Consider the following 60,948-nt stretch of genomic DNA (forward strand, 5'->3'; position numbering starts at 1 on the left):
TAAGATATTTATTATACACATACATATATTTAATATACATCCATAACCCTGGAAAAGACATTTATATTTATCATACAAATACCTTCCCTTGGCGGGATTCGAACCCGCGACCCCCTTGTGTAGTGACCATGTCACTTACCACTACACCAGACGGCCGTTAAATTTTAATAATTCAATAAGAGGGTTATCACTGCGAGGATGCTAAATATTACTGGAGAATATCAATATCAAAATTCGGACAAAACCTGCGTCTATTCTGCGACACTCCACGTAATTATATCCGAATGAAAACAAAAAATATTCACACAGATTTGAAAGAAATCACTCAGGCGCACAATTCCGCCGTTCTTAAACAATTAAATTAATTACGAAAAACATTCAGACGTTATGAAGTATAATTCATAAAAGCTCACTAATTAACAAGTCAGTTACGTAATCAGGTTTTCATTAGGAAAAATAAATATTCTAATTAATTCTGTCAGTTGCGATCCTTCGCTCTGTTAGGGTTTCTTCCTTCTGTATTTACTTCATAAAGTATTCAACTTCACTTTTAACAATTAACAGTTTTGTGGAGTTACTTAACACATTTGGGAGATTTGTATTAAATATTTGAAGATATCTCTCTTTTAATAAGATAGATTAAGTCAAATTTAAAAACTCAGGTTAGCTCTGTTCTCTTCTTACTAAATTTTTTTTTTTAGTATAATAAACTTAACCGTTCGTTTAATTCGGTGGTTATTGAAATAGCAGCGTCAAATTATACCTATCTGTTAAAGTTTTTGTTTTGTTATTACTTAGATGGATAGACGAACTCTCGGCCTGCTAGGTGTTAAGTGGTTACTGGAGCGTATAGACACCTACAACGTAAATGCCGCCACCCACCCTGAGACATGAATAATTAGTATGGTATCAGTTTTTACAGTACAACAGCTGTGTACAAGTGTACGTGTAGTAAACAAGACGTGACCATCAACCATTTATTTATTTTCTTTGATTGAAAAACCATTTCAAGCAACCTGCTAGCTGATTATAAAAAAAAAAAATTGTAGGGAAAAAGAATCTTTAATCTATCAATATAATATATAAAAATGAATTGCTGTTCGTTAGTCTCGCTAAAACTCGAGAACGGCTGGACCGATTTGGCTAATTTTGGTCTTGAATTATTTGTGGGAATCCAGAGAAGGTTTAAATGGTAGATAAATATGAAAATGCTCGGAAATAAATAAAAATAACAATTTTGTTTTTCCTTTGATGTCGGACGGATTCCTTTTGTTTGTTTTAAGTTTATTTTATACAAACGTTTAGGTCTTTTATTTATCGATTGAGGCACTACGAAGTTTGCCGGGTCAGCTGGTAGTTAATATATTAAAATATTTTCTTTTAAATAAAACCAATCGTAATCGTCGAACGCGATATATTTATTGTCAGTAGTCGAGGGCGCAGAACAAGGCGACCCCGCGCTTGACCCAGTGCGCCGGCGGCTTCTTGGTGGGCAGCTCCACGGTCAGCACGTAGTTGGTGGAGTGGCCCGTGGTGGACAGCGTGCCGGCGCGCAGCAGCGTCTTGTACACGGGGCAGTCCGCGGAGCCCTGCGCCGCCCGCCGGTGCTGCTCCGGCCGCAGGTACAGCGGCGCCATGTCTGCGGAGCGCGGGGCTACAGCGGCGGCCCGCCCGGCGCTGTAGCCCCCCCCCTCCCCCCCACCTACCTGTGTACAGCTCCTTGGGCCGGCTCTCGTCCAGGCTCATGTCCCCCATGTTCCAGCGAGCGCCCTCCAGGAACAGTCCCCGGATGCAGCAGCCGTCGTCCGGCCTCTTCGGCGGCGCGGCGGCCAGGGGCTGCCCACAGTACCAGTAAACAAAACTCAAATTATATGTATCAACTTGACCTCCCCTGAGCCCACGGGCAATGCTCATTAGTAAATACGTGAACACTCTTGACAATTTATAACTGACTCCCTTCGATGTTATTATAGAAATTTACTGGTGGTTGGACCTCTTGTGAGTCCGCAGGGGTAGGTACCACTGCCCTGCCTATTTCTGCCGTGAAGTACTGATGCGTTTCGGTTTGAAGGGTGGGGCAGCCGTTGTAACTATACTGAGACCTTAGAACTTATATCTCAAGGTGGGTGGCGCATTTGTGTCGTAGATGTCTATGGGCTCCAGTAACCACTTAACACCGGGTGGGCTGTGAGCTTGCCCACCCATCTAAGCAATAAAAAAAAGGGATGTTTTCTCTGGCACTAGCAACGTCTGCGGCGTGCGGTGATCACGCTAATGTCTCGCAACGGTGCAGTAAGTCACCTCGAAGCCGTAGGAGAGCGTGTCGATGGCGACGACGTGCTTCCTGGCGTAGTTCTGCAGCGCGCCCGTGAGGAAGGCCTGCGGGAAGAACAGCCCCGAGATCCAGAACACGGTGGGGATGCCCAGCTCCGCCCACGAGCGCAGGAACTCCACGCGCTGCGCCAGGTCCCGCACCCACGCGCCTGCGGACACGCGCACCCACCACACACTACCACATTTGTATCTGAGAAAAACTTCAATCACGCTAATGATAGTTATGTACACACTACACACTACACACGTTGAATTTATATAACACCCAACCACAACGCTCGGGCCGTCGCGGCGTCGTTTGTCATTGATATGTATTATATATTAGTATTATTACTTTTATATATACTTTTATATATTATATTACTATATTAGTTCTGTTTGCACCCTCTTAGCGGTGGAGTATCGCGGGCTGTGACGTCATGGGGGTGACCCCGGCCGACGGCCCACCTGCTCCCTTACTGAGATCACTCATAGGAATTTAAGCGGAAACAATATTATTTTGACAGAAATTTAAATGTGAAGATTATTTATCTTAAATTATTAATAAAAAAGCGCGTTTTGAATACTCCTGGTGGGACTGGAACCCACAGTCCCCAGCTTAGGAGGCCGATGCCTTATCCATTAGGCCACACGGGAGACCGACGGCGCAACTAAAATACAAATATCTAACTACAAACTCAAGGTGATTATGGTCTAGTCAGGAGGACGTCCGGTCCCCCACTCCGGGGGCGCGGCGGTCTACTAACCGAGCGGCTTGAGCGAGGGGTAGGCGGCGCGCGTCCACCGCGGCGGCACCAGCGCGCGCGCCAGGGCGTCGGCCGCCTCCTCGGCGCCGCGGGACATGGCCGCCAGCCCCTGCAGCGCGCGGCACACCTCCCTGCGCGAGGGGGGGCGGGACTCGCATATTCGTTATTGGATAAACAGAGACCTCCAGCCATCGTCTTCGTCGAACCCGTCACTTGCGACGAAGGGCTCGACAAGTAAATTAATCTTCAGACACAGCCCACTGAGTTTCTCGCCGGATCTTCTCAGTGGATCGCGCTTCCGATCCGGTGGTAGATTCGGCGAAGCACTGTTGTGCTCAGCAACGTCGTCAGGTTTGAACCCCGTGAGCTCATCTACTTGTTAGAGTTACTCTGAAATGGCCTCTCAAGGCCATCAGCTCAGGTAGGAAAAAAGGGGGAGATTGTAGATAATACTTCAAATTGGTTTCAATGTAATGTTAATATCTTAATATATTACATTTTATGTGCATGTGTTATTGGATAAGGTTTTTATACATTTTTACATAAACTTATTGTTAGTGTTTCACGAAAAGCCAAAGTAGGCAGTGCACTCACGTGAGAGAGTCGTCGATGACTTTGAGGAGCCTGTTGTACCTGGTGGCCTCCTGGATCAGCACCGTGTTCAGGGACTCCTTGTACATTACCGGGTACCTGTTGTCGACAAGATACTTCGCAAACCTCTCGGGGACGTGGGGTCCCACGTGAGGGGCACAGATCGTGTCTCCATATCGCACATGGCAACGTATGAGACAATCACGGCGGACCACAAATTAGACCGTGGACAGAGGCGTATCGCCCGTGAGCGTCGCGACTCGGCCCTCAGTTGTCCCGCGAGATGGTGTTATAATGCGTAGAGTTAAAATTATTAGTGATGTCAAAGTTTTAAAGGGTAATTTAATGACATTGTGTCAGCGGCCGTCAACAACACAGTACATGGCGTAGTTTAGGGGAGGTTTCTGTGGCCAAGTGTAGCGTCGCGAGGGGTGTGTGTACTGACGCGGCGTGTATGCGCGGCAGGTCCAGCGGCGGCGGCAGCGCGGCCAGCACGTCCCGCGCCGCGCGCTCCGGGCCCCGCTCCGAGCCCGCGCCCGCCTCGCTCACCCCGCGCGCCTGCAGGCTGCGGAGGTTACCTGAAGCGACCACATTTACTAACCATCACTTTACTGCCCGAATACCGAGTAATACTATTTACGTTAAATTAAATGCTAATTACGACACCTGATGTTATACGTGTGTAATATTTTGTTGATCAAAAAACTTAAAGTGCGTCGGTCTGACTGCAAGAGCTCTCGAACAGACGCACGGTTTAACCCACAAACACAGCCCCCTGAGTTTCTCGCCGGATCTTCTCAGTGGGTTGCGTTTCCAATCCGGTGTTAGATTCAGCGAAGCACTCCTCTTGCTAGGGTTAGCAGTAGCAACGACGTCAGGTTTGAGCTCCGTGAGCTCACCTACTTGTTAAGGTTACGCTGAAATGATCTCTCAAGGCTATCAGCTTAGGTAGGAAAAAAAAGATGCGCGGTTCGAGTGTGTGCTCCGTGACGTCGAGCAGCCGGCTGCTGGTCCGGGCCGTTCGAGGCAGAAAGCAATCTAAGATTATTTACAGAACCACATGTCTTTTTGTCTTCTTTCAGCGGCTAGGACGTCATAGTTTCATAGAGGTCACAAACCTGACATTGCAAAAAATGACAAAGTTTCGTGTCAGCTTGATGCCGGTTTGCCGATAAGCTACATCATTGTAAAGTAAGCCGCGTGCCAAACTTACCGCATTGTCCAAGTGGTTGCCGACAGACTATTCATTAAATAATACATTAGATTTCATATTAAAAGTTCCACAGCGGGGCTCACCGAGACAAGCGTTGGTCTCGGACATGGCGTAGCTAATGTTGGCGTTGGGGTGCAGACCGAACAGCGACGGGTCGTCGTTCAGGGGGAGGGTCTTTATGTAGTTCATGTAGTCTTCTATTGTAGCTGACGACGGCAACTGGACAGGTCAGAGCAGACACTGTCAGCAGCGAAGGTCACGCTCGGCTCAACGATCTACCTCCAGCCACCGAGCGGCTACGGGTGCCCTTGAGCGTGAAGCCTCTATAGCATTAGAATCAAACCTATCCTACCAGTTCAAACATCGCAATGTCTACAGAAGATTTACAACAACAGATCATCCGACTTTTCGTTAGGATCGGCTTTTGGGGCCTACTGAATTATTATTTTCAAGGATTATATCTTGTGCGTCGGTATGTTCGCTACAGCAAACGCGTCTGTATAAACAGTACAGGAAAATCATAATGAATCTTAAAAAAAAGTCACGCACTGAGAACTAGAACAACAGATTCCTTAAAATTGTCCTCAAAAAGCCAATGGCTGGTCATTTACGGACCGCGTGCTAAGCTCACAGGGCCATTGCTTTGTATAGAGTTCCTGAAAATGTATAACATTAAAAACATGTGTGACATTAAAGACCTCAGGTCGGATATCAAATAACAATTAAGTTGAACGTGTTTACAGAAGTGATACGCGGGCCTTCGCCTACCGGTGGAGACCCACAAAGACTACAGTGCGGCGTGTGACCTGCTTGTAGGCCCCGGATTCGTCGAAGATGTATCTGTCGGAGAGCACGGCGGGCGAGTAGTAGTCGGCCAGCAGCGTGAGCAGGCAGCGCCGGTCCCAGTCGTCCGTGACGCGGCCTCCGTAGTTGATGTGGCCCGCCGTGTACGTCAGCATCTGTGGGCCCCGTCGTGTACGTCAGCATCTGTGAGTCTCCGCCGTATACGACAGCACCTGTGTCACCGTCGTGTACGTCAGCATCTATGAGCCCCCACCGTGAACGATAGCATCTGTGTCCCCCTCGTGCACATCAGCATCTGTGAGCCCCCGCCGTGTACGACAGCATCTCTGTCCCCGTCGTGTACTTCAGCATCTGTGCCCCCCGTGCGACGACTACAGTGGCGTATGTAGTTGTTACGTGACCTCCTCAAGGTACGTCGGCGAGCTCATGGTGCAGAGGTAGTAGTGACTGCAGAGACAAGATTGTCCCCTAACTCAACACCGGGTAAAACCTGGTACTATCAGATTCAGCTCTATATTACAATGCACAGGTATGTGTTACGGACGGCACGTACGTTGAGCGGTATCTCAGAGTATTCCCGCAGGAAGATGCTGAGCTGCGAGAGGCAGATGCGGAGGTCCCCGTCTGTGAACTCGTAGGGCACGTTGAAGCCCAGCGGCCCGAACTTGCGCCTCTCCAGCACCACGCCGTGGAACACGCTCAGCGAGAACACCAGCCACTGCGCACCGGCCCCGGGTCAGCGCCGCCGGACCACCACTGTGGTGCCAGGGCTGGGAACGACTTATAACCAGGTGGTCTGAAACTTATCTGCATTTCAACGGTATTTTGAAGTACATCATTTTTCATCCTACTCTCATACATTTATATAAATAAATAAATAGACAAAGACAATTAAGAAGTACCAGGTTTTCGTTGATTCGTTAAGAGATTTCCTTTGTTTTTTTTACTTATGTTTAGTGGCTCGTTAAGAGAAACTTTAGTTTTTGTTTCTGAAGTCGTTATGGCCTAAAGGATCAGACGCCGGGTGCACTCGCATCAAGCGATGCAACAGTGTTGGATAGCAAGCGGGTAGCGATTTTTCTAATGAACAAACAAACACAAAATATTATAATTTGCGTAATTACTGGTGGTAAGACCTCTTGTGAGTCCGCGCGGATAGGTACCACCAAGCAGTAATGCGTTTCGGTTTGAAGGGTGGGGCAGCCGTTGTAACTATACTGAAACCTCAGAACTCATATCTCAAGATGGGTGACGGCATTTATGTTGTAGATGTCTATGGGCTCCGGTAACCACTTAACACCAGGTGGGCTGTGAGCTCGTCACCCATTGAAGCAATAAAAGAATATATAAAAAGTAGCAAAATAAATATCTAAGCTGAATAAAAACTCAATAAGTTTAACAATCAACTCAAAGTCTAAAATTGAATGCTTCTCCTCTAATGATGAAGGATCTTAAACAAACTTGTCCTGCCAGGACCTCAGTAGCTGCCGGCCCCCCACCCTACACTAGCTAGCTCCGGTCAGACCACACAAGCTCCGGAAACTTAGTAAACCTTAAATTGGGGAACTTTAGGTTCATCCGACTCAAAGAAGTCTGCGAAGTCCGGGATCTGGTTCGTGTAAGCCTTCAGCAGGTTCGCTTTCACCCCCCGCGGAGGTTCTATCGTCATCTTGTATCCTGGTCAGTGCAATCAGGAACATTAATGGGTAAGGATCGCTGAGGTGGGCTGGAGCGCGGGGTGGACATAGTGGTCCAGACTCCGGCATTAATTGTAAAGCGGCGGTGTCGTTACTTGGACACGATGGAGACTTCGGTCTCGGATCTCGCGCGTGACGGCGGTGTACTGGGGGCCGTGACGTCGGGACACTCCGTCACGTGCCCCTCCTTAAGTCACGTCGAGTTCGCAGCGCCGGTTCGACTCGGGTAATATTGTCGCAGCTCGCGTAGTTCTTATCCGAACTACAAATTTGGTTGGACCACAGAATTCGACTCCAAATTTTTTTTTATTGCCTATGTAAACAGACGAGCATACGACCTCCTGATGGTGAGAGGTTACCGTCGCCTATGGACTTCAGCAATGCCAGGGGCAGAGCCGAGCCGCTACCTACAAATTCCAATCGAAACATAACACTAATAAATTATAACAAATCCAAATGTCACTATCAATCTTGCTTATCTTACGTCAATACATCTTCGACTTACCATTCTGCAATAACGATACCGGGAAATGCGGCGAGGGTGTGGAGGTGAGCCACAGGCGGAAGTCTTTGTGCACATTCTCAGCCTGGAGTTGTTCCACCAGGAGCTCCAGCGCTGGCATCCACGAGGGCGACAGGTGACAGTTCTGAGGACCAAAGTGCGGTGCGATGGCTCCAGTTTTAGCCACAAAACTATCGAGAGCATGAGGACCGACTAAATGTGGTACATTGAGAGCCGACCTGCAGGAAGACCCAGTTGCCAAAGTCGCAGCCCAGTCTGATCATGTTTTCCGCGATGGGGCCCTGACCCTGGCCCAGGGAGATGCTCTCGAACCGTTTGCCCATCTTCATCTTGTCAGCGAACTGCATCAAATCTAAATATTTTTTATTATTATTTAGTTGGACGAATGAGTTCACGGTCTATCTGGTGTTGAGTGGTTACGGGAGCCCATAGTCATTTACAACGTAAATGCGGCCACTCAACTTAAGACATGAGTTCTAAGGTCGCAACGCATTACTGCTTCACGGCAGAAATACGCAGGCTGGTGGTACCCACCCGCGCGGACTCACAAGAGGTCTTGCCACAAGTAAGAAAACAAACTATAAAACACATACAAAAATGACGTCTAGTCAATCTTTAGAAGTTTTGAGTCGAGTGGGAACTATTAGAGCTACCGCAACGTCCCGTGAAAGATTATTATTTTTTCAAAGCACACTTACAGCTTTTGTTATTACTCGTACGGGTGTTTCAATCGTTTAAACATCTTAGTCTTGTCTCTACTACGACTTATCCAGAGACTAAGACAATTAGCCACAAGTTGAGAAGACGAACTGTTTCTCCACGCTTGCACTCACTTTACTCACCTCTATGTACATCCATGTAACGGAACCTGTCAACGCGACATGTCAACCCAACTTCACGTCTGGTTAACTTGAAGCATTGCCTACGAGTCAAGGACAAAGCAACAATAATTTCTACCGTCACTACATCCCGACCAGGATACCCACGGTAATAAACTGTTATCTTAATATTTTCCGGTTAGCTATTAAAGGATTTTTTATTTATTTAATAACTACATCATTTTATTTGGAATTATTTTTTAATTTAGTAATTAGTGTTTAAAGTCGGCGGCGGCTTGCTGCAGTTCACGCAGGAGCCAAAGCGTACCGGCGGCCGGGTCAGTGCCCGAGGACAGCACCAGCACGAGGGGGGCGCGCGGGGAGGAGTCGGCCAGCAGCGCGGCCAGCCCGGCGCGCCCTCCCCCGCCCCGCGCCTCCACGTACCGCGCCCCCCGGGCCGCCGACACGTATTCCTGCACCATCCGACACGCTGCCGCTCAACTTGCACCAGCACCGCCCCCCAACCCCCCGGCCACCCCACTACGCACTGGTGTTACTTAGGATGGACTCCAGTACTGTGACTAGTGCTGAGTACTGACAGGTGTCCACGCGGCCCCCTCATGAACACCTAGTACTTGCGTGTGACATGTCACTGACCATTGCATTGACCATAAACTACATGATGTTCTCATCACCTGAAGACATTGATCGGCTTGTAAATTCTAGTTACTTTCAAACAATAATCGGATGTGATTAAGCCAACATCAACCTACATAAGTCCACTGCTGGACATACACTTTCTCAAGGCACCCCGCATACTCCTGCGACGTTCATGGGGGCGTCGGATCAGGTTTGAGCTCACCTACTACTTAAGGTTACACTGAAATAGCCTCTCAAGGCTCTCAGCTAGGTAGGAAAAATAAAAACAAAAAAAAAGAGGGCGTTGGTCCTTTTTGTAGGAAGTCCCTCTCCACGCTGCGGCTTCGAAGTCAACAACTTCGTGATGTTTTGAGCTATGTCAGAGAGCATGGTTCTCCAACGAATCTCCTCATTCTTCATTCGACCGAGGCCCCTCTTCATTGCACATCGGATGCCCTGCCCGCAGCCGCTGCGACGTGATATCCCACGCTACCACGTTACTACTTGTGCATCCGCAACGAGCTACCTGCAGACCCGGGATCATTTTGTCGGGCCGGATACACTTCAACACAAGGATCTTCTGGAAGGCGTCCAGCTGTGAGTCCAGTGCCTTCGGGTACGGAAGCCTAAAAACAAACTTAAAGTTCAGGTTTGGCGAGACAAGAGCCGAAACATAATTCTGCAAAATTCTGAGCTCATTAGTACAATAATCTGGGCAGTGGCTCAACCCGTTGCTGGGGTGACAGAATGACTACAAATCTTCACTAAGCTGATATCACCTATCACAATAGGGGGTCCTTCGCTTGGGTACGCCGCGAGGCAGGTATGCGTCTCGATGTCAAGTGTCGGAGTGTCGTTATGGAATACAGCTGATACCCAGCCCTTACGTCTCGAGGCGGGTCAAATGTGATTTCAATGATTTGGATTTGTGTATACTTCCGCTTTTGCAACGGTTGGTACAATTCGTTGATGGAAATGGTTGGGCCTGCCCTGTCTGCTTGAGCGTCGGCATCAGACCTGCCGCAGAACAGACGGGCGGCCAGGTATCCCTGAGGGTGTGGACGCGGCAGCGAACCCTTAGAACAGACCTCGAGCAGCGAACTTCATTAAGCCCTTGCTAGAGCACTCACTTGTGAGGGTTGTATGATTCGTAAAAGGTTCTGAAGAACTTTAAATTTTCGGGGAAAAGTTCCGTGACGAAGGGCTTCATGGTGCTTATCGTCGCCAGCTGCTGGAACTCCGACCACATGCGAGGCGATATCCACTTCGGATCAGGGTTTTCTATATCCTAACGCAGAGGATATGTTCATTTACATTAGGATACTTTGGCGTGACGGAAATTAATGTTGAATATTATAGTATGTTCATTATAAATCTTAATAGAAGTGCATTACGACTGCTTATTGAACCAGATTCGTACACTAACCAAAGAGCAAGATTTCGCCGTGAAGGCGTCTACTAGGTATTGAAGTAATTAGACCAGGGAAACAACGGTTGGCTTACGTCAAGTCCTGTAAGAATTCGGGAATGGCAGTGCGATCCTCTATTAGAATTCTATCTGTGTCATTATTATAGGATACAGTCACAAGAAACAAAGATCTAGACCTGAGGATATACTTCCACCACTGCGCAAGTCCGATGACACTCTGGCCCACAGCGCGAAAGAGAAGGCTGACCTTCTGGTCAAACTCTTCGCCTCGAACTCGACTGTGGACGACGGGGGTGCCACACCACCGAACATCCCCCGGTGTGATAGCTCCCTGCCGGATATCTGCTTCACACAGTGTGCAGTTAGGCGGGAGCTCCGACTCCTGGACGTCCATAAGTCGAGTGGGCCAGACGGCATCCCCGCAGTGGTTCTGAAAACGTGCGCCCCTGAGCTGACACCTGCGCTAACGCGTTTGTATCGCCTCTCTTATTGCGCTAACAGGGTTCCGTCTTCATGGAAGACCGCCCACGTCCACCCTATCCCCAAGAAGGGTGACCGGTCGGACCCGTCGAGCTATAGGCCTATCGCGATAACTTCCTTGCTTTCCAAGGTGATGGAGCGAATAATAAATACACAACTCCTGAAGTATCTTGAGGATCGCCAGCTGATCAGTGACCGACAGTACGGTTTCCGTCACGGTCGCTCAGCTGGCGATCTTCTTGTATACCTTACTCACAGGTGGGCTGAAGCCTTGGAGAGCAAGGGCGAGGCTCTTGCTGTGAGCCTTGATATCGCGAAGGCCTTCGACAGGGTCTGGCATAGGGCACTTCTATCGAAGCTACCATCTTACGGAATCCCCGAGGGACTCTGCAAGTGGATCGCTAGCTTTTTGGATGGGCGGAGCATCACGGTCGTTGTAGACGGTGACTGCTCTGATACCATGACCATTAACGCTGGCGTTCCACAAGGTTCGGTGCTCTCCCCCACGCTTTTCATCCTGTATATCAATGACATGCTGTCTATTGATGGCATGCATTGCTATGCGGATGACAGCACGGGGGATGCGCGATATATCGGCCATCAGAGTCTCTCTCGGAGCGCGGTGCAAGAGAGACGATCAAAACTTGTGTCTGAAGTGGAGAACTCTCTGGGGCGAGTCTCCGAATGGGGTGAATTGAACTTGGTTCAATTCAACCCGATAAAGACACAAGTTTGCGCGTTCACTGCGAAGAAGGACCCCTTTGTCATGGCGCCGCAATTCCAAGGAGTATCCCTGCAACCTTCCGAGAGTATTGGGATACTTGGGGTCGACATTTCGAGCGATGTCCAGTTTCGGAGTCATTTGGAAGGCAAAGCCAAGTTGGCGTCCAAAATGCTGGGAGTCCTCAACAGAGCGAAGCGGTACTTCACGCCTGGACAAAGGCTTTTGCTTTATAAAGCACAAGTCCGGCCTCGCGTGGAGTACTGCTCCCATCTCTGGGCCGGGGCTCCCAAATACCAGCTTCTTCCATTTGACTCCATACAGAGGAGGGCCGTTCGGATTGTCGATAATCCCATTCTCACGGATCGTTTGGAGCCTCTGGGTCTGCGGAGGGACTTCGGTTCCCTCTGTATTTTGTACCGTATGTTCCATGGGGAGTGCTCTGAGGAATTGTTCGAGATGATACCGGCATCTCGTTTTTACCATCGCACCGCCCGCCACCGGAGTAGAGTTCATCCATACTACCTGGAGCCACTGCGGTCATCCACAGTGCGTTTCCAGAGATCTTTTTTGCCACGTACCATCCGGCTATGGAATGAGCTCCCCTCCACGGTGTTTCCTGAGCGCTATGACATGTCCTTCTTCAAACGAGGCTTGTGGAGAGTATTAAGCGGTAGGCAGCGGCTTGGCTCTGCCCCTGGCATTGCTGAAGTCCATGGGCGACGGTAACCACTCACCATCAGGTGGGCCGTATGCTCGTCTGCCTACAAGGGCAATAAAAAAAAAAAAAAAAAAAAAAAAAAAAACCTCTCCCCAAACAAACAGCTCGCACACAACTTACTTCTTGGGATGAAGCACCATTAATCAAGAAGTTGTATTCGTGGGTCCTGATGACGCCTGCGTCGAGCAGGATCCTGGCGGTGAGCAGGAAGGCGAACAGCAGCTTGTGTCGCTCGAACAGGCTGCGGCACACGTTCAGGTACAGCGAGAACGTGAAGTGCTCGATGATCGTCTCCACGCGCTCCAGGATGTCTTCTGCCGAGGGGCGGGTGAGGAACTGGTTATCGGCGGTGTCGGGGCTAACTATGATAACGACCAACTATCGGTCTATACAGATCTATACCCTCAGATATAGCCCACTGAGTTTTTCGCCGGATCTTCTCAGTAGGTCGCGTTTCCGAACCGGTCGTAGATTCTGCGAAGCACGACTCTTGCTAGGGTTCATGTTAGCAACGTCGTCAGATTTGAGCCCCGTGAGCTCACCTACTAGTTAAGGTTACGCTGATATAGCCTCTCAAGGCTCTCAGCTTAGGTTAAAAAAAAACACAGATCTAGTTGGGAATTTATAATTAGGTATTTAAATTGTAATTGGTCCATTGGTAGAGTCCAATCTTGAATAACTGTCAAACTTCTTTTCAAGGATAAAATGTAGGCTGCATCGACTCACCGCTCGGCTCGGTCTCCGCCATGGACTTGAGGAAGAGTCCGGTGAACCAGTCGAGCGAGTACTGGTACATGGGGTCCACGGCGGCCAGCGCGGCCACGCAGAAGAACAGGATCTGTCCGCGCGCCGCCACGCCGGTGTACTCGCCGCGCGTGGCGTCCACCTCCGCTGTGGTGCGCTCCATGTCCGACACCTTCGTCTGCGCCGGGGCCAGCCATGTACACGGGACAGTTGTAGGCACGACTACTCACCAGGACAGTTCGGACTCACCAGGATCTCCGCCGTCTTGATCTTGATGGCCTCGAGCGTGAGGATGAGCTGCAGGTCGTCGACGGGCGCCTGGCAGGAGGCCAGCCCGTGCAGCACGCGCGCGCCCATAGTGGCCAGCTGCGCGAACAGCTGCGCGCGCGACACCACCAGCGCGCCGCGGGTCTCCTCCAGCGCCGGCCGCTCCTGCGCCACCACCACCGACAGCAGCTGCTCCGACAGCCCACTGCGAGGGCACGCCGTGCATGGACTGCTGCTGTCTGTTGGCGGCAACACATGCGGCACACGTGTCCACGTGTCCAGCTCAGGGAGCCGTGTCTATGCCGTTACAAATACACCAACAGCAGACTTTTTTTTATTGTCCTTGTAGGCGGGCGAGCATATGGCCCACCTGATGATGAGTGGTTACCGTCGCCGATGGATTTCATCAATGTCAAGAGCAGAGCCAAGTCGCTGCCTACCGAAACTTACTCAATGTTAGATCTACCCAGAGTGCTTAGACAGACCCCCTCACCTGGGCACCAGGGCGAAGTTCACGACCTGCACCTTGACCGACGTGTCCGGGGAGTACACAGGGTTAGGCAGCTTCGTAGTCATGTACAGGCGGAAGCCAGCCGCGTACGGTATCAGCGACTCGCCCAGCTTCAGCACCAGTTGCCCAGCTTGCCGGAAGTACTGACGCTGTGTGGGGAGGTCGCATTAGTTAGATGAGGGTCCACAGCCCGGCAAGCAGGATGCGCGCCCTCGACCATCAAGGCTTTAGTCTCCGCTGCACACTCTGTACTGTGCTAGTATTGGTTATGAAATGTCACATTTTATTTATAAATTTTTTATTGCTTAGATGGATGGGCGAGCTCACAGCCCACCTGGTGTTAAATGGTTACTGGAACCCAAAGACATCTACAGCGTAAACCGCCACCCATCTTGAGATATAAGTTCCAAGGTCTCAGTATAGTTACAACGGCTACTCCACCCTTCAAACCGAAACGAATTACTGCTTCACGCCAGAAATAGGCGGGGTGGTGGACTCGTGCGGACTCAAAAGAGGTCCTACAACCAGTAATAACCACCAGTAACAGTAATATTCCGGTAGCCTTCAGACAGCCGGTAAGGACCTTGAGGACGGGATCGAGCGCGGGGTCCAGCTCCTGGCCCACGTTCTCCAGCAGCAGCGGCTTCCCGAAGCGCAGCGCGGACTCGAAGCTGCGCAGCAGGTCCGCGTCGTTCGGCTTGCACACTATCAGACCTTCGATTTTTCCCTAAATTCAAAATGAATCTATACCAAGATTGTTAAATTTAATGTAACTCAAAATGATCAAAAATTGAATACCAAAAGATAATACAATATCTAGTTGTTTGTTGTATATGTAGTCGGGAGCGTGTGTGTACCATGGCTCGGATCCAGTTGTTGGCCTGCGTCTGGGGGTCGATGACGAGGGGCCAGCGCCGCGACGCCGCCATCAGCACGGCGGACTCCACCGACAGCGGGTCCCGCGGCAGCCCGTACATCTGCCACGTCCTGCCGACACACGCGCGCTTGTGTCCATCACTACCTCACCCACCCGACGTCAGCGCGGAAGCGGTTCGTGAACTTGAATAAAGTGTTTAGTTCCTCACAAATTCGTAGCTGCGGGAATCCCGGGAAGTGCAAAAGTAGGTCCTCCAGCACAGACATGGCTCCACAGACGCTGGGCCCCGAGGGAACCGTTCACTAAGCTAACTGCTTCAGGTCCTCATACATTACTGTAAGTCATCACTCTACTTCTCTATGTGCTACCAGCACGGCGACCGCCGGCGCTAACCTGATCTGCACCGGGTCCCCCAGGATGGAGAGGGGCGTGGCTCCGGGGGTGTGGGGCAGGGACACTTCCTAAACATCAATTGAAGATTTATGTAAGTCAGACTGACTCGATGGATACCACACATCGGACAAACATTCGTGTGATAAACGATTTTATTTGCTTGTCTATGTGTTTAATATCTATTTATATTTACGTTTAAAGCTACATATGTAAATAGGCCTCTATTTCCCAAAGTACAGAAAACCTTAGTTCGAGGACGGATGACCACGGGTTTGGTAAAAGAAAATAAGTTATATAGTAGCGGTTAATTATAAGTGAGCTCACCGCCATGTGCTGGGTCCACTTCAGCAGCAGGTCCTTCCGAAACTCCTCAGTGAAGGGTGTGATGTACGCCACGGCACCTGGTGCACTTATCCTATGTATTAATGTTCACGGTATTTATTGGACAGATGCCAATTTTTGTCAGCTGTAGGAGTTGCACGAGGTATATCATATAGGAACACGTGACATCCGCCCCGCCCGCGTGCCCCTCCCCCGGACGCGTGCGTCGTGGGACGTCACCACTAGTAACCACAAACACCACCCGGAGGCGCAGTTCATAACATTCGACAAGAATATTCAGTGCTGATATTCTCGGTAACTTGACTAATATCAGTAGGGGAGTTCCTCACAGGCGCTGAGCAGGATGTCCCCGATGAGGTTCACGATGGCCACGTCCAGCTCCTTGATGGTGCGGGTCCAGCGCACTCGCTCGCTGGACAGGCCGTTTAACAATCTGCAAAACACATGTTCAGTGAACAGACGCCTTTACAATAACTAGTGGTCCCGCAGTACTCGAAATTCGACTATAATTAAGTCGCTGGACGTAACTCCTCGGGATCCTCCAAAAAGTCCACTGAAGAAGTCTCAGTAAATAGGATAATAGGAGTAACGGTAGGACTTCTTGTGAGTCCGCACGGGTAGGTACCATTACCCTGCCTATATCTGCCGTGAAGCAGTAATGCGTTTCAGTTTGAAGGATGAGGCAGCCGTTGTAACTATACTGAGACCTTAGAACTCATATCTCAAGGTGGATGGCGGCATTTACGTTGTCGATGTCTATGGGCTCCAGTAACCACTTAACACCAGGTGGGCTGTGAGCTCGTCCACCCATCTAAGCAATAAAGAAAAAAGAAAAAAAAAACAACTGAATGAGATTATATCTCATCCCATATCATCTCACCTCATTACACTTAATTTTATGCCAATTGATTAATGTTTCAAATTAATCAACTTCATTTCATTTCACTTCATATTAGGTACCATTTTTTATTTTAATTTTTTTATAAAATATTAGACTGCATGGTATGATACCTTTGCCTTTCCAGTTGAAAATATGGAACTACTACTACTCATAATGTTTGACAACAAAATAGTATGCATGCGTGTTGTGTCAAATACATGGTAGTGTGTGTAATGTTTTCTTTCTCTATATTCTCTATAAGTGTGAGAAATTTCATACTCCTCCGGTCCGCGCAATCTTCGTAAAAATGGGTACAAAGTTTTTGCTTCACGTATATAGATATTGTCATGTTTCTATCTATAAACAGAGATATCCTTATTGCAGCCACTACCTGTTGGCGCCGCAGTACGCGGTCTCGCTTCCATCAGGTGTCGTGTACTGCCTCGCGTTTATGATCATTAGCATTGGTTGCTGTTTTGACACAAAAACTAAATTAATCTGTTGTACTGTTGTACCAAAAAGGCGTTCGTACATCGTCATCACCGAATCGGTCATCAAAAAATCAAAAATCGATTATCGAATCATCACAACGATCAAAAGGGGAACAAATCAGTGGGGCTGCATTAAAACTCAATTGCGACGCATTAGTAGTTACACCCTTCGAAATATAGACAATTATAATTTTTACAATTTTGCGCTACATAGTTAGTTGTAGATGTCTATGGGCTCCGGTAACTACTTAACACCAGGTGGGCTGTGAGCTCGCCCAAACATATAGGCAATTAAAAAAATATATAGGTATACGAAACCCCACCTACTCATTTCATATTCATACAATTTAGATAAAAAGCATGTTTTTTTTTGCCTAGCGCATGACAGGGTCAAGTGGAGACTACTTGTTTTTTTTTTTTTATCCTGCCTAAGCTGATAGCCTTAGGGGCTATTTCAGCGTAACCGTGGCTAGTAGGTGAGCTCACGGGGCTCAAACCTGATGACGTTGCTAACACGAACCCTAGCAAGAGCCGTGTTTCGCAGAATCTACCACCGGATCGGAAACGCGACCCACTGAGAAGATCCGGCTAGAAACTCAGTGGGCTGTGTCTGAGAGTTAATTTACTCGTCGAGCCCTTCGTCGCAAGCGACGGGTTCGACGAGAACGGTGACCGGTGCTTGAAGTACCTAAAAGCACCGTTAGTGGATCGGGAGGATCCGAGATGACGTGTTTTGGGCGACGTCGACTGCTTTCCATTCTGTCCGCAGGATCGGGAATGGACTACTTGTGACAGCCCTATGTATGTATGACCAGGGACGTCTTAAATCAGGCTGGGGCCCTTGGGCACACAAGAATTTGAGGCCCTTTTGGAAAGTAAAAAAAGCGAATTATAATATAATTTTTTTACTGAGTATAGTATGAGATGTTTTTTCTGATTGTCTCACTACTTACAGGAAAAATCTGTCGCGGATCATCTCCCAATTAAATTAATCATAAGCAATGAATGAAATGTATTCAAATCTTAGCTGTATATTTTTTTTATTTTTGATGTTAATGCACTGTTGATTGCACCTATAATTGAGGTGACATCTGCCATGAACTTTTGTCAACTTGTCAATGTTTTGTATTGATGATCACTTTGTTGGTGCAACTTAATAAATAAATAAATAAATAAATAAATGACCATTTATTATAGGTAATAAAATACAGTATGATATAATGTGTCATTAATGATATTAGAATGCTGCTGGTTTTTTGGTTACGATTACGGTAACGGAAACCGTTATCGTGATCGCTAGATATAATATCGCTAGATTCAATTAGGTTGGATGCGTTCAGAAATATTATTAATATAGTTGATTTAGGCGCAGTCATCGATATAATGGTGTATTATATGCCTTGTAAAATTAAATACTTTCTGATAAGATTACTCATTTGTGAAAAAAGTGTAATGTGCCCGACAAAAATGTTTTGAGAATAAATGTGTGAGAGAAATTGTCGGTCCTTCGGCGCCCCCTGAGAATGGGGGCCCTAGGCACGGGCCCCGTGTGCCCTTATGGTAAAGACGGTATTGTGTATGACTACAACTATAACTACAACAACCTATGCTGGTAACCTAAACGGGATATGGTAGCTTGAGTAGTGACTAGACTCTCAGCTAGTAATGTTGGAATATCGCGTCCCGACCCCTCGGGTCCCCCGCCAAGTCTCATTCATAATAATGCTGTGCACTCTGGTTGTTCTCTTTGTTCAGTAAACAATCAGTCGTGTGATTTTTAGCTCCTTGAGCAGTTGATTTAAAATCAATTAAAAAATCCCATCCACACATCAGCACCACAGAGGCACAAAGCGATATGACGACGTAATGACGATAAAATATTATTAAATCTCATTTGATTCAATATGGTCGTAACCGAAACTAATACTAAATTTCAAAGTAACTTCTTGTAGCAGAGTGGCGCAGTGGAAGCGTGCTGGGCCCATAACCCAGAGGTCCGTGGATCGAAACCACGCTCTGCTAAGTTCTTTTTGCTATTTTTTTATGTAAGCTTCGGAACAAATCTAGTAAAACTATTAATTTAAATCTTATAAGAAAACTAATCGACCGAGATTTCTTTAATACAAATAAAAAATACCAAAACTAACATACATAATTTATTTTATACTTAAATAATTATTTTAATAAGCATAACCATCTACGCATTGTTGATACTTTCTGTGAAATTACAGTAAAATTTATGAGAATGCTCTAATCAGAATGAACTAAATTTTTGGTGCGTTGCTTAATATTCATTTAAGCGCCATCTATTGAGTACTACTACAACTATATCAATCTTTTACAGAATCGTTTAAAACAAAGTTACATTAGAATAAGTTTTGTGAAAAGTACTATTTTTACGCCATCTATGAAAAAATATTGAAACTAATTCAGGACAATCCTTTTACAGAAATTATGTTCATAAATGTGTCGTACCTACGTAACGATTTAAATAATTTTGAATCACGTTTTAAGTATGCAATATAGAACAGTGTGCTTAGTGCGAGTTTTTTAATGTTCTCGATAGCGTAAAAGGTTAGTCAAATTCAGTCAAGCAAACGAGCACACGGCCCACCTGATGGTGAGTGGTTACCGTCGCCCGTGGGCTTCAGCAACGCCAGGGGCAGAGCCAAGCCGCTGCTTACCCTACCTGTTGATGTTTAATTGTAACACCGCATTTTATAATTGTTAAAAAATTTGAAAATTACGCTTTTATAGAAAATTAGAAAACGCAAATAAATACACAAAAAAGCAAGGGGTGCTTTTCAACAGGTTGAACGCTTTCGTCCCACCGGTGGGCCAAGCGTACTGTTCCATTCAAGCCGAGCCAAAATCAGGAAATCAGTCATTTTTATCAACTTGAAATTTTCATTTAAAAAATTATAAATGCGATTATTTGCACGGAAGATTAAAATTAGCGACTTTTGCCATCTAAAATAGTTTTTAAGATATTTTAAAAGGCTGTTAATCTTGATGAAAACTACAATTTTCAATTGGATTTGAAAACCACGCCCTTCGGTTTGGCTCAAGGGCCCCGCGGCTCACTTCCACACGCGTTCTGTTTGATACACAGCTGCAATCTGTGGCTTGAACGAAGCGCTTACGTTGGAACCCTCACGCGGCTTACGGATGACCCTCGTGGCCTGAAAGGTTCAGTAACATAAGGATCACCGGTAAGCACCGTGGCCTGAATGAAAATACTCTATTTTTCATGTGGCGTTCAACGTGATACATATTATTATTATTAAAATAATAATCCTTCTACTCGTATCTGTCAATTAAATATTTACAGCTATTCACACGACGCATCCCACGCAATATAAATTAATTATCAATTTTTTAGGATTTTTCTATAAAAGCGTGGTTTTTAGTTCTTTTAACTATTATTTATCTTTAATCATTAAATATTATAGTCTACATCTAAACTACGAACAATCAATTTGTAATGTTTCGTGAGGCTAGCCGAAATGTCTCTAATGTTGCGGTATAATGATGAGCACGCGCCGGTCCCACCTGTGGGCGCGGTCCATCCTGGCGAGGCACTGGTTGATGTCCTCCTCCATCCGTCTCTTTTCCTCTTCCTTCTCCTGGAGGTATGCGTCGAGCTTCGCAATGCCTTCCAGCAAAGCTCTCATCTTAGCTTTTGTGCTTTCTAACATTCCTATAGAAATGAATATTAAATGCTATTAGGAAATTTCATACAATTTAAAAAAAAAATACAATTAAATATGCTGGAATACAGACTACCTGTTAGTTAATTAGCTATATACCCACTTGTTGTGTTTGCATCGACTGCGAGCTGACTGCTCCCGACGTGGGTACAATGTACATCGGCATAATAATGTTTTGTATCCGGCAGAAATAGGCAGGATACAGGTACCTGTACAAGGAAGGAGGTGGCAAGTGTGGTGGCAGTGGGGTGGCGAGTGGGGAAACGAGTGGCAGGTGTAGTGGCTAGTGGGACGGCGAGCTAGACGGCGAGTGTGGCGGCGAGTAGAGTGGCAAGTGTGGTGGCCAGTGGTGCGGCGAGTGCGAGGCGCTAGTTACGTGTGACGGCGTGCAGGCGGGCGGCGGCCTCGGCGAGGGCGGCCCGCTTGGGCGCGACGCCGGTGTTGACGTGGTAGTACTTGTACATGGCGTGCACCCACATGCACAGCGACATGCACGCCTTCGACACCTGCGCGACACACAACACGCGCTGCCTCACTACTGCTTCAACATTAAGGATGTACAGGACATTCTATTTATGTATTGGCAAAATAAAAACCAGCCCGATTCCCGCAAGGCAAGAGGCTTCATAGGGATGTCACCCAAACTCTGGTTCCTACAGTGTTTCAAGTTCCTTTCGTATAGGAGGAGATACGTGGTGACGTAATTTGAGTCAAAAGTTAAATAATCGATACGGCTATTCTCAATTATCAGAATCGGATCTACTGCTGTTTCGTGAAAAACAAAAATGAATGCTCTATGAGACTTCGTGTGACCGAGTGATCTGGACATGGTCGCTATTTTGGGCGTTTAAGTTACATATTGAACAATTGTCCTTCGAACCCGATCATTTGACAATAATCCTGCCTGTATATTTTGTTATGTGTAAACTGTATTGTATTTTTATTATTGGATTACTGGTTTATAACGAACCCGACGTAGTACCTATAAAGCAGTATTTTAAGTACTTAAATGAATCTTTGGCTTGAAATCCATATATATCAGCACGTAATGGCCGATAACCTCAGAGCTGGACAACAAAATTTGGCATAATTTGTAGATAAATAAAAATCATACAGACATTCCTTCAAATGATCTCAGGATGAAACCAGCAAGTACACAGCCGACAAGCTCAGACCTTGGCAATCTTGTTGGGTTCATAGTCTGGGTTCTGTATGAACTTCTTCAGTTTCTTGATGGTGTCCTCAGTGATGGAGTCCTTATCATAGTTGATGAGCGAGTCGAGGAAGGCGGTGGGGTCGGCAAGCATGGCGCTGCCCGGCCGCCAGTAGTTCAGCACCTTCACTCCGAACGTGGCGCCGGGCTCCTGCGACATGAGATCACATCGATCCACACTTCTACTAAGGGATGAAAACGGGCCCTTAACGTGTCACCCGTGGACATCGGCGAGGTTCATGAGAGCTGCTGAAAGCACTGTGCAAGCTTCTCTGAAGAAAGGCATGTAAACGGGAGATCTGGAATTTCTTTAGAAAGGCGTTATCCTGCGGGTGGCGTCAGGAACGTCTGCTGAACTTTACTTTACTAAACTAATATACCGTTGACTCAAACACTTGAGAACACTAATTACTTCTTGAATCAATTACAATTTACAATACCTTGATAGGTTTGATATCAAAGACCACACAGAGCGACTCTATGACGAGAATGACTCCTGCTGGCGGCTTCTTCAGAGCCTTCACCTCCACTATGTCGTTCCTGTTCAGTTCCTGCAGGGCTTGCTCCGCCGCGCGCAGGGCCGGCAGGGCCTCGTCTGCGTACAGAGGGTCCGTGAGCGGCGGGTCCGGGGCGCCCTACGTGCGTCTCAAGGTAACGCTATGACTCCTAGGCACATAAAGACACACCGAGATCTCTCTGAGCGTCCTCCGCCATGGCCGTAGTCTCGGCGGCCATCTGCTCCGCTATGGCCTGCTCCTTCTCCACTTTCAACCGAGCGTCTTCCGCTATGGCCTGGGACACACAACAGAACCACATAGACTTACTGCTTACACTTATTGCCACGACAACGTTGAAGGTTGAGCTTGAAAGCTATATTATCATCAGTTTGGCAAGGCCAGTTGGTAAGAAAAGAAATAAATATATATTTGTCATCAAGCGGCCCCATGGCCTGATTTCCCCCCGTGTTGTCGATGCCGGGCACAGCACCAAGACCACACCTAAACCCGAGACAGCCAGGCTTCTCTTACAAAGATATTCCCCTGCTCCTGATCGGGAATCAAACCCGCAATTATAATTCATACCGGCTGTTTCGGACAGACCGTGTGGTACAAAATTGACTCTTTTTTAACTTAATAATAATTTTTAATTAATTAATGGTTAATTTGGTGCTAAGCTATCGAAGCCCATAAGACATCAACAACGTGAATGCCGCCACCCACATTGAGACACGAGTTCTAAGTTCAGTTCTATGGTACAATAGCTGCCCAGCTGTCGAGGCGGAAGGGCTGCTCTGCGACAGAAGCAGGCAGGGGCGGCGCAGACCAGCAGACAGACCAGCGGTGACTCTCCACACATGTAGGACGAGTTTTACGAACCACATCTAACCTATTGAAACAAGACTTTTTTTCCAATAAAACTGAAGCTATCACAAAAAGTCAAATCTTGTTTTTTTCTTTTTTTTATTGCCCTTGTAAGCAGACGAGCATACGGCCCACCGGACGGTGAGTGGTTACCGTTGCCCATGGACTTCAGCAATGCCAGGGGCAAAGCCAAGCCGCTGCCTACCGCCGTTTAAGATCATTAACGAGAAAACGAAGCACTAAGCGCGGTAAACGAGTTAGCTCATTTCATCACGATTATCACAAAGGACTTAAACTCACAGTGTCTATCGCGATCTGCTCAATGACTACCCTGGTTTCTTGGGCCGCCTTCTCCATCAGGGGTTTCAGCTCAGCCAGTTCAATCTGAAGTTGTTTCACTTCTATCTCGGTTTGATTCAGTTTGTTCAAGCCTTGATAGGATAAGAATGTGTTATTATCCACCACACATCGCCGGCAGTAGGGCACTTAGTGAGCCCGTACGGGTATATACCACCGCCCTGCCTGTTTCTTCCGTGAAGCAGCAATTTGTTTCGTGTTGAAGAGAGGGCAACCGTTACACTGTGAAATAGACACTCAGAAGGACACTCAAAGAGGGTGGCGAAATTTACATTGTTGATCTATATGGGCTCCGTAACCACTTAATACTTAGCGGCAACCGCGAGAGGGCGGACGGCCATACTCAATATCAGCTGAGAGCAGAAACTAACGCGGCGCTGCGGCAGGACCGGGGCTGGGTGTCCAGGGACATCCGGTCGGGGGTGGCGGCTTGATCAGATCCAGTGTGCGAATATAAACAAATTAATCGACGAAGTCAAAAAGTACTACATAGCAAGCTTTCGCAAAGCTTTCGTTCATACAAGCTACTAAACATCTTCCAGCTACCGTACCGTTCCTGAGGGCGTTGGACTCCTCGAGTATCGAGTTCCTCTTGTTCCTGAACATGTCTCTGTAGGCGGACAGCATCTCCATGTAGGACATCGGCGTGACGTAGTTCCGGCGGCCCAGGCGCGCCAGGAACGCGGCGCTGGTCTCCGCCACGCTCACGTGCGCCTCGCAGCACGCAGACTGGGGGCGCGAGTGTTACATGGGGGGCGGGGGGTCACGTGCGCCTCGCAGCACGCAGACTGGGGGCGCGAGTGTCACATGGAGGGCGGGGGGTCACGTGCGCCTCGCAGCACGCAGACTGGGGGCGCGAGTGTCACATGGGGGGCGGGGGGTCACGTGCGCCTCGCAGCACGCAGACTGGGGGCGCGAGTGTCACATGGAGGGCGGGGGGTCACGTGCGCCTCGCAGCACGCAGACTGGGGGCGCGAGTGTCACATGGGGGGCGGGGGGTCACGTGCGCCTCGCAGCACGCAGACTGGGGGCGCGAGTGTCACATGGAGGGCGGGGGGTCACGTGCGCCTCGCAGCACGCAGACTGGGAGCGCGAGTGTCACATGGGGGGCGGGGGGTCACGTGCGCCTCGCAGCACGCAGACTGGGGGCGCGAGTGTCACATGGGGGGCAGGGGGTCACGTGCGCCTCGCAGCACGCAGCCTGGGGGCGCGAGTGTCACATGGGGGGCGGGGGGTCACGTGCGCCTCGCAGCACGCAGACTGGGGGCGCGAGTGTCACATGGGGGGCGGGGGGTCACGTGCGCCTCGCAGCACGCAGACTGGGGGCGCGAGTGTCACATGGGGGGCAGGGGGTCACGTGCGCCTCGCAGCACGCAGACTGGGGGCGCGAGTGTCACATGGGGGGCGGGGGTCACGTGCACCTCGCAGCACGCAGACTGGGGGCGCGAGTGTCACATGGGGAGCGGGGTATCACGTGCGCCTCGCAGCACGCAGACTGGGGGCGCGAGTGTCACATGGGGGGTGGGGTGTCACGTACGCCTCGCAGCACGCAGACTGGGGGCGCGAGTGTCACATGAGGGGTGGGGTGTCACGTGCGCCTAGCAGCACGCGGACTGGGGGCGCGAGTGTCACATGGGGGCGGGGGGTCACGTGCGCCTTGCAGCACGCAGACTGGGGGCGCGAGTGTCACATGGGGGGTGGGGTGTCACGTGCGCCTAGCAGCACGCGAACTGTGGCGCGAGTGTCACATGGGGGGCGGGGTGTCACGTGCGCCTAGCAGCACGCGGACTGGGGGCGCGAGTGTCACATGGGGGGCGGGGGGTCACGTGCGCCTTGCAGCACGCAGACTGGGGGCGCGAGTGTCACATGGGTGGTGGGGTGTCACGTGCGCCTAGCAGCACGCGGACTGGGGGCGCGAGTGTCACATGGGGGTTGGGGTGTCACGTGCGCCTAGCAGCACGCGGACAGGGGGCGCGAGTGTCACATGGGGGGTGGGGTGTCACGTGCGCCTAGCAGCACGCGGACTGGGGGCGCGAGTGTCACATGGGGGGCGGGGGGTCACGTGCGCCTCGCAGCACGCGGACTGGGGGCGCGAGTGTCACATGAGGGGTGGGGTGTCACGTTCGCCTCGCAGCACGCAGACTGGGGGCGCGAGTGTCACATGGGGGGTGGGGTGTCACGTACGCCTCGCAGCACGCAGACTGGGGGCGCGAGTGTCACATGGGGGGTGGGGTGTCACGTGCGCCTAGCAGCACGCGGACTGGGGGCGCGAGTGTCACATGGGGGGCGGGGGGTCACGTGCGCCTTGCAGCACGCAGACTGGGGGCGCGAGTGTCACATGGGGGGTGGGGTGCCACGTGCGCCTCGCAGCACGCGGACTGGGGGCGCGAGTGTCACATGAGGGGTGGGGTGTCACGTGCGCCTCGCAGCACGCGGACTGGGGGCGCGAGTGTCACATGGGGGGCGGCGGTTGGGTCGTCGCGGTAATATAAGTTAACAACCAGTCTTGAGACAGATGCGTTTAGTTTAACTGAAGGATGTGATCACCCCCTATAGTTGGACTATTGTTAAAATGTTAGAACTGTCGATGTCAATGTCAAATGTATTGTCAACAAAGGAAAACGAGTTTAATGGTAACCACCGTGAGCACTGCCGAGGTCTGTGGATAAGCTTTGTTCTACACGAGCATGTTGTTAGATAGGCTTGTTGCTGAGGGGGTCATTTTAAGATCGAGCGGGACGGAATAGTCCCGGACCGAACCATGGCGGGTCCTGTCGCTCACCACCATGGCGTCCAGCACATCGGCCGTGGTGTCGAGCTCCGGCATGTTGGTGAAGAAGTGGTTGGCGACGGAGCGCAGGGCGGCGCGCGGCCACTCGCTGTACCAGTCCAGCGTGCAGCACGACACCAGCGCCGGGAACTGCCGCAGTCTGCCGCGGAACACCTGCCCGCACAGTACATAGTACAAACGCGGCACACACTCGCTCCTTCCCCAACAGAAGACGTTACAGCTTTGCGGCAGAAACAGGTAGGCACAAGGCGGCAGTACCGACCCGTGCACGATAGTACCTGTGTGACTATTAGAAGTCACATTTGGGTGTATAAATACATGATTCAGCAGTTTGATTTTTATGTATAAGGAATCCTTGTGTTACACGACCACTAAGAACTAATAATTATTTGTTTATTGTTGACATATGAGCACGACCTGTGCACTATGGAGAGGGTCATACTTGTGGTTGACGCCACGTTAATTATCATCAACAAATAAGTAAAGGTCCCCTCACATCTCCGATGGGGCTCATGACGATAACGATGTGCAAGTTGTTCCGGACCCTCTTCTGGTAGCAGGAGAACAGGTTGGTCTTGGTGGCGGGCAGGTTCATCTCCATGACGGCGTGGCGGACCGACATGTAGATCCGGTCCAGGTCCTCGGGCTCGTAGATGTTGGCCACGTCGCCCGAGCTCAGGATGCTGTTCACGTCTTCAAGGAACGATTCCATTTTTATCTGAAACATGCAACGTGACCACCTTCGAGAGCGCAGACCGCCCCATCGCAGCGCAAGCCATCAGAGTAATTCACGGAGACCCACAATTTAAGACAAAATAACAAGTATTATTCAATTGACGTCGAATACAGAAACAGTGAGGGTCACATTGTCTGCTCCCTACAAGGAACTGATGAACAATTGTTATAATATGTTGAACCCCCCGGTGCGATAGTTGTGTGATGGCGAGGGGACCATAGATCCCGGGGGCCGCCCGGCTCTAAGCAACAATCCGATTCACCGACTAGTCAATTGCGACTTATCTCGTTAATTTAGTATCTCTTTGTTCTCACCATTTCCGCGAGTGTCGTGATGTTACACTACTTTAATCCCTCAGCAACCTATAAGTTTGATAAGATGAAGAAGGACTGTAGGAACCTGGGCATCCGAAAATAAAAAGACGGTTCCTCTGTTCTCGGCGCCGGCCTTCAGCATGGTCTGCCGCAGGTCGTCCCGCCACTCCTGCTGCCCGTACGACTTGGTGATCTCGATCTGCACGCACGCCAGCTCCGACATGGAGGCCGACAGCCTGGACAGCGACTGGCGACCTGGGGGCAGAGGGGGCCGTACAGCCGGGGCCACGCCACACCACGGCACAGCGGCGCGGGGGACGCACCCGACCCTCCCATCCCGAGGAGCAGGGCGTTGGCCATCGGCTGCCTCATGATCCTGGAAAGTCTGCAGAGGTGAGCCACGGCGTCCTCGAACAGCACCAGCTCGAGCGGGGCGGTGGTGGAGGCGTTGTACTCGCGCAGGTAGTGGGCCAAGATCTCATTTAACTGAAATGTGGACAAAAACAAATCAAATAAGATTAAAAAATTTGAGAAACATTTCCTAACTGTCGCGAACCTACTCCGCCAACAGACACACGCATCATCGACACCGATTGCATTAAAGCAGAACAATTTTGCCAAATCTTGCAAACGCACAAGATCCCAGCGAAGACTTTCCGTGGTAGATCATCCCGTTGTCCCCCTCACCTCGGCGGCGTCGGTGATCTCCACGTACTTCTTGTCGTCGGCGCCGAGGTCCATGAAGTCTCCGAACAGCAGGAGGCGGCCGCCGGTCACCTCGCCCGGCTTCTTGCCGAACTCCGAACGGATCTTCTTGTTTAGTAAACTGGAAGAATCCTAATGCGATCATCTGTTCTAAATAAAATAACAATAAATAACTCGTAATGTCGAAGGCGGCGAGAGCTCACTTGACAAACCACTGGCGGTCCTCATCGTTGATCAGACGGTCCTGGTACACGCGCTGGTGCTCGTGGTACCACAGCCTGATGACGTCGTCTTCGTCCTGGGTTGGGTCAGACAGTGAGCACTGCAGTTACTCGACGTGACCACAACTGGTGTTTGTGTTTGTTTTGTCTTTGTTCTCATTCACACATTATTGTTATTATTTGTTTGCCTTTCGCGTCAAATCTACTCAATCATCTTCAAAGTTTTAAGAAGAAAAAACGCCTACTTCTCAGAGGAATATATTTTGTCAACATTACGGAGGGTGAAGTCGTGAATGTCTAATAAGTATTCCGTTTTTTGTCCCAATAAAATCTTCCTACGTAGGTCCAAAGATAATTCTTTTAAGGACATCTACAAGTAATATTTAGAACCAGATGTTCAAACAGCTAACCTTGACAAGCCGAGGATCCATCATCAGTATACCCTGGAAGACTTTACTAAGATCCCTCATGTTGAAAGTGTAGTGAGACTTGGTAGGAGTCGGCAGAAGTTCCTCCACGAGAGAGCTGAAGATATCTATGGACGCCTTCAAGAATGGGGCCTCTCTTATCGACACCTTGTCGAAATTTCTCGTCCAAGACTTCAAGATAACGCTGAAGATTGTGTACTGCGAAGAAATGAAATTATTACTATTTTAGTAAGAAATTAAAAGAGGATAGTTACGTGTGCTTGAATGCAATTTTTTTTTAACAACGAGGCTCCTACCGGATCCTCGTGTCAGGGGGATGGAGCTTCACTTGAGAGACCACGATAGGCATAAAAATGATAAGCTCTGTAATCTTCGACCTGATGTCCGAGCTTGATCCTGGATCTAAGCCGGGACACATAGGAGAGCCCGTGATCAGGCCCTCTCGTCGCAACCACAGTGATACTCCAGCGCCGGCAGCTGCGCCTGGCACCCTGGATGTTGGGTGCCTGCCACAGTGCGCCGTCGCACGCACAGACCCGTCGCAGTAAGTGTATCCCTACCTTGCTAGTATACTCCATCTCCGTAAATGAAATGTAGTGCATGTGGCGCAGCAGCCTGGCCGTGACGGGGTTCCGTCCTCCCCCGGCCGGTCCCATGGCGCCCACCATGGTCACGTCCACCAGGGTCTTGAACTCGCCTATGTTCAGACGGTCGTACCAGCCTGCACCACGCCGTATGATTGTCAATTTATATTACAGTAACGTAATAGATGTTGTGACCTAACAACTACTTCGATTTCTATAAAGTTTTATAGAAAAACGTTACCAGAAAAGTCCATAAACTGTCTGAGCAGCTCGATGGGAGGTTGCGCTCCGTAGACCTCAAGCGCGGGCATGTTGAGGTCGTCGATGAAGAACACCTGGTACTTGGTCGGCGGCGGCCCGAATACTCCGCGGCGCCGACGTTCCAGCTTACTGTCGATGACGTCCTGAGCACACGACCGGCGCCATTAGCAAGGGGATACAGTGGGGCGGCCGGCTGCGGGCCCCGCCGCGTACCTGGGTCTGGTTGGCCGAGGTCCTCGCCGAGAACACGATGAATTCGCAAATGAACTTCTTGTGCAGTCCGCGGCTGAGCTTGGAGGTGATGGTGAGCGTCTTGCCGGCGCCCGTGGGCCCCACGCACAGCGCCGCCCGCTGGCACCACACCTTGTAGCCCAGCAGGGCCGCGCTGCGCACGTTGTCTATGGTCGGGACTTCGATATCTGCGACAGAAGCATTATCGCAACTCTCACCAAAACCAAAATAATTATCAATAGGTTTGACATTACCGACCGTAAAATAGAAACTTAACCTTAACCAGAAATTATAATGAGGTGGTAAACTTTGTCCAATTATCTTGGCATACAGCATACCAAGCATTAAACAGTTACCAGAGTCAGCAACGTGGCGTCACGAGGTGAGTCTCAGTTGGCTCCTCCAGTAGTAAGCAACCCATATAATGATCATCCCTCGCTCTCATCCACTGCGAGGAGTGGTCCGTCTCTCTACTCTCGTAGTAACCAAATGATCAGACCCGAGTACTGGCAGTCCGGGTCCACTTCGTAGGCGTCCAGGTTCTGCATCCAGTTGTACCAGTAGGGCGCGGCGGGCTCGCCGTCCTCGGTCGGCTCCGTGAACCCGCCGTCGTGCAAACTGAATTATTTTATATCCATTTTTAGATTCTCGTTTCTCTGATCTTGGAGAATTATGTAATTTTCAAAATTTACATTTTCTTTTTACATTCAATCAGCGGCATTATTGTGAAAAGTGAGTATATGCTATATACAAGTAAATTAGACAAATGTTCAAGGTTGAATAAATCATTAATCCACTATGGAAGCACACGCAAATATTTGTCTATAATGTTTAGTATCGCTCAGAGACGACCGCAGTAGAAAGAGAGACAGGGTCTATCTAACTATCTCTAAAGACTACAAGAAATATGGGATATTTCACTCACGTGTAGTCATAAACCCTGCCCTCCTTGGGAAAAGGCGGCTTGAGTCCGTTCTGCGTGGTGAGGTCGCGCATGAAGGTGGAGAACACGGCGCGGCCAGCCAGGTCGCACGTGGCGCCCACGGTCCACACCGTTGCCCACACCACCCAGCACGGCGCCAGGCGGGCTAGAGGAACCGCCCACTTGTAGAGTAAGTACTGGCCCCTGGTACACTGTGAGCCCCCGGATCGATCTCATGTCGCCTCAGTGGGTGCAAGGAACTTTTATATTATTTTGCTTATATGGGTAAACGAGCTCACAGTCTACTTGGTGTTAAGTGGTTACCGGAGCCTATACACATCTACAACGTAAATTTTCAAAGTAAATTTCTAAATTTATTTATGACAACTTTGTGTCATCCAGCACATGAACTTAAAAACTTAAAAAAACCATAACGATTTGTAATTCTTGTTTAGAGCAGCAGGCGCCCTGACCTCCACCGGCCAAGTTCATGAGAGAGCTGAGAAGGAGCGCGGACTAACGCATGAGGGCTATGAAGGCAGGTCCCGGTGGAGGCTTGTCGTCCTTCCCGGTGAGCGGCCGGAGCCTGAAGTCCAACAGTTCTAGGAACTTTAAGACCAGTGCCGAGTCCAGGGACGGCACCATCTCCGTGAGCTTGGTGCGCAGCAGCACCAGCGACGGGTACAGGTACGTCGTGATCAGGTTCGGCAGGATCTTGCGTATGTTATCCGCCATCTATGGGAGGAGGGGGAGGTGTATAACGTGTTCCTCCAGGTAATTTTATGCTTTTTCTTTATTGCTCGCGTAGGTAGACGAGACTACAACGAGAGTACAACGTGTCGTCTTGTAATGGCAGTCACTATAATGAGCCAGCCAGTGAACTGGTCACAGATGCTAGTTGCCGTAGGTGGCAGTAGATGGTATAGTGCACTGACCGGCGGGATGGAGGAGCGGAGCCAGGCGTTGACGAGCGGCAGCAGGCCCACCACCTCCGCGTCGATGTAGACCATGCCGCAGCGCGACACCGTGGCGGGGGACGCCACCGCCAGGTCCGCCACCTCGAACAGCATGCGCTGCCGCTCCGTCAGCTTCATGATCTCACCGCTCGACAGGCACAGCTTCTTGTTGTCGTCCAGCACCTGCAGCAGCGCACTGTACCGGCACCGCACCCGCGCCCCTACTGCGGGCCGGGGCTAGCACTACGTCGGTACCATTACACGAGCCCGAGACACATTAACGCTGTATTTAGCCAATTATATCCTATAAGCATACTTTTCATATATTTATAATTTTGTAACGCAAGTATCGAACTAACAGTATTCATATTCTCGATCCAGACAGCGTCAACTGGCCCGTCGAAGACATACCATCGCTTGTCCATGTCTTCCACCGCGATGCCCATGCGGACCAGACTCGATAAGATGCCATCCGTCCTTTACAACCAACCACAAATGAATTTTGCAAACCAAAAGAACTGCTAGGGATTTTATTTCTTGTATTTGTAGGCAGACGAGCATACGGCCCACCTGATGTAAGTGGTTACCGTCGCTCATGGATGTCAGTAATACCAAGGAACAGCTAAGTCGCTGATTACCATTGAGTAATCTCCACAAACCTCATTTGAAGAAGGACATGTCACAGCGCTCGGGAAACACCGTGGAAGGGAGCTCATTCCAAAACACAGAGGGAATCGAAATCCCTCCGTACGCCCAATGGAAGTAGCTGGTATTTAGGAGCCCCGGCCCAGAGGTGAGAGCAGTACACTACGCGCCGTTGGAACAGCCCTTTGTAAAGCGCAAGTCTTTGCCCAGGCGTGAAATACCGCCATATTCGTCAATTTGAGAGAGCACGCTGCCACGCCCTCAGCGTGTTCTCCGAGTCCTCAGCTATGAGCGGCTTAGTAGTGGTCTTGTCATACCTGATGTCAATAAGCAATGGTGACCACTCATCGTCAGAATGAGTCTCGTCCTTTGCAAAAAAAAAACACGAAATTAATGAGCTCTCCATAATCGCTTATCACTAGGGATATATAAGAGCGAGTGTATTGAAACCAACCATTCGTGAGTCTGGAGGTCGAACTCCCCGTACAGCTGCCCCATCGTTATGGACTTGGGGTTGACCACGAAGGTGTGCACCGGGGCGAAGGGCGTGCCGTCCGGGGCGGGCTTCCCTTTGATGGCGGTCAGGGCGTCGCGCAGGATCTCGTAACACTTCCAACGATATTTCAACTTAACGTCGGCTCGGCACTGCACACTGTCGCAACATCACGCACGCACGCACGCACGCACGCACTCACACGCACACGCACACGCACACGTACGCACACGTACACGCACGCACACGCATACTGACACGCACACGAATTTAAAAAAAAAATAAAAAACGTGATTTTTACGGAGCAACATATTCATTAAAGCCTTATTTAAAATTATATCAACAAGTACAATTAGAAGTTCATAGATCTTATATATATAATAATATGTTCTCTGAGTACGGTCGAGTTAATAATATAAATAGCATTTTTAAAACCAAGACCAAAAAAAAGAAGATGCTACCTTGGTCTTCCCGGCGCCCGCGGGCCCCACCAGCATCAGGCCGTGCCGGACCACCGTGGTCTCGTACAGCTGAATTATCTTGAATATAAAGGCTGAAAACGATATACGTGATGTCCACGGGCATCTGTGCATTGCGTACAGCTCTACGTATGAGCGCCCGTTGGATATAGTCTACCAAACACTCGTGTAGATTTTTCTTGTATTCTGTAATGTTGGTGACAGTAAGGGTCTGTCGCAGAAGTACAACTTACCGTAGACGTCGTCGTACCCTCGCTTGACGAGCACGCTGCGGATGGACTGCTCCATGATCCCGTAGTCCACCACCGGGATCTCCACTCGCGGGAACAGATCCGATATTATACCTGTTGACCAAACTCCATATTATGAGGACAACAACTTCAACAGGCTTTTGTAAAAATGGCCCTGATCTCCTGGACGAGTGGTTTAAATAAGACAAGTCGCGGTAAAATGTGCTTGGGATGATCTTATTTGTCCATTATTTGCAGAGTCCTCTCGTACTTTATCAAAATAAGCAACTAATCGGTGGTAGAACTTCTTGTGAGTCCGCGCGGGTAGGTACCACCACCCTGCCTAGTTCTGCCGTGAAGCAGTAATGCGTTTCGGTTTGAAGGGTGGGGCAGCCGTTGTAACTATACTGAGACCTTAGAACTTATCTCAAGGTGGGTGGCGCATTTACGTTGTGGATGTCTATGGGCTCCAGTAACCACTTAACACCAGGTGGGCTGTGAGCTCGTCCACCCACCTAAGCAATAAAAAAAAACGGTTGCTGTCAGAGCGCAAAGCTGATCTCGCCGAGTCAAGAAAGCGACAACACAGAAGAGCTAGATAGAGAATGAGGCGGGTCAGGGCGCACCGTTGAAGAGCAGCAGGTCTTCGGCGAGAAACTTGGGCACGTTGACGTCCCGCAGCGCGCGCAGCACCAGCTGGCGCTCGTCGCCGCCGGGCTGCTGCCGCATGAGGTTGCCGGCCACCACGATCACGGTCTTCACGGCGCGCATGCCGAAGTCGTAGTGGTCCTGGGGCACACGGCACGCTCACCAGTCGATAACTACGCTTTTTAACTTAAACGTTGATCGTAACTTTAGAAACAAGTGTAACAGTAACCGGTGGCAGACCGCGTTGTGAGCGCATGGGTACTATTATCGTGTCTACTTGTATAACAGATAATGTTCTGATCTCATTATGCAGACTAAAGTTTTACTATTTCACTTTCACACACTTTTACTTCCACATTTAGACCCATTTCATTCCATTTAATGAGTAATGAAGTTTATTCGAACCTGAGAAGACAGTTGTTCCGAACTAAGTCTGAAGGTAGTGGTGATCTTCCCTGCGAGGATCTTTGCTTCGTAGAAGCCGTAAGAGAAAAGAGAAATTTCCGCGATGAGAGCATAATCTGGAACCATCATGGCGATGGGGCGGAAGAGAGCCTTCAAATTTTCAGGTAGCTCCGTGCGACCTGGTGGACGGTAACAAATTGAAGGAGTTAAGGAGACTGCCTTGGTATTCTGGTCCGACACTACCACCGACTGATCTGCTATATAATTTTTATTGTGACTTACCCAAGTCAATACGACACTGTGATCTGTTGTTTTTGACTTTGGTCAATCATGATTAATTTAAAAAATCTAAATTCTACGTAATAAACGTTGAACTCTCATTCTCAGTGGCACACACAAGGTCGCCCTACACCGGACAAGTATCGCAGCATCAATAAGGTGCATTTGACCAACCTGCATATCCAGGGTTCATGGTGATGAAAACTGAACAGGAAGCCTTGATGGGCAGCTCGATACCCTCGAACATGAACTTGTCCAGCTTGGCCACTTGCGCTTTCTGGATCGTCGCCACCTTGTCCACGATAACGTCGCATTAATCAGAATCTTTACACTTTACTGGACCAACTGTCCTTTTACAGGAATTTCCAGAATTCCTATTCGAAATGCGGTACTGGATCGGACTTACCTGCTGGGCAACTACGGAGAGCACTTCAATGTCTATTCTGTTAAACTCATCGAAGCACGCCCAGGCCCCTGAACTGGAATAATATCACGAAGTTAAAATGATAAATGAAGTATTGTAAGTACAATAAGTACAGTATATACTTCAGCAATCTTTTTTTTCTCGTGTATCAAATCTTTGAAATGTCCATAGTCTATCAAAAGGGCAGTAGAGTCGTAAAATACTCACGCAGCCAATCCCTTAAAGAACTTGCCCATCGCCATGTAGTCCAGCTGGTCCGAGCAATTGAACACTACGCACTGAACGGCTAAGGCTTTGGCTAAATCCTACAACGCAAGGGTCAATTGTTATGTAGAACGTTATCAACTTAACAAGAGGTCAAGTGGTGTGATTTTAAGAATCTTCAAGCAGCCGCCGGAACTGAAGAGTTCACAATTGACTAGGGTACATAGAGGTGCAGCTTCAACATGCATCGACCCCAGGGGGGTACCGACTGAGCAGAGAGTACATCTTGAAGCTGATATCAATTTTACTCTTTAACGTTATTTAGACATCAATTGATGGAAGGATCATTTGATGTATCATCATTTTCGTCAACTTTGAAGGAAGAGGAGTCTCAAGGTATGTGCCTTCTTCTTGTTATTTAATAGCACTGCCGCGACTGTCGACCGGCGACGAAGAGCGAGAACGACCTTGTTTCATCTACACTCACATGCGGACTTCCTCTTAGAGTGGTCTCTTTGATCGAGAGTCGCGTTGCCACTGTGATATGTCCTATACTATTTGCATGTCTGGAGATAGTCCGTGGGAGGTACTTTTTCAACAGTGGGGTTAAATTTGGGTTTTACTAGTATGGATGGATGAAGAGATGCTAGTGCGGTGTGGATCGTCAGTGGCGTGGTGATGCAGGGTCGCCGGTTACCTTCGTGGTCTCGGTCTTGCCGGTGCCGGCCGGGCCCGCGGGCGCCGCGCCCTGGTGGACCCGCATGGCGCACATCAGCGTGAGGTAGCACCGGTCCGTCAGCGGCGTGATCACCAGCCGACCGCTGCGACACACCCCACCTCACTGCTCAGTGGTACTCGTACAGACAATAGACTATTGAGCACAGTGTGAGCTCGCAAGCCCACCCGCATTTAAACATAGGATTACTTAAGTGACGTCTGTGATATTTAAATTTCCTTAAATAAACATACAAGCTCCCCGTCGTTCGTGGAGTTAAACAGGGACTACTAATGCTTTGTAAGCACCTACTGGTTTTCATCTTGAGTCATAACGCGGATGGCTCCAGTCACATCATTTTCTACATACATCTAGATCATAGCCCGATCCACATGGCTCCTCACCTGTTCCCGAGATATTCATTCTGGTAGATGAAGACTGCATTAAGAGCTCTGACTTCGCAGCAGTTCTGACTAAACTGCCGATAGTACATGCTCGTATCGAGCACCTCCTCGTCCTGGTACACTTCCGGGGACTCGCCCTCTTCCAGGGGACGGGGTTCGTTTACCACCTCGTAATATCTGAAATTCAGGCTCGAAGTCATTATGATAAATTGTTCCGTCCGGCTAGCGGTGGCAAGTTGTATCGAGCACCGGCGCCGGCTACATGAAACGCGAGCACAAGTGGCGACATGAGCGGGTACTGACCGCAGCTGCGAGATCCAGTGGAAGTCCGTGAGCGCGCGCACGGCCCGCAGCGCGTCCGTGACGTCACGCGCGTGCACCTCCACCACGAGCAGCGCGCACACCACCTCGCGGTGGAACCACGACAGCTCGCCTTTCACCAGCGCGCGCAGGCTGTCCAGCTGTGCGCCGCCGACATGGGGACATTGGACACAAAGGATAGGAAACAGGTTGGCGCCGATTTAGAATGATTTATTGAAAACCATACCTGTTTCAGCATATTCTCATAGAAGACGTCGACGCAACAGTTCCGTATGGCGTCCTCGACACCGGCGGTCCAGGCCAGCTGGCTGCCCGCGATGACGACCTGCCCCGGCCAGCGCAGCACCCACTCGGCGCGGGGCAGCACCCAGATCTCCTCCAGACTGTCGATCAGGGTCAGTCGGACTGAGGGGACCAGAGAACAAGCTGTAGCAACATCTGTCGCCGGTCACGCTTCAACAAGTAATGTTCGATTACAAGTGTGTAGTTCAGATTTGATCCCTCTGTACGATCTACGATAAACGACTCTTGTTTAATAGAATTCCTCAACGTTGCCTTTCTTTCACTAAAATAAAAGAACTATAGAAACTAATTAGGTAATGGATTGTTCTCCTCCATAATTGAATGTCGCGATCGAAGATCGGGTAAAACAAAATAATGTAATTCACTTTTAGGTATATAGACGCCTTACCTCAGTAATTACACTTTTTTTTAATACACAATATGATTCTTTCGTCGTGAATTCATCCGCGTTAGGACACATTTCACTAAAAGTTTAGTTACGACAGCGGGACTCAAGCCCCGGCACAGTCGCATCGGCACGAGTGCACCGCGCGTGTTGTCCTTTATTAGACCACGACGCCGTCAAGTCCGGGCCAGTCCGACCTGTTTGTTGTAACGTAGAAACTAACTGGTGTTTTTCATGGTGTCCTCCAGCAGCAAGAGCCACTGTTCCACGTTTGCAGTGGGGTAGAACTTGTACTTGAGCTCCACCGTCTCCCCCTCGCTGGAGTGCATCTCGGTTATTCGGAGATCCGATTCAAAGGTCACCTATTGTTATCATTCCGAACTATAGCTATAGAACATTATGTAAGGGTATCCTATAAGATTTTAACAACATCTATAAATATAAATGAAAAATAATAAATTAGCAAAGACAAAACAGTTAATTTCGGTCCCCTACGGTCCCCGCGCTTGTCAACCGACTTCCCCTCTGGTTGCGTTCGTGATGATGTCCGTTATAGCCCGAGAGCCCGTGGGATCTACCTGTATGTATTTGACCAGACCTGAATTTTCGTACATTGAGACCCCTATACCTACCATGCATGAGGTGGGGACTCACTAAGCTCAAAGTGGTCGACGCGCCGAGCGCTCAGGTAGGACAGGTACCGATTTTCACGGATTTTAAATCCATTTGACCACGTCTGCCGTTTTGAAATTTTGAAAATATATGATTATTATTATCGGAAAATAAGAATGGCAGACCATTATCGCGCATTTTACTTTGTGGCAGACCACTTTGAAAATGCTAAATTGCATTGAAAATGCAAAATTTTGAAAGTAATTGACTAGATCTGCCATTGATTTAATAATATGTTGTTTATTTTAGTCTTAAAAACTTATATTGATCACGGCAGACCTCTACATTGCGTACACACATCAACATATAATAAAATCTTAGCTACTACCCGGCCAGATGTATATTATGTTTTCCGTTCACTGTTTTAGAGGAATATAATTTACTTGCGATTTACTTTAGCAATGTATTTACCGAAATTAATATTTTTTTATATTATATATACTAAACTTCATTAGTTAGACAATTAAGAAGTGAATTTTTTATGGAATAATTATAAATAATACGGTACAATGCTGATCAAAAAAGAATTCAATTCCTCATTTTTATTTCGTCAAGACAAAATTTAAAAGTGTTAAATCAGTTAAAAAAATATATCATGCATGCATTACATATTATATATATATATCAATCTTCATTCATCATCATCATCATCGGAGTCATCTTTATCGTTAGGCGACTCGTCTTCATCAACCATTGAATCGAATACTGCAAAAATAAAACATAAATTGTAAAATGAACGTAAATTCATCTGAACATGTTCGAGAAAGAATTGTTATCAACTTACCAGGAACATTGGTGATTAAGTCACTCACAAAATATGGAAGTTGGTCACCTTCGAACCCTTTGAAGGCATATATGTTGTCCTGCTCAATCCAACCATACTCCAATGGGTCTAAAGTTGTGAGTTGCTTTTTGTAAGCATTTCTCCAAATAGAAGAAATATAGTGGGCGTTCAAAAGTTGTTGATAAAGCTCACTCTTATGCGGTGGTATTGAGCTTGCCTCAAATTTTTGATTTTTTTTTCTATAATTTTCATTGATGTCTGAATATTTATAGTTGCTAACGAATAGCTGGAACCTTCCATCATCTACATCACTAGATTTTTTGGCATTGTATAGCTGGCAAGTTAAATGTTGAATGATAAAAATGAGGAATTGAATTATTTTTTGATCAGCATTATACCGTATTATTTATAATTATTCCATAAAAAATTCACTTCTTTATTGTCTAACTAATGAAGTTTAGTATATAGAATATAAAAAAATATTAATTTCGGTAAATACATTGCTAAAGTAAATCGCAAGTAAATTATATTCCTCTAAAACAGTGAACGGAAAACATAATATACATCTGGCCGGGTAGTAGCTAAGATTTTATTATATGTTGATGTATGTACGCAATGTAGAGGTCTGCCGTGATCAATATAAATTTTTAAGACTATAATAAACAACATATTATTAAATCAATGGCTGATCTAGTCAATTACTTTCAAAATTTTGCATTTTCAATGCAATTTAGCATTTTCAAAGTGGTCTGCCACAAAGTAAAATGCGCGATAATGGTCTGCCATTCTTATTTTCCGATAATAATAATCATATATTTTCAAAATTTCAAAACGGCAGACGTGGTCAAATGGATTTAAAATCCGTCAAAATCGGTACCTGTCCTACCTGAGCGCTCGGCGCGTCGACCACTTTGAGCTTAATGAGTCCCCACCTCATGCATGGTAGGTATAGGGGTCTCAATGTACGAAAATTCAGGTCTGGTCAAATACATACAGGTAGAGCCCACGGGCTCTTGGGCTGTTAGTCGCCAGCTCGTCGCTGTCGCTATATAGCATGCGACGTCTCGCGCGCCGCCCCGCCCCGCGCGCCGCCCCGCGCCCGCAGCGCCGTGCGGTCCGGAGCCGCGGTGCTCGCGGCGTGCTTGCGGCGTGCGGGCGGCGCCGCGGGGTGTCGGCGCGCGTCGGATGTGATGTCGAGTAATATTTATAAAACATATTTTATTCCCGGTATTTTTTCGATTACAAGCAGACATGATTTAGCTCTGAAATGACCTTTTTTCTGGGGTGTTTCTTATAAACTTTTCCCCTACTTCTACAGATTCGCGCGGATCTGAGAGAACGAGCTAACACTAGTCCCAGAAAGAGCAGTGCTTCGCAAAAGGCTCAGAGCTTCTTAAGCACTATATCCCTAAATATCATTTCCTATGTTAACAACAATGTTGATCTTATTTTAAATCAACATTAGATGATGATCGAGCTTTGCTCGATTTTTTTGTTTGATAAATTCTGTTTTTTAGAAATTATACTTAAATACGAATTACATATTGATAAAATGATAAAATATTTCAAGATCGTTTAGGCATTTTTAAGTGAACACGTGAGTTAAAAAGACACAAATAATATAAATAAGCAATTAATTTTCTTGGTCTAACCTTAAACCAAACACTCATTGGCTTCGGGTTGCTTAACAACGCCATCTGCTGAAGCTTTAGTGTGTTTTTAAAGCAGTTAGTTGCTCTCAATTAAGAAAAATAGTATTATTATTCGCCAATAGATGTCGGGAAGAGTCAAAGTTGATTATTGAAAACACGAATAAAACAACGTTTTCTGAAAATAAATCGTAGCTAGATCGATTTATCGCCCCCGAAATCCCTTGTATACTAAATCTTATGAAACTCGTTGGGGCCGTTTCCGAGATTCATATTATATATATACAAAAATTGCTCGTTTAAAGATATAAGATAAGATAGACGAACCTTGGCAATATTCTCGAAACACTTCTTGAGATGCGGCTGGACGGAGGCGGGGTCCCGCGCGTGCGCCAGGATGAGCAGCAGGTCGTCGTCGCTGAGGAAGAAGAAGCGCGGGAAGCAGAGCCTCTTCCGCGCCGTGTAGTGCGCCAGGCCGCGCGCCACCGCCGCCAGCAGCCCGCGCGCCTCCCGCACGCTCTCCAGCACCGCGCCCTCCGCGCTCGCCAGCATCTGCGGCGCCGCACCCGTCAGCCCGCGCCCAGCACCGCCGCGCCCCCCCACCCGCCTACCTTGGGACACGCGGCCGCCGTCCCCATGATCCTCCTCCATATCCTCTCCATGGTCCCGTACTTCTTCGCCTCGAAGGGGAGCTGTCTGGAGATGTCCTCCGACGTAAATATAGGCTCTAGGTACATCCAGTCCCTGGTTATGAACAAGTATAGTTTGAGATGAAGTATGAACTTTTTAAGGATCTGCAACATTAGAAACGTTATCCTCTTTGAACTAGTGGCGGCATGGTAATGATATGACATTGTTGATGTCCATGGGATGTCGGCATCAAAACAAGCTCAAAGTTTTCCTTTAAAACTAAAAACGAGTAAAATAAAGTATACTTTTTGAAAATTGAATACTAACTTCTGGCATTCGATCCATTCATCCAGAACCATCTGCATCATCCTCAACTTGCTGTCCCACTCCTCGATACGGAGTTCAAAGGCAGCTTTGAACGGACTGAAGCCGAGTTGCTGGGTGGCCAGCAGGTGCTCGTCCAACAACTGGAGGGTCTCGTCGGGGACCTTCATCATGTACGTTCCTAAAAGTGGAGGGCGGCGTTTGTGCAGAGGCCAAACCGAACTGGTCCCAACTTACAAACCACATTCGCTTTCAGAAACAAGCTGACAGCGCCGCAGCAGAACGTTGCCGCGTCCGTGGTCGCACAGGCAGACGCACCGCAATGTAGCATGCGTTACAACTGCTACTTAAGTTTACCATTCAATTAACACTAGATAATGAAAATAATAATGAGATTTGATTTAAGAATTCAAAATTTGACTATTAATAATGAATAAATACCGGTGTTCTTGTAAGGCGTGATCTCCATGGTCTTGGTGGCCCAGTCCGTCTGCATCTTGTCCAGGGCCTGCTCGATGACGTACTCCTTGGAAGCGAGCTCACCGATCTGCGCGATGAGGTCGCCGTGTTTGCCGACGCCTTGCTTGAGACACATGTCGAACGTCTGCTTCTCGTTCATGGTCAGGGTTATACCTGTTTGTATTGTAACAATCTACGTTTAGAAGAGACACATGACAACTGAAGGTTTAATATTATTCTGGGGGAACATTTGAAGCTAAACTGTTTTGAGTCCAACCACTCCAACCGATTAAAACTTTTTTTCGTTGAAAGATCCAAATTTCAGTTAAGCCAAGGCGCAGAGGGACCCCAGCGGAGGCAATCGAAGGGCAAAAGTTACTCGTCTCTCCTCGTTCCGGAAAGCTCGTCTGCCGTTTATTTAGTCCACGACGGAGGACGTAGCGGGTAGCATTGTGGACTAAAGCAGATAAGTCGTGAACTTGTTCAGCCATCTACATATGTGCTTAATGAATAAAACCAAGACGCAGTTTGATTCACTGTTAAGGGGAAGAAGCGATAAGTTGGAACGAACACTCGTTATACGTACCGGCTTTCTCCATGAACTCGTTCCAGTGTCTCTCCTTCATCCCAGGGTTCCGAACGGCTTGGATGATGGGGATCAACGGCCGAAACTCGTCGATGTCGTTCTACGAGCGCGTTCAGACTCCGACCATTAGAACCAGACGAGCAGATGTCGACTGACTTATTGTTTAGTGTCGCTATGTGTCGCCGGACGGGCTGGCGGCCGTCAGCCCAGTGGTCGCGGAAGCCACAGACATCACGATGTGAGTAATGCCACACCCCCCTTTTGAGCGCAAGGTTGAAGTATTCTCTCGGCGTTGTGAATGACTTTTGAGATAGACCGACTTTATTTACGTGAACAAGGGAATTGAAACGATTGACAGTAGGTATAATACCATGTAAAGGATATAATAGGTATTAAGAAGTCGTCTTAAGGGCTTAGTTTGACACCACGAAGTATTTCTTTTTTTTTTTTACTGCCCTTGTAGGCAGACGAGCATACGGCCCACCTGATGGTGAGTGGTTACCGTCGCCCATGGACTTCAGCAATGCCAGGGGCAGAGCCAAGCCGCTGCCTATAAACGGTTTGTCCACACAGCCCTCTGTTGTGATAATGATAACAACTCCAATACTGATTAATTGTTAATTGATATACTTACACTGAATGGTGACTGTTTATATGATAAAAATGACATTATGCGAGTACGTGACGCCTTGCTGATGGCGGTACACAAACTGACTCGAAAATGAATTACTTTGATGTAAAATGCATCAGTGTGCAATATGATGTGCGCGCTGGCCCGTACAGTATATTCTAGGGCATAGGAAACACAATTAAATTGTTGCGGCTGGCGCACCCTCCTAATCGATTGGCGACAGAAATAGACAGGACGCGCCCCGTGCCTGTATGCCACCAAACTGCCAACTGCTCAGTATGGCGCAGTCGGAATATTGCACCGACTTTAAAACCTAGTGACAAAATCAACTAACCTTGACGGAAATAGCTACATTCTGAACTTTAGGCAGATCGGCGAAAACCTTGATGCACTTGAGCACGGTCTTATAGTACTCGTTGACCAGCGGCTCGATGCTGTCCGCGTCCACGTACATCAGCGGGTTGTCCACCCACACCTCGCGAGCTTTCAGGAAATCTACATCACCACAACACAACATCATCATCACCATCATCAACAGCCTGTATCTCTCCACTGCTGGATGTAGGCCTCTCCCATATTCCGCCACAATGAATGATCCTCCGCCTTCCGCATCCAGTCTCTCCCAGCATATCGCCGCGAGTCATCGGTCCAACGGGCAAGAGGACGCCCAACGCTGGAGGACCACAACACAACACCAGGGGTCTATCACAAGTTAAAAACAGACTAACGTCCAAGTGTACTTTATTGCACTGATTATCTTTGTGACTGCTGTAGTTGAGATGGTCTCTGCACCATCTGCTGACATGCCTCCCTACCCAGTCACCTAAGACCTCGCACTTCCAACGTGTACATACCCGAAGCGGTTACCCAAAGGTTCCTGTACGGCTCAAATTCCTTGACCAGTCGGTTGAGATCGGCGAAGGGCACTACCGGCTGACCGAATAGCTTCTGTCTTTGGTTGAGAAGGCGGCCCCAGTCCTGGGCATCCTTCATGCCCTTCCAAGCCTTTTTAATGTCGTTGGCTATTTCGTGGACCTGAGAAATAACAAAACATAATACATTCAACGGTTGAAGTCCATGATCAGTTTCCAAATTACGAGACCACAATAACTCGTGGAGCCATTAGAGCTGTCACCGGGCCGCAGCACAGCGCGTCACCTTGTTGAAGTCGTTCTGCAGGGTGAGCTGCATGCACTGCGCCGTGAACATGTCGATCTTGTCGAACAGCGCCTGCTCGTCCTGCTGGTGGAGCTTCCAAAACTTCTCCTGCTCTTCTTCCAAGAACTCTATTGTGGCCACCACCTTCGCAGCAGAATATAATATAATAATATAATCACTTCTCTCAAAACATAACACGAATAGCCCACCGCGGCCTCGATGGGGACCACTAACGTTGACAGTCCTTAACACGTGACTTAGAGTCCAGTAAAAAAATGGCAAATTTCGTCATAAAATTTTGTACATTAGTATTGCAAGGCTTTTCATTTGGTTGTAACTAACTTGCTTATTGATGTTCAGAGGCCATCCGATGGCTTCCCACAGCGCCTTGAAATCTTCGTTCTCCAGAGGCGTGAAGAATGCGTCCAGCACTTCATAGTCCTGGTGGAGGAGTCACGTCATCATGAAGTTCTTTAACTATGTCATTATTTTCTAAGTTTGAACATTAATAAAATGTGTATTTCGTCTCTAATAATTTGAAAGTAATAACAAACTCAGAGTAATTTCTTTTAAATGAAATATCATTAATTTTGAAGCCCTACGCATTCGGTGACAACTGAAATTTTAACATTGCCTGCTTCCACCGAGGTGAGGAAATGACCTACCGTGAAGACTTTCTTCATGATATCATCTTGAGTCTTCAGAGCAAAGGGCACGGACTCCATCCACTCCCTGATCTCGAACACGTGCTCGATGGTGTTTGGTTTCTCGCCCAGCTTCCTCATGACGGCTCTGTAGGCCTGAATCACGTCGTCCACCACCAGCCTCACCTCCTCCGCCCACATCGTGAGCAACGCCTTTATGATCTCCGATCGTTTATTCACTAACATTTGCTGAAATTGGTAAAACACACAATGCGACTTGGATTCAAGAGAATCCTCCGTTACTACGCCATCCTTAAAATTATTAGAAAATATTAACAACAATCCCAAGATAGAACTGCTGGTTTTTCCAAAGATTACAAACGAGGACCAAGGTACCATAGTTAAAAAGGACCCAATTGTTCAGTTTTGTCATACTAACTTTAAGGGTGTCTACATTGATGGCGAAGGGTCCTATCACAATGTACTGCGGTAGACGCCAAATCAATTCCTGTTTGGCGTCGTAGTGCATCTGGAGCTCTTCGCGAGTTTCCGAGGATGAGTGCTTCTCCTCGCGGAACTTTCTGGAATGACGATCTTTATATAAATTGAGCCGTTATGCAGCAGATTTCAACTCGCGCAAATGTCAAGTTCCGCTGCAACAGCACGAAGGAGATACTCGTAATACTCTCGGAGCCCGCAAGCGTCACTGGATAAATAAATAGCAGAGCCTGTCTGGGGACATGAAGTTCAATTTCAATAACATCAAAGTTTAGTACGGTGCCCCGAATTACAATGATTTATAATACTCGCGGCATTTATTTTATCAAACAGTTAATGAGGCTGAACAGCGTTAATTGTATGAAAAACTTGATTACTTCAAAATACTCGGGAACCATGTATCGCGTGTCGATACAATGACAGAAATCTACCTGTTGTTCATTAGAGTTGGGTCAAATGATTTAGGTACGCATAAAAATAATGTCATGCCCAAACATAGATTTAATTACGGGAAAGTTTAAAAAAAACACGGATAGGTATATATTTATTTTTACCCGTAAATGCTTCTGATCAGAAGATGAAGCTTTGTACTTCTTGCTTTAAAATTACAGATTTCCATAAAACAGTAGGTATTCCTTTTGTGTTACTCCCTCAAAAAAATAAAATCAATATAACATCGCAGACATCAATTGCTAAAATTTCAATTTTGTAATCTCAGCGGCTTAGGCTGAACAGTCTTGAGTCTGTCCGTCAGAATTGTGTTAACGCTGCTGAAAACTCTGAATAAGCGTACCATGCTTCACGACTTGTCAAACTTCACGGTAGGCAGCGGCTTGGCTCTGCCTCTGGCATTACTGAAGTCCATGGGCGACGGTAACCACTCACCATCAGGTGGGCCGTGCGCACGACTGTCTATAAGGGCAAAAAAAAATAAAAAAATTAGGCAAGAAACAACTCACTCCACATACTGCTCCACGTCCAGCTGATACAGAGACGTGTAACACTCGTACTGTCGAAGATAGGCGAGGAGGGGCACTTTGGCCTGACGGTACGCCTTGAGCAGCCGCTCCCTGTACTCGACCACGTTCGGTTCCAGTAAACCTGGGAGAAGTCAGGTCCAACGAGTCAAATGTGGCCCATATTAAAATAAACACTAGGGTCAATGAAGTGAAGTTGATCTCCGAGAGAAGACTGCCATGTGAAACTATGTGGCCACTACTATGGGAAAGGGATAATGGTAAGCGTTTCTTTTTTGATTGGAAGACTATCAAAGAACTTACTGTAAATTAGGAGTTTTCAACTTATTTTGCAGGGCTCTCGTTATAAACTTTCTCTGGTTATAATAGAGAGGGAGAGAGAGTGAGATAGCAAAGACACTGATTATAGCATGTCTTGTGAGGCCGCACGGGCACCACCAACCTGCCTATTTCTGCTGTGAAGCAATAATGCGTTTCGGGTTGAAGGGTGGCGAAACCGTTGTAACTATACTGAGATCTTAGAACTTATCTCAAGGTGGGTGGCGCATTTACGTTGTAGATGTCTATGGGCTCCAGTAAACATTTGACACCAGGTGGGCTGTGAGCTCGTCCAGCCATCAATGCAATAAAAATAAAACACTCGTGTAGGGTACTTATAATTACATTTTACAAGAAAGCAAACTTATTCATGTACCAAACAAGAGAATGAGATCTGAGAGCCCCCAGACAAATACATCAAGTCTCCACTAAAGACCTCATCTATTATTGTATTTCGGAAACATTCTCGGCTCATTTTCTATTTAACAGCCTGACCATGGACTTATACCAAATAGATATATTAAAGGTACGAAGAGACCATACCTATAGAAGTGAGGTACAACTCTTTGTCGAAGACGAGTCCCCTCATGATCATCGGGCTCACTTGCGGTATGAAGTGACATTTGTACAGCATGTCGCGGAACAGACGCTGCGTCACGACCTGGCGCACGCGGCAACTCATTACTAGTTTCTTTAAATTCTCATATAGCAGTTTTATTCACAAACTAGCTGTGCCCGTCCGCTTCGCTGGACATTTAAAATTAACATTATTATTTCTCACCCCCACAAATATTCTCATCATTAACGTCCCCGCAACTGGTGTAGGGAGTCCAACTCAAGACATTAGCCTATCCATTAAGTACATGTATTTTCTACATGGATACCATGTTTCAAGTCAATCGGATGCATGGTTCAGTAATTATAACGGAACATCCGTAAAAACCACTGTAGATTTATATATTAGTATAGAAGAGCTAGTGACAAAAACTAGAATGCCGGTATCGCCGTCAGGTCCATCACGAGGTATCGTACTGTCCGACTTAAAATTTTCGTAATTACAATGCGATTGACATTTCAAATTTAGTCATTACCTCTCAACACCATGTGGGCTAGTCGCTACATTTACGTCAACTGAAGACCAGACCAGCACCTAAGAATAGACTACAATACTTGAGAACTTTTCTATATGCCTGATCGGTGTACAAACCTCAAACTGTTCAGGATCTGTGGTGTAGTACGGTCCGTTCTCGGATATCATGAGGTGGAAGTAGAAGAGTGTTGGCGCGGACGTCCTAAAGGGCGTGTTGATTAGATCCTCAGAGTCCCACTCGAAGTCTTCTCCACAAGAGTAGGTACAGAGACAAGGAGTCTCGCACATTGCGACGTACATGGCCATAGATTGCTCCAAGCAGAACCTCAGTGCATACTAGTGGAGAAAGAGATGGAATCACTACTTGATTATTTACACAGAGATAACAAACTACAGAATTAAATATTAATGTTCTGTATCGTTAGAGCCCTAAACTGGGATTTACTGAATTGTAACTATATGAAAGAGGCACGCGACGGAACAACTACAGCTGGACCCCAAATACCAAACATCTTCTTCGCAACGATTTCAACTCCTAATGAGAATCGAATTCGAGCACTGTGTAACATAAGTTAGGGTAACTAAACACCAGACCTCGGGGTAGCGCCGCGTGTCTGGTTGTAGTGTTGACCGCGGGGATCCCCCTACTCTAACCGGGTTTTGACCCCGGACGGAGATCGGACGTCGAGTGTAAGAGTGCAGGGGAGTCGTTTAGTGCGGTAGGGCCCTAAAATTCCTTGGGTTCACGGTCTGCTCCCAACACTTTGCAGATTATCAAGTTCCACATACACCGCGTGCCCCCTAGGCGCGAGGACCTCGTAGGAGGTTCGGCCTCAGGCCCGAAAAAAATATAATAAACACCAGACCAATGAGACTATTACAAACGTAACCAATTGCTAAAAACATTAGATAAGGATCCTCAATAAATATAAAATAAGGGTCTTTATTTGATCAAAGTCCACTTTTCGTGTCACTAACTGGTCTGTTTCCCTTCCTTGTGTTACATGTAGGTACAATAAACGACAGCACTAGTGTACCTGCATCCGGAACCGAATCAACTGCAAGAACCGGCACAGCTTGCTCACGCCGTAGAACTGCCACTTCTTCTCGTATATGTTGAACCACCTGCAAGGCAGAAGCATCTCCGGAGTTCAACTCTCTAGTCCTCAACAGACCCAGGTCTGATGATCTTACATCAAAATAGTCGATGCGACTCACAATCCTGATGTATGACCAAGAACAACCCCATCGTCAATTATTAATAACATTCTTCTTCTAATATTTCCTGTCAGACACAACTTTGAGTAGTTTCTTGTCATGATAAGGACCAAGATAAGAATAAAAACTTACAAGTTGCCAAAAAAATAAGGAAGTTTGAAGAGTCCATTCGATGATTTGTTACTACCAGTGTTCGTAGAGAGGCGAGCTTATGGGACTCGTGGTATATAGTTATTGTATCTCAAGGCCTCGGTAAAACACTCCCTCAGCTTCGAAGGACGTCTCCCGTGACGTCATGTGTACTTGTCAATTATATCTAATAAGTTATACACGGACTAAGCTCTGCACAGTTGAACTTACCCTTTGCCGACATCCCTGAAGGACATTCGGATGGCATGCGCCGTGTTGTTCAGCCAGGTCATGTTCAGATACTTCAGCAACTACGAAACGAAATTGATTCCCTTGAGGCTTCATAACTACGAACCGTAGGACAGTCAATACTGAGCATTTCAAATTGTCCGTCGCTTAATCGACAAGACGGTCCATCTACTCGTGTCGATTGATGCGACTATTTGGCAGATGGTGAAATTTTTATATTTTTTATCGCTTAGATGGATGGATGAGCTCACAGCCCACCTAGTGTTAAGTGGATACTGGAGCCCATAGACATCTACAACGTAAATGCACCACCCATCTTGAGATATAAGTTCTAAGGTATCAGTATAGTTACAACGGCTGCCCCACCCTTCAAACCGAAACGCATTACTGCTTCACGGCAGAAATAGGCGGGGTGGTGGTACCTACCCGTGTGGACGACCTACCACCAGTAAGAGACGTCCTACCACTACCACCAGACCAATTAGGTAAAACTTGCTGAACGCGGACAAATCATCAAAACATATTTAATTAGTTGTACCAGCCAAGTGATCACCAGTTCAGAACATCAGCGAGTTGATAACAAGGTACACGAATTACAGGATAAACGTCGCCTCAATTATATGGTAGGTACAAAATACGGTGCATTAATAATTGACAACTTGAGTTTCATTGAAAAAATATTTAACAAGTATATCATGATTATGCATAGATTTTTGGTAGCAAATTATACGGTGACACTGGTAAATGCCACGACGGGAAATGCTCGATAGCTAAGGCTCGGACCGGCGCGTTACGGCTTACAAGGCAGGTCCCCATACTTGTACACCTCATCCGTCAGTTAAGGGTATTATTCAGTTGGAAAGATAGACTAGAGACTTACTAGACTATGAGGAGTTACCGCATTCAACCTACCATAGAAGTACAGTGTTGCTGAGCAGCATCGAACTCGGCAAGAGTGGCGTTCCTGCCATAGTTACTCGTGAAGAACAACATTGATTCCACCTGTTTTCAAAACCCACGGTGAACTTTATTATTATCAGAACAAATAATGTTAAATTGATTATTCATTTGATACACTGAACGTTGCCCACTGAGTATCTCGCCGGATCTTCTCAGCGGATCGCGATTCCGATTTGGTGGTAGATTCTGTGAAGCACTGCTCTTGTTAGGGCCAGTGTTAGCAACGTCATCAGGTTAGAGCCCCGTGAGCTCACTTAATAGTCCGGTTACGCTGGCATAACCCTCTAAGGATACTGTAGAGTAGCTTAGGCAGGGAAAAAATGCCAATATATCTAATATTAAAATAGGAGGTGTTGTGAGTCTCTGCGGATCGGAACACGCTATGACTCTGTATCTACAGTTAGACGAGAGCAGGAACTGTGGTAGATACAGTGAGCACATCGCTATATGCGAGGATCGAGCTGTGTAACGATAACGTTTTTTTTTCCTACCTAGCTGAGAGCCTTGAGAGGCTATTTCAGCGTAACCTTAACTAGTAGGTGAGCTTACGGAGCACAAACCTGACGACGTTGCTAACACGAACAACCTAGCAAGAGCCGTGCGTCGCAGAATCTACCACCGGATCGGAAACGCGACCCACTGAGAAGATCCGGCGAGAAACTCAGTGGGCTGTGTCTGAGGGTTAATTTACTCGTCGAGCCCTTCGTCGCAAGCCACGGGTTCGGCGGGGACGATGCCGGTGCTTGAGGTTGATAACGCGAGGAGCAACATTAACACTGGAGCCGTAGCTCAGCGGACGTGATAAAAGGAACTGAAACCTCAGCACGTAGGATTGGATAAGATATTATTATTCATACAAATATTTAAGAGCTATAGACAGTAACCATAACCACAACTAGACCTTCGAGCATAAATTTAAATATGTTCAATTGCATTACTGTATTTTTTCATGAATATTTATTAATCAAAAACTTCTGAGTTAGGCAAATATAAATTTAATTTCACCTTGAGGCACTCATCAATGACCAGCAGCAAGCAGGACACAGACTCGGACAGGACGAACAAGGACCGCCACTGGTTGTACCGCACCCGGTCGCCGAACTGCTCCATCAGACACTCCAACTTACCTGGTGCATTCCATCACAACACTACGCATCACGCTCACATGGCAGACCAGCATACAGCAGTCCATGACTTAGCGATACTTCCGAAACACAATATCAACGAGGACAGTCACACCAGCTCTGAGCTAGCAGCGTGACATCCTGCAGGGCTCCAGTGGAGATGCTCTGTCCTTTTCCTACGTGTTTTGGCATTAGATGCGGTGTATAGGGCACACGTGAACAATGTCGTCACTATACAATATAAGTCTGCCTGCAGATTAGTTTAAATTTAAAATGCCTTATTTCTGAATCCACTTTAATGTTGTTATCGTAATGTCTATTAAGACCGGCACGGTGGCGCGACCGACTTTTACGAAGATGCATTACCATAATTTGAAACTTAAAAAATAATAATTTAAAACTTTTGTCGTAGAGATTTTACAGAAATTGTTATTTTGTCCAAAGCCACAGTTTCCAAGACGCTCTGTTACAAGTAAGCTGCTTACCATAATCTGGGACGGGAGGTTCGTACTCCTTAGTGGGTGCAACTATAAAATTATACAATTCCGGATAAGACTTCATCGTCTGAAGGATCTTCATTTTTCCTTCGATTTTGCTGTATGATAAATTTGCCTGCAAAAGAGGAGTACACTCTTGTACACTGGCTTATTTATTTTTGCAATTAATGTCAAAAGAGCCAATCTGGAGCGAAATCACACTTAACAAGTTACAAAATAAATAAAAATATAATTCTTTATTTGACACATATACAGAGTAAGCATATAAAACAAATAATAGACGGTGACAAATTGCCGGCCTTATCGCTGAAAGCGATCTCTTCCAGGCAACCTTGCAGGGAGATGAATAAACAAACAAGCATGGATCTTAATAAACTTACATAAAAATATATACTTACACGAGTAAGTATATATTTTCACGTGTGTATATACGAATATACACATGTGAAAAATAAATACAATATAAGATACTTACATACGATTAAATACAAATAAATACTAAAAATATGCAAGTAAATATAAAATATGTAGCAACTTGTACAATTATATTGTAGGAGCCATATTATTGTGCAAGGTAGTGCGATTTTAACCTGAACTTGAAAATTTCCGGCGAGGACGATTGTTTGATGCTTATGGGTAGTGCATTCCATAAACGGACTGCTTCAACCGCAAAGGAACGGTCATAAAACGACGTCCCGTGAGCCAGAAACTTCATCATTAAATTCTAAACTAAACTCCTTCGCTGTGAGAACTCGAGGAAGTAAGCTTTAGGCCGATAAGTCGTCACGGTTCCGGTCGTGTCACGGCGCGCGGGAACAGTACAGGTACCTCGTTAATCAACGCACGAAGATGCTCCTCGTCGATGCTCTTCGCCTGCTTGTGGACCCGCACCATGCTCAGGACCTTGGGCATGAACTGCAGAGGCATGCTCGACAAGCCGTCCAACAGGAGGCAGTCCAGATACAGATAGAACCTTAGCAAGAAACGATATACTTTTGAACTTGCCTAATTAATTGTTTTCTTAGCCATTACAGTCAGCACTCGCAGAGGGATAATGTACCAAACTACTACTGACGCTAATAATATGTACCTACCTGAGATTGTTTTCAACTTCCCGACGCAGGTCAACAGCAAATTTGACCCGACGCGCGAACGTCTCTGGATCGTCAGCTTTGAACATTAGTCTGATGCGAGGAATGCTGCAAAAATACTTTGAGCATACATTTCTTCTTCCTCCCGCAAAAACATTTTCAAGACCAGATCTCAGCGTTGATTTCTACCCAAATAAAAACTTAGCACGTCAAATAGGGTTGTGCTGTGAATAAGCGCATACGATTCCATAAAATGATAACTCTACGGGATGACTATGATAAGAATACGGGATGTAACTATACTTGAGACCTTAGAGCTTGTATCTCAAGGTGGGTGGCGCATTTACGTTGTGGATGTCTATGGGCTCCGGTAACCACTTAACACCAGGTGGGCTGTGAGCTCGTCCACCCATCTAAGCAATAAATAAAAAAATAAAAAATAAAAATGACGTGATCTTGTCAAAGTATTCCTCGAAGCACTATTTATGGAACACATCCCGGGAAACACAACTCTCATTGTGTTTGAGACGGCGCGACATCACGTATCGGGGTTAAACGAACAAAGCCTTGGAGTCGCGTGTGATCAGAAGTCAATAAAAATGTACTTGTATCTCCTCTTGGTTCCATCCAGCGCCATCACCTCCCACTTCTCCGTTTTTTCATCAAAACTAAAAGCCGCAACATTGGTCCACTGTCAACAACAAAACGAGCTGGTAGAACAATAAGGAATTGTGTGACCACCTCACGGCCCACCTAGTGATAAGTGGTCACCGGAGACATTGGACGTCAATGACGTAAATGCCGCCTTCCACGACTAGACATTTATTCTAAGTCTTAGTTTTAGAGTGCAAGGGCGCCCCATAATTCAAACCGACACGCATTACTGCTTCACGGCAGAAATAGGCAAGGCGGTACCTGTTTCCGGAATTCGAACATCGGCAGATCCGCAAAGGTCGATAAGATCGCATACTTCTTTAAACATAGGACTAGTCTAATATTATTGTTCTATGATATATTGTAGTTATTTTAGCCTGGAGGTCAGTCACTTGAAGCAGTTTCAAACCTATGATTTTAGGGTTTTTTTAGGCAGACGTGCATACGTCCCACCTGATGGTGAGCGGTTACCGTCGCCCATAGGCTTCAGCAATGCCAGGGGCAGAGCCAAGCTGCTGCTAACAAAAGTGGCCTAGTACCTAGTTTATATCCAGTTCAGATATTTATTAGGAGATATAGTAAGTGACTAAAAGAATGAGAAGGAGTCTATTGACGCACTAACCTCATACAAAGAGTTGAAGGTCTGAATAAGGTCCACGTTCCCCTTGGTTGGTTTCGCATCATCTTTGGGAATGAACGCCAGCCCTGGGCACGGATACTGCTCACCTTCGATTAGTCCTAGCGATAACCATTCCGACGGTATGCTGGAAGTACGAGTCATTTGTGAACGTTCACGAGTGCTCACGCATTTTGTTATGCTGTCCATTTATGATCTACGAGCCACCAGATTGTTATTGTGCCATTGTTGCCAGTGCAGAAGGTAAGTATCTCGACCATATCACGGTCAGGACACAGCGGCGCAATTTCTTATTATTTTGGTATCATTCACTACTCGTTGCTACATATATTGTCTTCCTGAAATTTAGTTATAAGTACGTATGTCCCCAGATACATATGTACACATATAAACTCGGGCTATAATCATTGTATGCGACTACTCTGGACGTCCTATCCATTAGGCCACGAACGTTTCATTGGAGAATCACCCGATTGATCTATTACGGGGCCCACAGCTGATGGCGAGCTCCAATGCGATGCAGACAGATGCAGTAGGTTGTAGAGTACGCCCGCATGGGCGGGTACTACCATCCTGCTTATACTTGCCACGAAGCAACCATACGTTCCAGCTCGAAGGATGGCTTAGTCTCTATACATCCAGTTACTCAGGTTTCGATATTTTATTTTGCGATAGGTGATGGTAATCACGCTCTGATGCTTAAGGATTGCAATAATCACTTAAACTTTAAAGTAGTTTAAAGGATGAGTCGTAAGACCTTCTGTCCAACCAAAAAAAAGCCTAACGTGAAATGTGTTTATAAGTGGTCCGAGACAGTGACTGGACGTTCACTCACCGACAGTCGAAGTCAGTGTTATCGAAAATTTCCAATTCCAACTTGGGGAAAGGACTGTAGAGTCCATAGCAAAGCTGGTCATCAACTTTGAGGTCTTCGATAGGAACCAGCCAGAACGGCTGCACTCCGAGATCACGAAGCATTTTCTGTTTAATATAAACGTTAGTGATTTCGTTACTGCACGGTCAGATAATGACAAAACTCAAATAAGGGCAGGCGCAGAGATAATAAGAATCTGAGTCTAGTGCATTGAATGCACGCACGGGTTAGGATTGTCAACTTATTTCTGACGAGAAGCAGTCATTAGTTCCGGCTTGATTTGAGAGCAGACGCCTGATAGAATGGAGGCGGGCGATGACAAACACGTCGCATACAGATGACCACTTATCACACGACAAGACAACGACCGTTACAATCTCGGCGCCATCATCCATAATTACATTATATTAATATATATATCTAAGTTATTAACAACGCGGTTTCGATTTTGGTCAGATTTGTTCAGTTTGTTGTATCGATACTATATAGATATTGCTATTGCTAAAGTAATGTAAAGAAAATACATTCCTCGTTTAGCCCCAGGGCCTTACGTTTGTCCAGCATCCACTAAAATCAGTCCTAACAAACTATGTTCCGGGCGATTTCAAATCTTCAAACAAGAATCCGAGGGATTATTTTACAGAAGACGGTGCACCTGGGCCTCTAACACAATGGTCAATGAACACAAACAACGAACTGTAAACATTTTGGCACCTTGATATTGGCGGCCAAGAATTTTCTTCTCAATCTCTCGATCTTCACCAGTCGAGGAATCTCCTTGGGAGGGACCACGTTCAGAAACTGAAGCTTTGGCACAAATGTCTCGAATGGAAATTGCTATAAAAATAAACAGCACACTCAACACGAATGAAAAAAATGTTAAAGTACATAATTCGTTCTTTTCATTAATGATTTTGTATCTAGTTTTCCCGCTTTATTCTAACAATTCATTATATTTTTTATGTAAACGTGTAATGACGTAAGTACACAAATATGGGAAAATCCAACGAACGAACAACGTTAGTAGGTATACTCGTATACTGAAGGTTCGCGTGGCCGTCTGTGTGTTGAATGAAGTTCAGTCGCACTGGTTGCACCAGGACCCCTTGAATCCTCCAATAATCTAGGATTGTTGTTTATTAAGATATAAATTTTATCAAAAATGTGATTCATTGCCAATAATCAAAGCAAAATTAAATAAATGAACCGGTTACTATTACACCCGTACCCCGTACTGGTATATTATACTAACAATACTTTCATCTTCACGGTAGGTCGTCCACCGACCCGGAGGTAACAAAATCTTTTGCTTTGGCGGCTTCGGCAGAGAAATAAGCGTTGGAGCCAATTTATCCGTTTTCGCCTTGAATCAAACAATAATTATTGTCGTTCGGAACTTCTATCTGCAAGCTTAACGTCTAAATTTCAATTTTGTTAGCGAGATTCAGATTTTTGTCAAAAATAATCTGCTCTATGATAGCCACCGCTACAGAACTTGAGCAATAATTTTGAAGAAGGGATAGTAAGGACAAGGAATCGTTTTGTGTTATCAGCGTTGATGTCTCCGGCTACTGAGTATTTTAGTCTTATAGCTATCGGGTGCAGCAGCTATGGTTATGCGGAATGTAAATATTACATAAATGCATAATACATAGAACATACATTTTAATTGACAAAATAACAACATTAACGACGACGTGCGTAAATCTCCTTAATTGCTACACAGCAAAGCACAAGTGACTGACGAATGAACTTTATTATTAATAGCAATTAACTTTAATAGCGCTTCCGCGTCAACCAAACTAGTAATGATCCTACGCGTCTACGCGGTTCCGGTCGACTAAGCAGTTTGATCGATGCATCAAAAACTACGTCTTGGCCTAAACGTAAACTATAGCTACTCCAGTAGGTACTGCGTAAATTTGATGCGGTTCGAAAAGTTATCGACCAGAGCTTATCTCAGACTTCGCTGAAAGGAAGAATGGTTGGATTCGTGAGATTGGAACGTATGTAAACCTGTAAGATCATCTTCATTCTCTTCTTAACGCATATATCTTTATTTGGATCGTCTTTTGTCATATCGGACACGAGCTCCGAGTAGTATCCTCTCTTCGGGATCGCATTTCTGCTCGTGTTATCATAAATTACATCAAACTTTCGTAATTTCTTCTTCTTACTATACATAATTTCTGAATATTATATTCAATTCAACTTGTAATTGCGTATTGCGTTTTAATTATTTCCGAAAACGTCAAAAGGCTCGACGTTCTGGAATCAAAAGGAATATTGCGCAAAGAGAATTTAATACATGAGAATTACATTCTCTTTAGTGAAAGTTAGTATACTTTCTCTAAATAAAAGCTTATACTCTAAGTCAGTTTTTTTTGTGGGCTAGGGGCCAAACCTCTTACGAGGACCCTGCGCCTGGGGTGCGCGCGTGATATGTGGGACTGGACAGTCAGCAGACGCTGGGAGCGGACCGCGGGCCCAAGGATGGCATTTAGGTGGTACACCAACCTGCGGGGTACCACCTGCCAATGGATCAATCTAAATCTGCCATAACTTTACTATAATCAAAATACAAATAGGTATATAACTATAAAAACAAGTAAAAAATCTGGCTTTTAATATAAGCCATGTTCGCCAACTAAACAAGACAAATGTGCCGAGTTTGTACGCAATGTTCCTTACAACTAGATACAGAACAAAACGACACCATAATGGAAACTAATCTAACTTTTAATGTACGGAAATAATTTTATTCACAAAACATTAAACAATTACACTACTTAATCTTACTATTAACATGGAGAATGCCCTTGAAAATTTATATAAATATGATCATTCAAAATAATTATAAAGAAAATGATATGTTCATGTTCATGTCGTGGTTACTATGTCTTCAATATTTGAATTAAGTTATTTTGGACGTCTGGGAAACATTGTTTGCTGGCAACGTAACTACCTAAGGCAGGGGCTCCCAAACTTACTTTGTATACTGCCCACTTTGCGAAATAAATTGTTTTTAGCGCCCCCATTTTTTCATCTACTTAAAAACCACTATAGCGAGAGCTCAGTCAGTGTCTAAAAGTCTTTCTAGATGAAATAAGAAATCGCCTCCCAAGCCTCTACACAACGCCTCCATTTTTTCTGGATCTCTTACCGTTCTCCTTTAGGCCTGTAGCGACCACAAGGGGGCGTCACCGCCCACTTTAGGAAAGGCTGATCTAGGGCAGTCTTTCTCAAAGTGGGCGATAACGCCCCCTGGGGGGCGTTTGAAACCTAGAGGGGGGCGTTAAGGGGCCCACGAGAAAATGGGGGGCGTTGATGTGGGTTAGGGGGGCGCTGTAAAATTTGTAATTTCATTTACTTTATACTATTTTAAATTTTACTAAAATTAAAACTCACCTACTACACAATGACGAATAATTAGTTTATATTTCTACCCTGTATGATGTTATAAAAACTTAAAATAATTAACATAGATTTCGTAGGATAGCCCACACACCGTACGCAATCAAGTTGTAACAAGTTTCTGCGGAACATGATCGATGATAGTTAAAAAATTAGAGCAATTTTACCTTAATTACACTGCACCAGAAATTATTTTAAACATTAGAAAAAATCTACCATGCAGAGTTTTAAAATATTACACGTACGTAAACTAACACAAATTGAGGTTTTCTTTACTATCTTTCTTGTTTTTAACATAAGGGCATTTTAAAGCATTTTCCTAGCATTTTATAAGAAATTACTGATGTGAGAATAATAATTTTTATATAAAATGGAAATACGTATATAATTATTGTTCAAAAACTTGTCTTAGAGTATTATTTTTTACAATTTACCCATTACCGTCCAATGTCAAATAGTATAGTATAGTAAGCCTAAACAGCTCACTTATTGTAAACATTGTTTACTATTTTATTTCTATATAATAATAGATTGAGGAAAAAGTTCCTTCGCATTTTTTAAGAAAATTCACAACATTTTTTAATATAATTTATTCACATTTAACTAAAGTATGTCGGTACCATTTTGTTTGATAGCTTTTTGCCATCTTTTAGGTAGGGACATTATCCCATTGCTATAGAAATTTTGGGGCTTCTGATCAAAATACCGCGACAATTGGTTTTGGCAGTCCTCTCGTGATGTTAACCTGACACTGCCTAAAGAATTCTGAAGAGACCGAAACAGGTAGAAATCTGAAGGTGCAAGCTCAGAACTATACGGCGGATGCATTAACACCTCCCAGCCAAGCTCTCTTAATTTTTGCTGAGTGGCTAAAGATGTGTGAGGTCTAGCGTTATCGTGATGAAAAACCACACCCCTTCTGTTGATTAATTCCGGCCGCTTTCTCTCAACTTCTTGCTTTAATCTCATCAGTTGCTCGCAGTAGAGTTCAGAATCGATGGTTCTGCCTCGTGGTAACAGCTCATAATGTATAATGCCCTCCCAATCCCACCACACACACAGCATCACCTTGTTGCGAGTTAACCCGGGCTTCGCCAGAGTCTGTGAAGCCTGACCGGCCTTTGACCACAACCTTTCTCGTACGTTCTTGTCGTACGTGATCCACTTTTCATCACTAGTTATCAGCTTCTTCAAAAATGGTTCGGTTTCATTACGTCGTAATAAAGAATCACAAATGAGTACACGGTTCGTTAGGTTCTTTTAGTGACCTTTTTTGTGTACCCAGTTTTTTCAAATGCGCCATACCTATTTTGTGGTCAATTCCCAGTTCTTCAGTTACGTTGTAACTACTGATATGCCGATCTTGCTCCACTTTTTCAAAAATGGCATCGATTTTATCCGTAATAAGGCGACCCGAGCGACGTGCATTTTTGACATCAAAATTTCCGGATTGAAAACGCTTAAACCAAATTTGTGCTACTCTCACAGACACAGCACTAGGTCCATAAACACAAGTTCATACATTTTTAAGCTATTGCATAGCTTTTATCGCGGGCCTTGAGCGCGGCGACCTAATCATGAAATTCCATAACGAAAAAAACCTAACACCCCTCACTCCGCCTACCATGTAGCTCACGTTCAACACATTCACACGTTGCACTTGTGTAGTGTTTCTGAATAAGCGCGTGGCGTGATGTCACACTGCATGCGAATCATGAAAAGTCTGCCCATCTCT

At 46.6% G+C, this 60,948-nt stretch overlaps 1 protein-coding gene, 1 long non-coding RNA gene and 1 other non-coding gene across 7 annotated transcripts; 1 reads left to right on the plus strand and 2 right to left on the minus strand.

The window, feature by feature from the left end:
* Window positions 1-1,397: 1,397 nt before the first annotated feature.
* On the minus strand, window positions 1,398-58,063 carry LOC110385420 (dynein axonemal heavy chain 1). 5 transcript variants are annotated; one of them, XM_038015383.2, is made up of 86 exons: window positions 57,816-58,063; window positions 57,052-57,162; window positions 56,514-56,636; window positions 55,761-55,906; window positions 54,911-55,052; window positions 54,240-54,325; window positions 53,638-53,742; window positions 53,372-53,516; window positions 52,532-52,658; window positions 51,928-52,049; window positions 50,875-50,964; window positions 49,945-50,024; window positions 49,404-49,491; window positions 48,484-48,702; window positions 47,820-47,937; window positions 46,941-47,082; window positions 45,923-46,064; window positions 45,505-45,732; window positions 45,182-45,280; window positions 44,840-44,983; window positions 44,536-44,716; window positions 44,016-44,176; window positions 43,051-43,150; window positions 42,447-42,638; window positions 42,009-42,186; window positions 41,663-41,795; window positions 41,379-41,603; window positions 38,170-38,308; window positions 37,485-37,663; window positions 37,241-37,398; window positions 36,938-37,114; window positions 36,516-36,639; window positions 35,822-35,919; window positions 35,597-35,669; window positions 35,365-35,482; window positions 34,912-35,090; window positions 34,485-34,647; window positions 33,862-33,972; window positions 33,611-33,702; window positions 33,111-33,265; window positions 32,371-32,488; window positions 31,991-32,194; window positions 31,577-31,790; window positions 31,059-31,221; window positions 30,633-30,751; window positions 30,116-30,321; window positions 29,883-30,045; window positions 29,618-29,778; window positions 29,040-29,255; window positions 28,612-28,706; window positions 28,391-28,529; window positions 28,027-28,189; window positions 27,789-27,958; window positions 27,150-27,371; window positions 26,645-26,806; window positions 24,414-24,591; window positions 23,806-23,936; window positions 22,831-22,936; window positions 22,585-22,739; window positions 22,107-22,295; window positions 21,308-21,437; window positions 20,774-20,921; window positions 16,180-16,283; window positions 15,833-15,909; window positions 15,509-15,576; window positions 15,096-15,225; window positions 14,822-14,965; window positions 14,221-14,387; window positions 13,710-13,932; window positions 13,443-13,638; window positions 12,837-13,030; window positions 10,496-10,653; window positions 9,892-9,991; window positions 9,055-9,199; window positions 8,127-8,260; window positions 7,891-8,032; window positions 7,241-7,365; window positions 6,242-6,406; window positions 5,691-5,843; window positions 4,968-5,103; window positions 4,117-4,249; window positions 3,675-3,770; window positions 3,081-3,211; window positions 2,302-2,483; window positions 1,707-1,836; window positions 1,398-1,639 (listed from the first exon to the last, which is right to left on the minus strand). In XM_038015383.2, the coding sequence occupies exons 1-86, from the start codon at window positions 57,981-57,983 to the stop codon at window positions 1,425-1,427; spliced, it is 12,561 nt and encodes a 4,186-aa protein (XP_037871311.1). In that variant the 5' UTR covers window positions 57,984-58,063; the 3' UTR covers window positions 1,398-1,424. The 5 variants fall into 5 exon arrangements, with proteins under 5 accessions (XP_037871311.1, XP_037871312.1, XP_037871313.1 ...); XM_038015384.2 differs by lacking the exon at window positions 26,645-26,806; XM_038015385.2 differs by lacking the exons at window positions 1,398-1,639; window positions 1,707-1,836; window positions 2,302-2,483; ... (7 more) ...; window positions 7,891-8,032; window positions 10,496-10,653.
* Window positions 19,172-19,243, plus strand: TRNAM-CAU (transfer RNA methionine (anticodon CAU)). Its single transcript has one exon. It is a non-coding gene; the product is annotated as a tRNA-Met (tRNA).
* On the minus strand, window positions 39,129-40,380 carry LOC134200056 (uncharacterized). The gene is made up of 2 exons (XR_009974792.1): window positions 39,403-40,380; window positions 39,129-39,323 (listed from the first exon to the last, which is right to left on the minus strand). It is a non-coding gene; the product is annotated as an uncharacterized LOC134200056 (long non-coding RNA).
* Window positions 58,064-60,948: the final 2,885 nt, after the last annotated feature.

The sequence above is a fragment of the Bombyx mori genome, chromosome 14 (genome assembly GCF_030269925.1).
Source record: "Bombyx mori chromosome 14, ASM3026992v2".
Taxonomy (NCBI): Eukaryota; Metazoa; Arthropoda; class Insecta; order Lepidoptera; family Bombycidae; genus Bombyx; species Bombyx mori.

Coding starts and splice junctions, on each gene's coding strand:
- LOC110385420 (XM_038015383.2), bottom strand. CDS start 57,983: ATGTATAGTAAGAAGAAGAAATTACGAAAGTTTGATGTAATTTATGAT. Junction 44,984..45,181: donor CTCTGAACATCAATAAGCAA/GTTAGTTACAAC, acceptor TCTGCTGCGAAG/GTGGTGGCCACAATAGAGTT. Junction 21,438..22,106: donor AACCCAACAAGATTGCCAAG/GTCTGAGCTTGT, acceptor TGTGTCGCGCAG/GTGTCGAAGGCGTGCATGTC.